Source organism: Chiloscyllium punctatum, chromosome 37 (assembly GCF_047496795.1).
Source record: "Chiloscyllium punctatum isolate Juve2018m chromosome 37, sChiPun1.3, whole genome shotgun sequence".
Classification (NCBI taxonomy): Eukaryota; Metazoa; Chordata; class Chondrichthyes; order Orectolobiformes; family Hemiscylliidae; genus Chiloscyllium; species Chiloscyllium punctatum.
The window spans coordinates 67,308,512-67,380,600 of NC_092775.1; positions in this window are offsets into that span (position 1 = coordinate 67,308,512).

Below are 72,089 nucleotides of genomic sequence, written 5' to 3' on the forward strand. Positions count from 1 at the left end.
AAGTTAATCAGTAGTGAGATGAGATACCCCATGCCCATATCTTCATCCAGCTTTCACACTGGATTCAGAGCTAGCAGAGGGAGGAATCAGAGAGCCACTGAATCTGGGCTTGCCTTGAGCTTGAGAAAGGATACTGTATTTATGCCACTGCTTCACTGAAATTATTACCATCGACACCCACAAACATGCCAACATTTTAATATGTGGTTGTAAAGGCTTTATATTTTCTGATTAAGTTCAATTATTCCCATGAGCAGGTATTACAGATAGGAATAAATATTTGATAAAAATTTATAGAAATCATATTTACAAAACATGTGCTTTTAAAATTTATGGTGCAGTGATAGAAAATGGAGCGGAGTAATATTTCCCAGCTAGCTTAGAAATGTTTCTGCAAGTACACTGGTTAGCAGAGAGTTATTACAGCTCCCTCAGTACGTGTTCTTTCTATTGATTGCCAGTTGGAAGGCCAGTGGAGGAAGCAGCCTTGCATGGTCTATTCTATTATGCATGTACCTATATTTGTGCAAGGGGAAACATTAGCTATTCTGTAAACAGACAGACAACATTTACCTATGAGAAAGTCCTCTCTGAGGAAAAGCAAGCCAGCAGAAACTATAGCAGCTTAATGATCATTCTCTAAAGATTACATTTGACTCAACATAAAATCATTTTAATTTAGGTCCTCCAGGCTTTGTTGGAAAAGATGATACAATTTCTATAGCTCATTATGATGATTCACTATGGTCCCTAATGGTCTTTAAGTTCTGAATATGTAATACAGTAGCTGTTATTTCTCTTCTGCATGTAAATTATCTGGTACACAACATATACTAGAACGGAGCTGTTTATACTTCTATTTAAATTCAAAGTCTGGACTCGTGTGTTGAAATTCCCTTTTTAGATCTATTTTGTACTGTGAATATTGTTACACAAGGGGAACAGCATTTCCAAGGAGTTACGACATTGAATACTCCAAAATATCAGCTACATACTAAGAGCAAGGGTGAAACTTTTACAAAACTCTCAAAAGGTCATTGGGATCGTTCAATTGTTATCAAACAGTCAGTTCAATCAGTTAGGATAGAGGTAGTTAGAGATGAAGGTTCCTACCTTTTGAATTTGTAGTTAATCAAAACAAGAAAATAGAGATGTCTTCTCAAAGCTTTGAAGCATTAGGACTCGGGATTTGAGTTAAGGCTTAGGAAAGGGCCTGGAAGCTGGGGAGGCTCAGAAGAAGCCATGTGCCACTAATAGTTCAGAATAACTGTGAACAAGGGTGAAAGAAAGCCACAGATGGTAGCTGAATGAGATCAGAGGTCAGACAAACTGACCAGCTTGTTGAAGCCAGCTGTCTGTGGATAAGCTAAAGCTGTACCTGTAGGTAGATGCTGCAATGCATTTTCCAGGATCTGCACAGTACCAAATAAGCAAGTGAATTACTAGAAAAAGAGCTGCCATTGAAGTCTTCCATGATAGATTAGCTATTGAGGGAATTCTAAAGCTGAGTCTTTGAAAGAGAAGAATTTGGAATCCCATGTAATGTTTAAGGAAATTGGATTTTCCACTGTGTGACTAATGGAATCCATGATATCTGTCTTGCCCAAAGTTGGTACTTTATGTGGTCTGTGTTTGTTGATCACAACTTTCTGTTACCCATATTTACCTCATGTTAATACTGTTAGGGACCAGACCAAACCCCCACAAAATATATTAAGAAGATAGTCTAGACCCTATTTTTTTCCCCTTATTTTAAAGGTAAGTGTGAGGCATTGTGTTCCAGGTGCAATTTGTTTGGTCAAACTACTCACTTTTTAGGCAAAACACACTTTGGTTATTTGCTACAGTTAAAATACAGACAGAAATGAAATAGAATAAAAGAATTAGCTTAACTTTAGCTCTATTGAAATACTTAACAAAATAAGATATATTTTAATTACTACTAATTAACTGTTCCAGTTTGGTAACATCCCATAAACATACCCTTGACATGGCAAATTCAGTAAAATAGATTGTGTCACAAGCAATTCCAGCAGCAGGAAGAGAACCTCAACTTTTAACTGGAAGAGACAGAGAAATAAGAGTTTCCGCATCCAGCTTCAAGACCCCAGCAACTGCAGAAAACTAAATCTAAAAAATCTGGCTCTGTGGGAGCTTGGCAGCATACATTCAGGCTGCTTCTCTTGTTATAACTTTTAGAAATAGCCCCAAGGCCTCACAAGCTGTTTATTGGCTTTGAGCCGATTGCTCACCACCTCTCTCTCAACCATTTTTCACAAAACAAAAGACAAAATATACCTCTTAAAGCCATTGTATCATCACAATACTAATACAATTTTAGAATACAATTGTACACATATATAGTGGATTGTTCTAACTTTGTAAAGTTTAAGTTGTCTAAAGTTAAAGTTACTTGTTCACAGTCATGGAATCCTGTGGCTTTATTCTCTTTGTAAGTACTTTGTAAGTACCTAGGATCTTATAATAAGTCGACTTAAAAAGGGTTACTATTCCCTAGCCAGATCATAACATAAATTTGCACAATTTAGGGTTCTTGTGGAATTTGAAATTCACTGAGAAACATGTGTATTGGAAATTACTGAGGTTAAGGTTGATTGAAATTTTCACAGTGAATGTTAGCATATTTACTGAAGACCAAAATGGCTTTGTTAGTTACTATAGCCTTTCTGGAGAGAGAAGGTTTATTGTAGAGTGATTTACAAAATTAACTAATTCTATGCTAATAGCTTTGATAGAAAAAAATTGGAATTCGAGTGAAAAGCAGCAACTAAGAATGCAAAGATAGTTGAGGTTATAGCATAGAATACAGAACTGGAAGAAGAGTCAATGTTACAGAGAGCACAGCTTGAGTTGGCTAGAATTCAGTTGAAAATGAAGCAGCTTGAAACTAAAAAGGAAACACAAATGGGAGAAAATTTGAACTTGGAGGAAAAAGGCAACTGTTTGAATATGAACACCACAAAGAGAGAGAGAAATTGCCAAGGAGGAAAGAGAATAGGAAAGAGAAAGTTAACTTTAAAGAGAGGGAAAAAAATCAGACAATATCTGACAGCATGAATTGGCTAAAGAAAAACTTAGGTTGAATGTTATAAGATCATGAGGCCATAAGAAACAAAACAGGAATAGTCCATTCGGGCCCATGAGCCTTCACTGCCATTCAGTAGGATCATGGCGGATCTGATATTCCTCAGGTCCACTTTATTTAACACTTTATTCTGACTAATCAAGTATATATGTGTGTATCTGTCTATCTATCTGTCAGTCTGTGTGACTGTTTATCTATCTGTCCGTCTGTCTATCTGTCTGTCTATCCAGCGATCTCATCTTTAAACATACACACAAACTCTGCTCCCACTGCTCTCTGTGGCAAGGAATTCCAAAGACCTTCAACCTCTGAGAGATGCATTTCCTCTTTATCTCAATTTTAATTGGCTCCCTTTGTTCTGAGACTATGCCCTCTGGTCCTTGACTCTCCCATAAGAGGAAACACCCTCTCAGCATTTGCCCTGCCCCTTAAGAATCCGATATTTTAGCCCAGAAGATAATCCCTCCATACTAGAGATCATGCCAGTGAACTTTCTCTGAACTGCCTCCAATGAAATATCTTTTTTGAAATAAGGGGACCAAAACAACTCACAGTATTAGATTAGATTCCCTATAGTGTGGAAACAGGCCCTTCGGCCCAACCAGTCCACACCAACCCTCTGAAGAGTAACCCACCCAGATCCATTTCCCTAATGCACCTCACGCTAGGGACAATTTAGCATGGCCAATTCACCTGACCTGCACATATTTGGACTGTGGGAGGAAACCAGAGCACCCGGAGGAAACTCACGCAGACACGGGGAGAATGTGAAAACTCCACACAGACAGTTGCCAGAGCCTGGAATCAAACCTGGGACCCTGGCGCTGTGAGGTAGCAGGGCTAACCACTGAGCCACGTGCCGCCCTGTCTTCCAGATGTGGTTTCACCAGCACCTTGTACAGTTGCAGTAAGACTTCCCTAGTCTTCTACTCCAACCCCCCTTGAAATAAGGGCCAACATTAGCTTTCCTGATTCCCTGCTGCACATGTGTGCTAGCTTTCTGTATTTCATATATAAGTACTCCCAAAGCCCTTTGTGTTGCAGCTTTCTGCAAATTTCTTCAATTCAATAATATTCTGTTCTTTTGTTCTCCCTTCCAAACTGAATAACTTCACACTTTCCCACATTATCCTCCATTTGCCAGCTTTCTGCCCACTTGCTTAGCCTATCAATATCCCTCTGTAAGCTGCTTGTATTCCTCTCACAAACTGTTTTTCCACTTAATTTCCATCCATTCAGGTTTTGAGCAAAGCTGGTCCAGTCAATTGAAATGATCGTGTAGAGAACAAAACTGACATTAGAAAACCAGCATGCTTTCATTGTCGTAAGTAAAGGCATGTGAAAACAAACTGTTGGAAGTGGAATGTTTGACTAGTTGGTTTAATAGGAATGCCTTTAGAGTGCATAGAATACACAGTACTAGTAAAGGTAATGGGTGTTATATGTAACAATAGAGGATGTGAAACATGGACTCTGATGATGTCATGGAGAATAAATATATAGTCATGGTGAGGATATAAGTATCTAATTTGAAGCTGGTTTGGCTTCAAACAGGAATCTGGAGGATAGATAGAGTCAGTGGTGCTGATATGACTTCATGGTTAACCTGTTCATTTGACAGGTAGCCAGGAAACATCTGATACAATTGCTTGGTTTAATAGGTTTATGCCTTTCATGTGGCAACTTAGGTTACAAACTCTGGCATTATCTACATGGCTCAGTGAGTTGCTGACCTACAATGAAACCCATAGAGATCAGGAAATCATAGAATCCTTACAGTGTGGAAACAGGTCATCTGACCCATTGAGTCCTTACTGACATTCCAAAGAGCATCCTGCCCAGCCTCACACCCCTATCCCTTCCCTATAACTCTACATTTCCCATGGCCAATCCATCTAACCTGCACATCTCTGGACTGTGGGGGGAAACTAGAGCAGCCAGATGAAATACACACAGAATCAGAGAAAGCATGCAAACTCCACACAGTTGCCTGAGGGTGGAGTTAAACCCAGCCCCTGGTGCTGTGAGGCAGCAGTGCTATCCACTGAGCCACCGTGCCACTCAGTGTCATCTCCAACCTTTAAATTCTAATAAATTGATTTTAGGAATGACAGCTGTTGGAGTGTAACAACCATCCCCTGGGACATTGACAGTCCTGGAATCACAAAGATTTATCGCACAGAAAAAGGCCATTAAACCTATCTTAGATTAGATTACTTACAGTGTGGAAACAGGCCCTTCGACCCAACAAATCCACACCAACCCGCCGAAGCACAAGCCAACCAGACCCATTCCCCTACATTTACTCCTTCACCGAACACTACAGGCAATTTAGCATGGCCAATTCACCTGACCTGCACATCTTTGGACTGTGGGAAGAAACCGGAGCACCTGGAGGAAACCTACGCAGAGAACGTACAAACTCCACACAATCAGTCGCCTGAGGCAGGAATTGAACCCGGGACTCCAGCGCTGTGAGGCAGCAGTGCTAACCACCGTGCCACCCACTTTCTGCAAATATAAAGTGAAGCCCATGGTTGTAATTTCTCTCTTTTGCTCTGTGTTATTATTTGTGACAAAAGTTTTTTAAATTGTCCCGTTAAAAAATACAGTGAAATGATGAGTTATATTTGCTGATTTAACAATAATTTTATAAAAGGCAATTGGATGAACACATAAAGGGATCCAATGTGCAGACCAATGCAGAAGGGATCTAACTGGAACCAAATGAGATGGCTGTTTCACTGGGAGATATTTTTAATCAAACTTTCAGTTATGTTATAACATACCCCTGGAGCAGGTGGGATGTGAACCCAGCTCTTCCTGTCCAGAGATAGGGGTACTACCACTGTGCTCCAAGAGGCCTACTTCTTTACACTGATATAATAACCAAAATTCATCATTCTCAAAGGGTCATAAAGGCATGATGGTTCAGAAGTCGGTTGATCCTCTCATCAAACGTGGTGCTACTGTTTAAGAAGGGTGGTAAGGACAAACCAGGGAACTATAGACCAGTGAGTCTGACATCGGTGGTGGGCAAGTTGTTGGAGGGAATCTTGAAGAACAGGATGTACATGTATTTGGAAAGGCAAGGACCGATTCGGGATTGTCAACATGGCTTTTTGTATGGGAAATCATGTCTCACAAACTTGATTGAGTTTTTTGAAGAAGTAACAAAGAGGATTGATGAGGGCAGAATGGTAGATGTGATCTATATGGACTTCAGTAAGGTGTTCGACAAGATTCCCCATGGAAGACTGGTTAGCAAGATTAGATCTCATGGAATACAGGGAGAACTTGCCATTTGGATACAGAACTGGCTCAAAGGCAGCAGACAAAGGGTGGTGGTGGAGGTTTGTTTTTCAGACTGGAGGCCTGTGACCAGTGGAGTGTCACAAGGATCGGTGCTGGGTCACTACATTTCGTCATTTATATAAATGATTTGGATGTGAGCATAAGAGGTATAGTTAGTAAGTTTGCAGATGACACCAAAATTGGAGGTGTAGTGGACAGCGAAGAGGGTTACCTCAGATTACAACAGGATCTTGACCAGATGGGCCAATGGGTTGAGAAGTGGCAGATGGAGTTTAATTCAGATAAATGCGAGGTGCTGCATTTTGAGAAAACAAATCCCAAAGCAGGACTTATACACTTAACGGTAAGGTCCTGGGGAGTGTTGCTGAACAAAGAGAGCTTGGAGTGCAGGTTCATAGCTCCTTGAAAGTGGAGTCGCAGGTAGATAGGATAGTGGAGAAGGCGTTTGGTATGCTTTCCTTTATTAGTCAGAGTATTGAGTACAGGAGTTGGGAGGTCATGTTGCGGCTGTACAGGACATTGGTTAGGTCACTGTTGGAATATTGCGTGCAATTCTGGTCTCCTTCCTATCGGAAAGATGTTGTTAAATTTGAAAGGGTTCAAAAAAGATTTATAAGGATGTTGCCAGTGTTGGAGGATTTGAGCTATAGGGAGAGGCTGAGGGGTGACCTTTATAGAGGTTTACAAAATTATGAGGAGCATGGATAGGATAAATAGACAAAGTCTTTTCCCTGGGGTGGGGGAGTCCAGAACTAGAGGGCATAGCTTTAGGGTGAGAGGGGAAAGATATAAAAGAGACCTAAGGGGCAACCTTTTCACGCAGAGGGTGGTACATGTATGGAATGAGCTGCCAGAGGAAGTGGTGGAGGCTCGTACAATTGCAACATCTAAAAGGCATTTGGATGAGTATATGAATAGGAAGGGTTTGGAGGGAAATGGGCTGGGTGCTGGCAAGTGGGATTAGATTGGGTTGGGATATCTGGTCAGCATGGACGGTTTGGCCTGAAGGTCTGTTTCCGTGCTGTACATCTCTATGACTCTATGACTCTGTAAGTTCATGCTCTGTAGGAACATAAGCATTCCAGTTCCTTAGTGTATTGTCATAGCTCTGTCCCTTTATTTCCCTCAAATATCCATCCAATTTCATTTGAAATCATTCCTTGTCTTTGTTTCCACCACTTGCGTAGGCAGTGAATTTCAGTTCATTGCCATTTGCCGTATAAAAATGTTCTTACTAACAAACCTCCTGCCTGCACCTTGCCCAACGTTTGTCAGGGGTGTTGGGTGAATTGATTAATTGACTGCCTTTCTAATAAAAAAACACTGCAGAAAATATCTGAAATTTCTTCTTATTTATTTGTTAGATGTTGGAATTGTTGGCATTGTTGGCTGAACCAGTATTTATTGTTGTCCTTAGTTGTCCTTGAGAAGGTGATGGTGATCTGCCTTCTTAAACTGCTGCTTTCCATGTTACTGCAAGTAGACCTACAATGCTGTTACAAAGGAAGTTCCAAGATTTTGACCCAGCAACATTGAAGGATTGGCAATAGACTTTTAAGTCGGGATGGTGAGTGGCTTGGAGGGGAACTTGCAGGTGTTCCCATGTACCTGGATATTTAGCTACGAATCCAATGCTGGTATGCATTAGATTAGATCCCCATCAGTGTGGAAACAGGCCCTTCAGCCCAACAAGTCCACACCAACCCTCTGAAGAGCAACCAATCCAGACCCATTTCCCTCTGGCTAATGCAGCTAACACAATGGGCAATTTAGCATGGCCAATTCACCTGACCTGTGGGAGGAAACCGGAGCACCTGGAGGAAACCCACGCAGACACTGGGAGAATGTGCAAACTCCACACAGACAGTCGTCTAAGGCTGGAATTGAACCTGGTGCTGTGAGGCAGCAGTGCTAGCTACTGAGCCACCGTGCCGCCTCTGCTGCTCTTGTTCTTTTAAATAGAAGTGGTGGCAAGTTTGAATGATGCTGCCTAAGGACCCTTGATGCACTTAAGCAGTGCATTTTGCAGATGGTACACACTACTGCTCTTGCGTATTGGTGGTGGCGCGAGTGGATGTTGTAGATGTGGTCCCAATCAAATGCTTTGTCCACGATGATGTCAAGCTTCCTGAGTATTGCTTGATCTGCATTCATTCAGGCAAGTGGGGAGTATTCCATCATACTTCTGACATGTGAGAGGGGCATGGTTGGGGAGTCAGAAGGTGAGTTACCCATAGTAGGTTTTCTAGCTTCTGATCTGCTCTTGGAGCCACTGAATTTATATGGTGAGTGTCCAATTCAATTTCTGGTTGATAGTAACCTCCAGGATGGTGATAGAGAACTTTCTGCCAGCTTTTCTAAGTTGGTGAATTGAGAAGTTTTGAATTGCACCATTTTGTTTTAACTTTGAATGTTTCCAGATACCAACATTCTAGTTCTGAAGGGGAAATGTATTATCCCTTTATGCCTCCCCTCACAACTCACTCACATCTAAGTCTTTGTTCAGTCTTAGTGCCATTACCTCTCAGGAGATGGATATTATATTGAAGTGGAATAGTAGGGCTCATGCTGTCTTCAATCAAAATAATTCTATAGATTTTACAGTCATCTGTCCCATTGTTGGTGGAATTTTGCTGTGTGCAAGGTGTTGTCAGATTTCTCTCCATTACAACATGGGTAATCTTCAAAAATTACTTTACCAGCTGTAAAATACTTTGAAACATTCTGAAGGTGTAAAGGGTGTTTATCAATGCCAGCACTTCCTTCTCTTCTCTATGCACTGCCAGGAGATTTTCCAAAGAAACTAATCATGTTGTGACAGAGAGCAGCTTGATCATTGCATTAGGAACATTGATGAGTCAATTCTTATTGGTGCATTATTGATGATGTCCAAAGCCCTTGATCCAGTGTGTCAGTTGTTATGATTCTGTTCCCTATTCAGTTTTCGAGGCTTCAGGAATTATTGACAGTTAATTTTATAAGGCAGTTGGCAGTTCTCATGGACGATAGGATTAGTGTTGTTTAAATGTTGATAATACCCTTGGAATTTAAGGCTTTGGGAACTTTTTAGACTGCAGAACAAGTAGAAATCCGAGGATATATTAACATGTGGCAGTAAGTGAAAAGTAAATTATATCAGACTTATTCTTACTTTAATTTTCAGAGGAATGTAGGAGGTTGCAAAGCAACTTGAGAGAAGTTTATAAAATACTGAGAGGTGTAGATAGAGATGATAGGAGTTGTCGTTTCCTTAGGATGATGGATTTCAACACAAGGACAAGGGGGCATATTTTTAGTGTGAGAGGAGGAAGATTTTAAAAAGACGTGAGAGGCAAATTTTCTATGCTGAGGATGGTTTGCAAGTGGAATGAACTTCCTGAGGAACAGGTGGATGTGGTTAAAATTACAATGTTTAAAAGACATTTGAATAGGAAAGGTTTTGGTGTATTTTTTATTAATTCATGGGATAAGACCAGCATTTATTGTCCATCCCTAATTGCCCAGAGAGCAGTTAAGAGTCAACCACATTGCTGTGGGTCTGGAGTCACGTGTAGGCCAGACAAGGATGGCAGTTTTCTTCCCTAGTGAACATCAGGGAACCAGATGCATTTTTCCAACAATCGACCATGGATTCACAGCCATCATTAGACCCTTAATTCTAGATCTCACTGAGTTCAAATTACACCGTCTGCTGTGGTGGGATTCAAACCCAGGCTCCCAGAATGTTGCTTGGGTCTCTGGATTAACAGTCTGGCGATAATACCACTAGGCCACTACCTTCCCTCGTATAATGTGGGCCAGGAACAGGCAGGTGGGAATAGTTTAGTTTGGATTACGTTCGGCATGGACTGGTTTAACTGGAGCATCTGTCTCCGTGCTGTATGACTCTATGACTCTATAAGTACTACTACTACTACTGCTTTAGGAACAGTTTGGTCATGTAGAGTTTTTGCTGTGCACGTCTGCTTTTTCTTTGGATCTCATTCGTACGGAAATGCCATTATGGGCTGTCTCATTCTTGGCAGTGAGTAGATTTAAAGCTACTGTAGTTTTAGTTGACATTGTGGTGTTCATGTGATATGGTTTTTGATCATAGGATATGGATACATTCTTTCCACCTGATGCATACCTTATACTTTTACCTACACATAGAGAAAAACCGCTTTATTTTACTGATAGAGTTGTGTTGAGCCTGCTTATTTTGCAATTGTTGTTTATGGTCTAATTGTCTATGTGGCTGGCTTCATGCCAACATTCTTATCAAAATAGTAGATACAAAGGATAATCCATGTTGAATCCACCTTGGAAGTATCTCAAATAGTTTTGAGTATAAAAGAAATTGACAATAATCAGCAAACTGACAACGATAGCCCTCTTTTTCATAATTTTGGCTAATGTATGATACCTTGAAGATCAAATGCCCCTTGAAAGAAGATACACTAACAAAAGAAAAAGGATTCCAAATAAAAATAATGTATTGTAATTTTTGCTTGTCCTTTAGGCTACTGAATTTTATATGTTCTTATAATCTAATTCTCTCGTCTATGATATTTCTGTTATTCTTTTGCGGATTCCATGATATTACAAGCTTTCCCTCTGCTCACTTCTCTGTCAAATGTGTTGTTGTGATGCTACTTTTCAAAAATTCCCCATTGACCCTCTGTCTTTGCAAACTTTCATTCTACTCTGACTTTCTGAAATCTTTGTATCTGTAGTTGCATATTTTCCCTGCAACTCAACGTTTGAACCTTCCCAAACAGATGTCTGCCACAGCATTGCATGTTTTAGCAAAATTACATTGTATGTCATTATTTGGAGATGCCAGTGTTGGACTCTGGTGTACAAAGTTAAAAATCACACAACACCAGGTTATAGTCCAACAGGTTTAATTGGAAGCACTAGCTTTCGGAGCACTGCTCCTTCATCAGGTGGTTGTGGAAGACACAATTGTAAGACACAGAAGTTATAGCAAAATAAATTCTGTGTCTTACAATTGTGTCCTCCACAACCTGGTATTGTGTGATTTTTTGACATTGTGTGTGACTGCAACCGTGATAAACAATCTCTTTTATCATTCTTGATCTGTATGCAACTTTTGACATGATTGGCACATCATCATCAAACAGTTCTCCTCAATAACCAGCTCTGTAGGACTGTACTTGTAAAGTCCCATTCTTATCTATCCAGCTACACCTATTCAATCAACTGCAATAACTTCAAATCGTCCTCGTCACCATTACTTCTAGTGTCCTTGTATGTACGTATACACCTTTGATGTATCCTTGGACTTTATCCTCAGCATTTGATTGCACATGTATGCTTCCAACAACTTACCTCCAACCTCCTGAATACTCTCACTGCCTCTGATTTGTCACTCTGCTCATTTGACATCAATTACTGGATGAATAGAAATTTCCTCCAATAAAATACCATGAAGACTGAAGCCAGTGTCTTTGATCCCCACATCAAATTCTATTCTGTATCCATCAACTCCATTCTTCGCCTTGTTCACTGTATGAAGCTGTTCACAGCTTGGTGTCAATTTAATGGGAGGTAAGTTTCCATCTACAATTGCAGTCCATCACCAAGATTGCCCATCTGTCTCCATAAAGTCATTTGTCTCTGCCTCTATATAAGCTCATCCAGTGCTGGAGCACTCATTAAGGCTTTTATTACCTCAAAACTTAACAATTTTTTTTCTGACCAGCTTCCTATATTGTCTACTCATCATAATATTGAAAACAACTAAAACCCTTTTACCAATGTCTTAACATGCAATAAGATCCATTCACCCATCACCCCTATAAATTTCCTTGAGGTGGAATGGTTGATCTACATTGGTACTTATATCTGTAACACCTTGATTTTCATGCATGTTTCAAAATCCCTTCATAATTACACCCCTCCTTATGCCTTTTACATTGTCCAGTGTGCAATCCTTTAAGATCTTTAGCATCAATTCTGGCTTTTTGTTCAACTGTGAGTTTATTGGTAGCCTTGACTTCAGCTGCTTGGGTTTTGAGTCTGGTCTTACCTCCCTGAATCTCTTTCTCTCTTTCACTCTCTTCCTTCATGATGTTCTTCAAAACATAGCTCTCTTCTAATACTATGAGGCTCAATGTGAAATTTTGCTTGCTAAAATTCTCTCATGAGGATGTTGTACTATATTAGTGGAGCTGCATAAAAACAAGTTATTATGTTTCTGAGCTATCTCATACATTTATAATCAGACGTCTCTTCTTTAAGTTCTCTTGAGTTCATTCTTTGGCACAAGTGTATTCTGTGTTGTCTTTCTTTCATCCAATCTCCTTCATCAATTGACTTAGCCATGTTTCTACTTTTTGCTTGAAAATGATTTTATTTGTTCCAACTCCGCCTCAGTGTTTCTCCTCTCAAAGCTAGCCTTTTTTTGTGCTTATTTATCATTATTTTTTCTCTCTCTACCTTTTTATTTATTTCCATTTTCCAATGTTGCTGTGTTTTTGTTTTCACTCGCGTCTACTTAGTGCTCCAAGCTGCAGCACACTGTGGGACTTTGGAAATCATCAACTGCTCAGCAGTGCAAACCATCCTCTACCTTCTCATATTCCACTACAATATGACAGTGAATATTTAGTGCCTCTATTACTTATTAAGACATTGATTACCATTGAATTAATGACTTATGAAGTTGCCATAAAAACAGTATTGGTTCATAACTTGCTGTGGCAGGACATCTTTAGATTAGATTAGATTAGATTACTTACAGTGTGGAAACAGGCCCTTCGGCCCAACAAGTCCACACCGCCCCGCCGAAGCGCAACCCACCCATACCCCTACATCTACCCCTTACCTAAAACTACGGGCAATTTAGCATGGCCAATTCACCTGACCTGCACAGCTTTGGACTGTGGGAGGAAACCGGAGCAAACCCACGCAGACACGGGGAGAACGTGCAAACTCCACACAGTCAGTCGCCTGAGGCGGGAATTGAACCCGGGTCTCTGGCGCTGTGAGGCAGCAGTGCTAACCACTGTGCCACCGTGCCGCCCACATCTAATGGAGTCTGCTGTCAGTTAGACTTACCTTTGCCAATTTAGGTATCCTCAATTTTTAATTTTGCAAGTTTGTGAAAGTATGAGTTGATAACATCATGGTGAAGGAAAAATGAACCTTGAATCTGGATAAACAGGAGAAGCAACTGCATATCTCCTTAACCAATCAGATTACGAAGGACCAAACCAAAATGGCAGCATCTGTGGAGAGAAATCAGAGTTGACGTTTCGGGTCGAGTGACCCTTGCTCAGAAGCCAGATCTGCTGAGCTTTTCCAGAAATTTCTGTCTTTGTTTTTGATTTACAGTATCCACAGTTCTTTTATTAGATTATAAAGGATTCTAGAATTAAAAGTACATAGACAGGTGAAACAGGGATAAGGCTGCTCAAATTGCTGATGAATTATTTAAGACTGTGCAGAAGGGCCAATAAATCGGTCATCTCTTGATCTTTTAGTTTCCTCCACTTACTAAGTGTATTTACTTCCTTCTTTACTTCCTCCATTTTCTTTCTATTTTGAGGCCAAGGATAGGAATTATGGAGCCTGGACTTTCTTCTGTTTCTACGCCTCTTATCTTCCATGTACCATGGTCCCTTTTAACCCTACACAACTCTTGTTAAGTGCTATGATTTTAAAACATTAGAACAATTCAACACTGAGGGAGTACATTCAACCCATCAGCTCTGTGCCAGTTCTTCCAAAGATAAATCATTGCCTGCATTCCACCATCCATTCTTTCCCTTCAGATACTTACTCAATTGCCTTTTAAATGCTGACATGAATTTGCAGCCACCTCAATTTAAAGCATTGAATGCATTCCAAAACCTAACCACACTTTGTGTAACAGTATTCAATTGTGTTGCCTCTTATTCGTTTTGACAGTTGTTTTAAATGAGGTGAAACCTGGGCCATCTGATTATCAATCATTCAGCATGTAGTCTCTATTTAGTCAATTTAGTTTACACCACCACCAGATCCTCTCCGGCTCTCTTCTCTTTCAAACACTCCACAAAGCCGTCACATCCTTCTCTTGTCCAGAATCGAAAAGCATAGTTACAGTGCGATCAAACTGTTATACAAAGGTCCTGCAAAACCTCTTCACTTTTGTATTCCATACCTGTATTTATAACAACTGTTTTAAGCTTAGGTTTCAATGTGACACACTTTGCAATTATGGCTTGGTCAGACATGTGTACACAACCTCACCATTCATAGCCATTCACCTAATTTCCCCTCCCCCCTCATCATCCCAGTCCCAAGCCTCCAACTCGGCACTGCCCTCCTGACCTGTTCATCAGCTTTCCCACCTATCCACTCCACTCTCCACTCTGACCTTTCACTTTCTCCCCACCTTCATCTACCTATCACATTCTCAGCTATCTTCCCCCAACATCTCGCCCCCCCCATACCCCACACCCCACACTGCCCCCCTCCCCATTTATCTCTCAGCCCTTCGGCCCACAAGCCTCATTCCTGATAAAGGGCTTATGCTTGCAACAAGATTGACTTGGGGATGAAGAGCTTTTGCTTGAAACGTCGATTCTCCTGCTCCTTGGATACTGCCTGACCTGCTGTGCTTTTCGAGCACCACACTCTCAAATTTATATTGTGTAGCCAATTTGAACCTACACAAGGTCAAGTTACTTATCTTTGAGGACCTTTCTTGAGACTTTCTCAGTTACTACCTTTTGGTTCTCAGGAGTTGCCTTTTCATTTTCCCAAACTTCTTTATTCGGTGATGCAGTCACGAAGCAACAATATTTTTTGTACTTGAGTTGAGGGTGAATTCAGGCCCAGATCAAACATGTCAAATCCTGAGGCTCAGGCCTGACTTATCAATCCCAGAGACCCAAGCTGAACTCATCAATCTCAAGACCCAGGATTAGAGTGGTGCTGGAAAAGCACAGCAAGTCAGGCAGCATCCGAGGAACAGGAAAATCAATGTTTCAGGCAAAAGCCCTTATTCCCCAAGTCGATCTCCACTTAAGACTCATTAATCCCTGAGGCCCAGGCTGAACTCATCAATCCTCAAGACCCAGGTCAACACCAACAGCGATCCCAGTAACTCACTGCAAGAAGCTACCTACTAAGCTGCTCCTTCAATTGCAGGATGGTTGTCTCCCAGGTTTGGTGCTGATAGGTTCACCCATGAGACCATCAGCACTAATGCAGCAGTGGAACAGCTTATGATGGGAGAAGCATGAGAGAGGCAGAATTTTGACTGGAGCAGTCCCTCAAAGATTGTGTTTCTCTCCGGTACTTGGGCAACCTACTCTGATTAATCAGAGGCATGTTGCTACCCAAGTTGATCTCCCCTTAAGGCTCAACAATTAGTACTGTATACATCCCCTCTCCCAGTTGAAAAGGGCTGTTTCCTTATAATGGTGAATTTTTGCAGCCTACAGTTATGAATTTTGATATGCTCTTAATTACTTACATCAGGATTCCTCTAGTGTGCAACAGGTACTTGAATTACTGCTTAAGGCTTCAGAACCCTGAAGCAATCCTGTGATGATGTCACAGTTTTGTACATCATTGAGCATAATTGGTGCAGTGTGGGCAGACTTAGAGCATTCACTCTCTCTAGAAGACTGATATGAACACATGCAAATGAACACATACATAAGATAGATATACCTTACCTAATATAACTATAAGTCAGATCCTGGTATGTCTATGGTTAAAAAGTGTCACAATACCATATATTAATGTGAAATAAATAATGTTACTTTGAAATCTAAATCCAAAGACCATTTTAACTTTGTGTTCTCCTCCATCAATCTGTCTTCAACCCAAATTCCTAGTATGGTATCAAATCATATAGTAAAAGACCAGAGGTTATCTTGGTAAAAGTCCTTGAGGCATTCCATGGAGCCTGCTGTCCAAGTGGATGTGAGTTGGACTGGAATCCTGAGGTACAGTATGAGTGGATAATCCTTGTCATCCAGTAACTAGTCTTTGACTGCTTTGGTGGTCAAATACTGGTACATAATGAAAGAATTAGGAACAAGCATTGCCCTGCCTGATACATTGCCTACAGTAGCACAAAAGTTCATCCAACCTTTCATGCTAGCTCTACCTGCTCACCTCTGGTAAGTAGGCATCATAAACTACTCCCCTCTCCATGTACAGAAAATCTCAGTGATATCTCTAATACAGTCATGCAATGAAGTATTGCTTGTATCCACAGCAGGAGGAGCTCATCAATAGAAACCAAGAGCCACAGTTTCCTTTAGAGCCACAGGACATGTTGTCCTTCTCAAATTTTGAAGTTGCAGTTATGGCTGCAAAATTTGAGAGATTTCAGTCATAACCTATTTTGTGAAGCCAAGATGTTTCAGTATTGTTTGTGGCTGATACTGAGATGAGAGATTTACACTTGAATGTATCGATATTAATATAAATATTTGCACTTAAAGATATAGATTCTGCTGTTTCTCCCTCTACCGTCTCTTCTGTGCAGCCTCGCTTCCTTCTCTTAACTGTGTATAATCACCAGAAGAAGCCTGATCAGGTCACCAGTCATGTAAAACAGTTAGTTTCACCATAGATTTTTTAAAAAATGAATGGAAGGATAACTCATCTCCAGGTTTTCTGATTTGTGTAGAGAATTCAAACTTTAACAAGGTATAAGAAAAAACAATTACTAGAACTAATGCTCCAGTAATTAATATTTGAACAATTCATGACTCCCTTCAAGTAGCACTGACAGGCATCTATCATTCAAGTTAGTCTCATGTTGAGCTGTACCAGGCTAAGACAGGATGCTAATTGGCAATATGGAGAATAACAACAGTAATTTTGCTATCTGATCAACAAGAACCTTATTGAAGTTGTGTCTGCTTGCTCTTGTTGCTTGTTATATGATGCTCACAAACTAGATCCTTTGCTGTAATGGTGTCCTATGTATTTCCTGTCAAAATTGCATGCACATCTTACGCCCTGTTTCCAAGTGTGAATTCACCATCTAGTATCTAAATAGGCCCATAACCGAGTTACTTCAGCAGCTAAAATGTCCTTAAAAATTATTTTCACTGATACTTAGATCAGGCTTTAAATATGAAAAAGCAACTATTATTATAATAAATTATGGAAGAAGTTATGTCAGCACAGGTGCTGAGTACTATAATAACAATTACTGTCATTTGAAAACATAAAAATAAGATTAATTATTTACAAGCTTTACACAGATCAACACTCAGGCCTTACTAAATACACTGTAAACTGGTACCATCAGAATAAATATAGTAAGTCTTCAGGGTATTTCAAAATTGTCAGGGAACATTAACAACAAACATAAGCACTGATGTCTAAAGGAGACAGAATGAGTATTCGTGCAGCTATCACTCAATAAGCCTCTGTGCTCCATCAAGACTCACAGTAACAGTGTTTCATATCTTTCAGACAGAATAATTCAAGGGTTGGTGTGAACTGATTAGCAAAGTCAAGGCTTATTCCATAAACAGTGCACAAATTTTATTTCAATAAACTTTAAATGTTGAGGATAAAGCAGGAGCTTTGGTATGTATTACAGTATTTTTGGGATGATACCTGTTCCTCTGTCTTTTTATCCACATTTCTGAGTATTGGGTGCTCTTTTCTTGTTTCATTGCAATGATTTTTTCAAATTTCTGCTTTTATTCTTATTTTATTTCTTCCTGGTTTCCTTTGCTTTTGTATTTGAGTCTGTCACATTGCCCTTTTATTGACTTCTATACATACTTTTTCAAATTTACTTTCATATGCTTTTTACACCTGATATATTTATATCTTACATCTTTTCACTCTATTTGTATTTCTGGCTTGCTTACATTAGCCTTATCTAAGTTTACTTTTACGTGTTGAATGATTTGCCTGTGACTGAAGATTGATCAGCCCGAAGAGACTGATCAAGGCATCTGGCATAACTAGGAGAGATCAAGCGAAATGACTACAGTTGAACATTGAATATGGACCCAAAAGGGTTCAGAACTAAGGAATATTATTAGCACCAACCTCTATAATGTCATGTAGACTTGCAGGCAGAACATTCCACTCTTTCAGTTTCTCTGTCTTTGTCGCATCTGTTCTGATGATGCTACCTTCCACAGGGGGACTTCAGAAATGTCTTCCTTTTTTCCTTAGCAAGGATTCCCTGCCACATTGGTCAACAGGACCCTTATCTGTGTCTGATCTAAGTCTCATACTTTTGCCCTCGCTCTTCCCTTTTCTGCCACAGTAACAATAGCCCTCACTTTGGCCCTCACTTACCATCCCAACAGCCTCTTCATCCAAAGGATTGTAAGCCATCATTTCCTCCACCTCCAGCAGGATGCCATCACCAGACACATATTGCCTTCCTCTCCCTTATCAGCATTCTGCAGGGATGTTTGACATCATCAATAGCGTCTGCTGACATTCTAGCAAATGTAGAGTTAGGATTGAACCACCAAGATTCCTGGATGAAATGAGGTGAAATTTCTACACTGTGAGAGTAGTGAACTTGTTAAATTCCCTGCCACAGAAAGCAATTGAGACCAAAACAGTGAAGATTTTCAGAGATCAAAGCATGTGGAGAGAAAGTAGGAACAAGGGACTGAGTGGACATCAGCCATGATTGTATTGAATGCTGGAGCAGGCCCGAACAGCTGAATGGCCTACCTCTGGTCACATTTTCAATGTTCCTTTGAGTGCCCACTCTTACATAACTCTGCATACAGTGAATGTGTTAATAAAATAATCCTGTTAATCGATATGAAGACCAATTGACCTCTCTCTGAGGTCCAGGTACTCAAACATATTGCACAGCAAGATCCCAATCATATTAGTGAGCAAGTAATCTGTAGTGTTTAAGGGACACAAATTGACTTGTTAGTCAAACAAAATAATCTTTTTTTCTTTAACTGGTGCATTCAAGTTTAGCAGAAACTCACAAGCAGGGTACCAGTCAAAAGATATAATCGTTAGCAATATCAAATTCCCTCAGTATACTCTTGTGCCAGAAAATCAGTCAAGATTATGTATAAAGTTAAAAATCACGCAACACCAGGTTATAGTCCAACAGGTTTAATTGGAAGCACGCTAGCTTTCGGAGCATCGCCCCTTCATCCAATTAAACCTGTTGGACTATAACCTGGTGTTGCATGATTTTAACTTTGTACACCCCAGTTCACCACCGACATCTCTACAAATCAAGATTATGTATGTAAGTCCTGAAAGAGGACTTGAAACCACAACTCCAACCCCAAGAAGATGCAATTTTAATCAAATAAAACTGATATACAATGAGACAAATATATACTTAGCGTGAAAAGGAGTGGGCAGACATGAATTATACTGATAATTCCACACTACCTACTGACCAATCCATTATTTATGAACACTAAAATAACATCGCGCTGGGCTTCGAGAGTCCTGCATCAGACAGCTGGGAACCTCTTGAGATATGTTAGTTTTATTAGAGTCACGTCAGAGATTTCCTCAAGGCAGTTTTACGATGCTTGTTCAAATTCATTTTGGGTGGCTTCTCATGAGAGTCAGATCACATATTTTACATGGAAATTAAACTGAAAACCTCACATTGGCACAAAACTTGCAATAAAGCTGGCATATAAAAAGCCCAAGGTTTGCTTTTAAGGCTTATAACATCTGAACACTGAATACAATTTTCTGTCAGACTGTTGCTGACCTGTTCTTCTATATAAAATGAAAAGTGACCTTTTAGATCACCCACAGTTATACAATAATTTAGCCCCTGCAGGCCTTTTTGGAAGTGTAGTCTTCATCACACTGTCGGAGCCCATCACTGTATGTTAGAGAGCCAGAGGATACCATTTTATCAGTATGAAAACTTTCTTCTCATGACATTTTAAAACAAACTGCACTAATGCAATTTATTCACATTAATTCTTCAGTCACACAAGGAGACTGCATGTGATAAAAACTCATACATTTTTAAGAAGCTTTTATAAAGTTCTCCATTTCATTTTTCTATAAAAAGGGATAGCAGATATTACCCTCTGTGTAATCAGATTGGTAAATGAAAGTAAACAAATGTGTCGAGAAACATAAATAGACCTTATTAAACTGGATAAGAAGTCACTCATATTGGACAGAAAGACAACATAGCATTAGTTATGCACACAATAATATTGAAAGGCACTTACACTAAGCTGGCAAGTACCATTTTTAAAATGTCAAGGCATGTGATAGGACAGTTTTGGATACTATTGGGCAGGGGGATCCTATCAGGGGAAAGCCTGAGCGGCCAGATTCCTGACACTGAACCTGGCTCTGTGGTTCAGAAGGGAAGAGGGGAGAATAGAAGACCAATAGAAATAGGAGATTCACTGGTGAGAGGAACAGACAGGAAATTCTGTGGTCACGGATAAGACTCCTAGATGGTATGTTACATCCTGGGTGTGAGAGTCACGATGTCTCAAAGTTGGGGTGGAGTGGTGGGGGTGGAGGTGGAGGTGGAGTGGAGAGCAGCCTTAAGTCATGATAGATATCTGTACCAATTACATTGCTAGGAAAAGGGATGAGGATCTGAAAAGTGAATATAGGGAGCTAGGTTGGAAGCTAAAAGGCAGGATGAGCAAAGTAGTAATCTCAGGATTGTTGCCGGTGCCATGGGTTAGTGAAGCTGGGAACAGAAGGCGAGTGCAGATGAATACATGGCTGCAGGGCTGGTGTAGGAGGGAGAGCTTCAGAAATGTGGATCATTGGGATACTTTCTGGGAAAGGAGGGACCTGTATGAGAAGGACGGGTTGTTCCTGAACTGGAGGGGCACCAATATCCTGGGCAGGAGATTTGCTAGAGCTCTTTGGGAGGGTTTAAGCTAGATTGGCAGTGGGATGGCAACAGGAGCTATGGATCTGAGGATGAAGTGTACAGCCAGATACAGTGTGCAGAGAGTCTGTGAGGAAGGATAGACAGTTGATAGGGCAAATGTGCAGTCAGTGTGATGAACTGGTGTGCTATTTTAACGCAACAAGTATCAGGAATAAGGGTGATAAACTTGAAACTATGATGTAGTGACTATTATGGAGACTTGTGTTAGAGGCAGCACAGTGGCTCAGTGCTGCCTCACAGTCCAGGGAGCTGGGTTCGATTCCAGCCTTGGGTGACTGTGTGTGGAGTTTCACATTCTCCCCGTGTCTGCATGGGTTTCCTCCGGGTGCTCCGGTTTCCTCCCACAGTCCAAACATGTGCAGGTTGGGTGAACTGGCCATGCTAAATTGCCCATAGTGTTCAGGGATGTGTAGGTTAGGTGCATTAGTCAGGGGTAAATATAGGGTAGAGGGAATGGGTCTGGGTGGGTTCTCTTCAGAGGATTGGTGTGGACTTGTTGGCCCGAAGGGCCTGTTTCCACACTATAGGGATTCTATTCTATGATTTGGATATCACAGGAGCAGGAATGGTTGTTGGATATTCCAGAGTTTAGGTGTTTCAAAAGGAATGGGGGGAAGTAAAAGAGGTGGGGGAATGGCATTACTAATCAGGGATTGTATCGCAGCTGCAGAAAGGAAGGTTGTTGAGGAGGGTTTGTCTACAGTGGCAGTATGGATGGAAGTCAGAAACAGGAAAGGAGCACTTACTTCATTGGGTGTTTTCTATAGACCCCTGAGTAGTAACAGAGACACAGAGGAGCAGATTGGGTGGCAGATTTTGGAAAGGTGCAGAAGCAATGGGTGTTGTCATGGGTGACCTTACTTCCCTAATATTGATTGGAACGTTCTTGAAGCAGTTTTTGTCGGGTGTGTTCAGGAGGATTCCTGACTCAATATGTAGATAGGCTGACGAGAGGGGAGGTCATATTGGATTTGGGGCTTAGCAATGAACCAGGTCAGGTGTCAGATCTCTCAGTGGGAGAGCATTTCGATGATAGAGATCACAACTTCCTGACCTTTGCTATACTCATGGAGAGGGTTAGGAGCAGACAGTATGGGAAAGTATCACATTGGTGGGGGGGGGGGGTGAAGAGATTTACAGTACTATTAGGCAGGAACTGGAACACCTAAAGTGTGAATAGATGTTCTTAGGAAAATGCATGACAGAAATGTGGAGGTTGTTTAGGGAGCCCTTGCAGATTCCACTAGGTAGGTTTGTCCCACTGAGGCAAGGAAGGGATGGTAGGGTGAAGGAACCTTGGATAACAAAGGATGTGGAACATCTAGTCAAGTGGAAGAAGGAAGCTTACTTAAGGTTGAGGAGGCAAGGATCAGACAGGGCTCTAGAGGGTTACAAGGTAGCCAGGAAGGAACTGAAGAATGGACTTAGGAGAGTTAGTTGGGGGCATGATAAAGCTTTAGTGGGTAGGATGAAGGAAAGCCCTAAAGCCCATTCTACACTTATGTGAGGGAACTAGAGGATGGCCAGTGTGAGGGCAGGGCTGATCAGGGACAGTGGAGGGAACTTGTGCCTGGAGTCAGAGGAGGTAGGGGAGGTCCTTAATGAATACTTTGCTTCAGTATTCCCTAGTGAGAGAGACCTTGTCATTTGTGAGGACAGTGTGAGGCAGAATGATATGCTTGAAGGGGTTGATGTTAAGAAGGAGGATGTACTGAAAATTTTGAAAAACATAAGGATAGATAAGTCCCCTGGGCCAGACAGGATATACCCCAGGTTACTACAGGAAGTGATGGAAGAGATTGCTAAGCCGTTAATGATGATCTTTGCATCCTCACTGTCGATTGGAGTAGTGCTAGATGATTGGAGAGTGGCAAATGTTATCCCCTTGTTCAAGAAAGGGAATAGGGATAATTCTAGGAATTACAATCCAATCAGTCTTATGTCTGAAGTGGGAAAATTATAAGAGAGGATTCTAAGAAACAGGATTTATGATTACTTGGAAAACCATAATTTGATTAGAAATAGTCAACATGGTTTTTTGAGGGGCATTCATGCCTCACAAGCCTTATTGAATTCTTTGAGGATGTGACAAAACACTTGATGAAGGGAGAGCAGTAGATGCGGTGCACGTGGATTTTAGCAAGGCGTTTGATAATGTTCCCCATGGCAGCTCATTCAGAAACTAAGGGGGCATAGGATACAAGGAAATCTGGCTGTCTAGATACAGAATTGGCTGGCCCATTGAAGACAGAGGTTGGTGGTAAATAGATTCAACCTGAAGCTTGGTGACCAGTGGTGTTCCGCAGGGATCTGGTCTGGGACCTCTGCTCTTAATGATTTTTATAAATGACTTAGATGAGGAAGTGGAAGGGTGGGTTAATAAGTTTGCCGATGACACTGAAGTTGTTGGAGTGGTGGAGAGTGTGGAGGCTGTTGTAGGTTGCACAAGGGCATGGACAGAATGCTGAACTGGGATAATAAGTGGCAAATGGAGTTCAACCTGGAAAAGTGTGAAGTGATTCATTTTGGACAGTTGAATTTAAATGCAGAATACAAAATTAAAGGCAGGATTCTTGGCAGTGTGGAGGAACAGAGGGGTCTTAGGGTCCAGGCGCATAGATACCTCAAAGTTGCTACCCAAGTTAATAGGGTTGTTAAGAAGATATATGGTGTGTTGGCTTTCATTAGCAACGGGATTGAATTTAAGGGCTGCAGCTCTGTAGAGCCCTGGTTAGACCACACTTGGAATATTGTTTTCAGTTCTGGTCGCTTCATTATAGGATGGATGTGGAAGCTTTACAGAGGGTGCAGAGGAGTTCTTTAACAGGATGCTGCCTGGTTTGGAGGGCATGTCTTATGAAGAAAGGTTGAGGTAACTAAGGCTTTTCTCATTGGAACGAAGAAGTGACTTGATAGAGGTGTACAAGATGATGAGATTCATGGAGTGAATATTCAGAGAATTTTTCCCAGGGCAGAGATGTCTATCACGAGGAGGCATAATTTTAAGGTGATTGGAGGAAGGATCGGGGAGACATCAGAGATGGGTTCTTTACAAAGACAGTGGTGGGTGTGTGGAATACATTGCCAGTGGTGGTAGTAGAGTCAGAGACATTAGGGACATTTAAGCAATTCTTGGATAGGCACATGGTTGAAAGTAAATTAAATGTAGGTCAGTTTGATCTTAGAGTAGGATAAATTATCATCACAGCATCGAAGGCTGCAGGGCCTGTACTTTGCTGTAATTTTCTATGTTCTATATGGCGAATAGTTCACATTTGAGATCCCAGTTCAGTTTAAAACAACACATATTGCATGATGAACTGAGCTATTGACATCCTTCACTCATAATACAGGATTAACAAAGCTGCTGTCTCAGAACAGATTCTGATGGATGGAGTTGTAGTGTGAGTTGGATTGTATTAGTACATTCTTGTTATGGCTCAGAAGCTACCTCCAACAGAGAGCTTGGTGATTTTCTGTATCAACAACACTTCATTTTATTTCTTCACTAGATGTATCATGATTCTACATTTAATGCATGTACAAGAATCATATTCACGTAGTTTTTTATGCAGTCAAGCTACTACAGTGGTATCTATCCAACATTGTGGAAAATTATCCAGGTATGTCCTGTTTGCAAAATGTAGAACAAATCCAATCCAAATAATTACCTCCCCATTAGTTTCCTCACAATTATCAGTAAAATAATGAAAGATACCACTGATGATTCTATCAAGACATGAGTTCCTCTTCTGGTTGCACATCAATCCCAATTTAGAAACATCTCATTATTCATTTAAGATAAAACAAAGAACTGCAGATTCTGAAGATCTGAAACAAAAACAGAAATTGCTGGAGAAACTCAGCAGGCCTGCCAGTTCCAAAGAAGAGTCACTGGACTTGAAACTTTAACTCTGCTTTCTCTCCACAGATGCTGTCATATCTGCTGCATTCTGCCAAAATAATCTGAATTGAGTATTCATTTACCTTTGCCAGATCAAAATCCTAAAACTGACCACTGAAGGTGTACATACAACATATGGTTGACAACGTGATAATATACCACCTTCTAAAAGATAGTAAATAGGGCTGCTTTGCCAATAATGCCCACAACACATTAACAGAGAAAAGAATGTCCCAGTGCACTTGATAGATACATTATCAAATTGACACACTGCGAGCTAGTAGAATCGATGATCACAGATATAAATTTTAAAGAATACCCTAAAAGTGGAGAAGTGTACGAAAGGTAAGAAGATTTATTGAGGAACTTCCAGAGCTTATAGGGCAATAAGCAACATTGCTCCCAATGGTCAATTAATAAAGTTTGGTGGTGCGTAAGGGGTAAAAATGAGAGAAACTCCGATATCATGACTGATTATGGGGCTGAAGAGGTTACTGAGAGAGGTCAGAGTATGGCCATGGAGGGATTTGAATAGAAGTATTATAGTTTTTGTATTGAGGTATTGTTTAACAGGAAGCCAATACATTTCAGTGGTTGTTGAACAGGTTAGGACCTCAGTATGGAGTTTTGAATGACTTCAATTTTACAGAGTTTATGTAAGTAAAGAAACTCTTTTTTCTATATAGCATCTAACATGACCTCAAGTTGACCTAATGAGCTTTATATCCAAAGGAACCTTTTGAAGCATAGTCATTGTTTTGCTGGAGAAATATGGCACCTAAAATATACAGAGTGCATTGGCATAAACAGCAACATGAGAAAGTTCAAATTATATCTGTTAGTGATATTGGTTGAGGAATAATATTGTCTAGACCATGGAGAACTCCCTTGGTTTTCCTTGATTCTTGCCGTGGGATCCGTGAGAGGGCAGATGGGGCTCAGCAGCTCCAACACTGGAGCTCCCCTCAGTCCTGTGCAAGAGCACCAGACTAGATTGTCAGCTCCAGTCTCTAAAATGAAGCTGCTGCCTAATTATCTTTTGCCTCAGAGGCACAGTTAACACCTAACTGCAAGGATGACATTTTTGAAATAAAAGATTTGAAGAAAAGATAATGTGAAGTCACAAGAGCAAGGTATTACAAGTATTGCATGTTATTTCTGAAGGGTACAATTAAAATGGATAAAAAATTTAAATTTCAATTCGTCAAATTAGAATCTATGCAGTAAGATCCTCCACTAAGTGCTGGATATTCATTGTAATTGATGCATTTCAAGTTGTTTACTTCTTTCTTTGGTGAAATGGATTCCTCAGATGTACTTCTATGTTTTTACTGTTTCTAAAATGGCAGACTTGTTTACATAAACATTAATGAGGGCAAGAGACTTAAATTTCCCAATTGCTTACAGTAATGATGGTACAGTGAAACATTCTGTAATTTGGATAATTACGTTTAGCTGGAAACATTAAAGGCATAAAAAAAAGTGGAGTAAGTTGTTAAGGCAGAATCTGAGAACAGATCTAATATTGTGAGTCCATCTAAGGAAGTTTGCAATGCTGAGGGAGACATTTTCTCTGTGACGCTGTTTTACTTTGAATACATTTCTATTCAAAATGCTTCTGTTCTTTCTTTATATTCAATGAAATGTTTGGGGTGTCTAATTGTACACTGGAATTATTGGTACAAGCAGCTAATTGAATTACAATCTTGGGCTAATCCCAGTAGAATTGATAGGATTTATAATGTTGAATCTCTGATTACTGATGGCATGTAATAACCAAGCAACTAATGAAGAATTGGTCAATGTCAGATCATGTGTTAGAAAAGACAAAAATCAAAATGAATCATTAACATAACAGATTCAAAATGGAAAAACAAAGTGACATGATTTATTAATCTATATTATTGTTCCCATTTTTGTAAGGATCTGTCATTTGATGTTGAAAGCATAATCAGCCAGACAAATGGATTTAAAAATTAGATCTGAAATGGGCTTGAAATTGATTGGATGCTTTATGTTGTATGCATTCGGAAAGATGACTCATACATATTGCTGGCTTAATTGAACTGGGTTTTAGCCTGAATCATTCAATATTGACACACAGCACATCAGAATGATAGAATCCTGTTTTAGATGGCATTTTCGAACAAAAATAAATCATGGATTTTAGCAGCAATTGCAATAAGATTGCAAAAAACAAATTTGCAGCAGAGAATGAATGTTTGCGAATGGAATTTGATCAGATTTTCTTCGCAATCCATTAATTTTCAGCTCTGATTATAACCACAATAGAATAGCAGCAGTAGTTTTTGGTCAGTCTTGCTGAACAAATAAGGGCTAACACTGTTGAATAAACTATGGAGTTCAGTATCAAAAGCCTGGCATTTCTATAGAATGTCATCTGCTCCCTCCTCAACACCTGTACCAATATCTTGTTCAGTGTTTGTCCTCAAGGTTTAAGCTGAGCTCTAACTTTCATGTGCAGGACGATTCCTCTCTTAATTTATATCATATCCAATTCTATGTGCTATTCTCAATTTACATTCTTAATGCATGCTTAAAAGTATTTATTTTCCCTTTCTCTTCAGAAATTGATTCCAGACATCACATGCCTATTTGCTTAAGGGGAATGAATTGGAGATGCCGGTGTTGGGATGGGGTGTACAAAGTTTAAAAATCACACAACACTAGGTTATAGTCCAACAGGTTTAATTGGAAGCGCACTAGCTTTCGGAGTGACGCTCCTTCATCAGGTGACAATCACCTGATGAAGGAGCATCGCTCCGAAAGCTAGTGTGCTTCCAATTAAACCTGTTGGACTATAACCTGGTGTTGTGTGATTTTTAACTTTGCTTAGGGAGAAGTTAGTCTGTGCCAAGAATACATGATATAGCTTGGCTGAAAGCTCAGACAACCATTAGTGATTTAAACACGTGAGCCCCTGTTTGGCTGAAAACTCTGACTGTCTGATTTCTCTCAATTTCACAAAGTTGGTTTGCACAAAATTAAGTGGCTTCAAGTTCCCATGGGTTTAAATATTAGAACTTTGCGGTCTCCAGACAATTAACACTTTTATTGCTCTGTAGTGGAACATAGTTGTGTTTTAACAGAGTAAAAGGTTATGAATGAATCACTCTTTTTGAAAGCTTGTTTTATGTATGCAGCTGCCACGAGAGGATGCATGCTTTTATTCAGTACACGGTGAGTTAAAAGACATTGGGATATCACACACTGGTATGGAGATGTGGGGGGAGGGCTTGATCGGTTATGGTGGAGGCGGAAGGGGAGGAGGAACATACCTTCAGATGGGGGCTTCAGGGGTCATGAGGATTTTTATGGGGCTGAACACTGAATGTGGTATATAAGGGGCAATTATGTGGGGTGTTGGGGGGGGGAACATGAGGTGATATTTCAGTGGAAAATTTCACAAAAAAAAACAATAAAACTTGTAAATGAATGCATTGATCTTTTGCAGTTCCATTTTGATGCATTGGACCAGTATAGCACTCACAAGTTTTCCTTCTGGAGTGAATGGGATAGTGGGAGTGTTTGTGTTTGAGGGTGAGGGTTGAGGGACTATGATGATTGAAGGCATTCCTGCTTTTGTATTGCAGCTGGGATGAAGTCCCCCAGCAGGACAGACCATTTGACAACTCTCGTGGCTGCCTCTGATCTTTCTCCAAAGCTGGCTGGTCCAATTTTAGCTGACGCTAGGTCCCTGGTAATGAAGATCCCACCTTCAGAACTGTGATTTTCAGAAATGGGCAGGTGAGGCTAGGAATTTACCTAATCCATTCTACCAGTCTGACCTATTATCCCTGCTTCTCTCTACACAAATGTTGTTTGACCAGCTGAGCAATTCAAGTAATTTCTGTTTTCATTTCAGATTTGCAATATTCACAACATTCAGGAAGCTTGACTTGATTGGAAACATGACAATGCAGGAGCCTGTGATTGAGATGAAAGCACAGATGGCTACTAGGATTTCGAATAATGATGCGGGGGGTGGGGGTGGGGCAAAGGTGCAAGAGGGAGAGCACAGTGAGAATGAAACTCAGAACTGGTGATTATATCCAATATTAAGGTCAAATTCTGAACCTGGCAGTCTTCACAAAAACTGCCTGAGCATCATTTGGTACATGATCAGTCTTTCAGAGTCAGCATGCAAGGAATATCATAGGAAAATTATGTATAGACTACCACTGAATAGATTGGATTATAAGATACTAACCCTTCATAGGACTCATATTATTTCATAAGCCATAATAACAATAATTGATCAGTTTATCATTGTCAGTTGAACTCCAAAATAGAAACATAGGAAACGAACGGAAGTAAGCCGTCCAGCATTTAGGCATTAGATTATACTAGTTCCATAAAGTCTCTATATGGGGCGTTAACATCCATGATGTTCAAATCTGTGCATGAAGTGTCATAGACACTGCAATTTGAATGGGTTGGAGATCTGTTCAACCAAGCCGATTGGAAAGACATTTTTGTTTTACTGATACTAAAGTATTTATTTCAGGGCAATGTAGTCACCACTAGAATAGTTGTAATATATTTAAATTTTTTTTACTAACGCGTGTTTGTTTAGATCTTATTTTTCTGGAATGAAAATGTTAATAAGTAAGTTTTGGGAAACATGATTGTCAGTTTTAAAATGTCTAATTAACTGATTGCAAGGAAGAAAAAGAAACTTGTATTAAAAGAACAGCTTTCTCCGTTTCAGTGTCCCAGAACACAGCTAATGAAACCATTCCTTTAGAACAGTGACTGTCATTTTGTAGGTAGATATTACAGACAATTTGTACAACTCAAGGCAAACCATATGAAAAGACGTTTTTTTTTTGTTGTGTGATCGATAATAAATATTATAAAACTAGCACAATTTCCCTCCTCTGCATCAAACAGTGCCATAGAATCTTTAACATCTACTTGGGGAGGCAGATAGGGCCTTAGTTTAATGTTTCATCTGGAAAATGGGGCCTTTGTGCAGCATTCCCTTAACACTGCATAATCAATCTATTTTGTTGGCTTTAACCATGACAATGCTTCCATTTTAGACCATCACTCCAACTAAGTGGAAAAGAATCAAAGCCACGTAAGCAACAATAAGGGCAAAATCAGGAGACTTTCTGAGGAATACAGGCTTACCAGCTGGGATTTGGGCTGACTTTAATTTGAGATCTACATAGTACATAATTGTTGGTATCATTAGGACTGAGGTATTTTGATGCTTGGGCATTATTTGCATGTGATTGTTGACTTCTAAACACCAGGCTAGCAATCTGAGGCAATCAGAGCATATATTGGATTGCAGGTGCCCCAAGGTAATATTCAAGCTACATCAAGTGTTATTTTCCCTGGAGCATCAGAGGCTGAGGGGTGACCGTATAGATGTTTATGAAATCATGAGGTGCATGGATAGGATGAATTGTCAAGATCTTTTCCCCAGAGTAGGGGAGTCCAAAACTAGAGGTTTAAGGTTTAAGGTGAGAGGAACAAGATTTAAAAAGGATTTATGGGGCAACTTTTTCACACACGTGGTGGTACGTGTATGGAATGAACTGCCAGAGAAAATGATGGAGGCTGGGTCAGTTAGAACATTTAAAAAGCATTTCGATGGATATGCGAATAGGAAGGGTTCAGAGGGATATGGATCAAATGCTGGGAAATGGAACTAGATTAATTTAGGATATCTGGATGGCATGGATGAGTTTGACTGAAGGGTCTGTTTCCATGCTGTACATCTCTATGATTCTAAGTGCTGAACGCTATAATCAGTTCACCGTGTGCCAGTTTATAGTCCACCATTCTCTGTCACAATTTGTTATGCTAACCCTTTTCCTCTTGTAATCATCCCAGTAACTGAAGATATAATAATGCATTTTTAAAAGACAGGCTTTAACTTGTTAACCTGTTAATGTCCTGAGATTTTCTGCGGAACATACATTTTTATGGAAGACATTTTTTTTCTTGTAATTTTATTAGATGTATTTTTACAAAGGAATACCTGGTGTCAAATTTGTGTTTGTGAATATTCTGTATAGAACATGGAATTCATCTGAAAATGATCAATGTTGAATTTCACTGTGACACAAGTGATGAAACCCTTACCTTAACACCTTCACTGCGTAACACATCTGTTGATATCAGTCCTAAGAGCATTAACTAAAATGGACAGGGATAGGCCAAATGGCCTCTTAGGCTTGTCCTAAAATTCAATAATGTAACAGGTGATCTGACCCAGGCCTCAACTCCTTTTTCATGCTAGATTATCATAGCCCTCAACTCCTTGATATTTCAAAAATTTGTCTATCTCCACTCTAAAAACTTTCAGTGATTTTCCTCTCTGGAGTTTGTATTTCAGACATTCACTACCCTCTGCAAGGATAAATTCCTTTGCATCTCAGTTGTAAATGGGTGTCCTTTTTATCCTGTAACAATGTCTTCTAGTTTGACCTTTCCCAATAGTGGAAAGAGATTCTCAATTATCCTATCAAGCCTCCACAGAATATTGTATGTTTCAATTATATCACGTTCATTTTCAATTATATCACCCTCATCCTTAAAACTCCAAAGGCCTAGTCAATTTCCCCATTCTCAACAGGTCAACTCTTCCATCCCAGCAATCAGCCTGGTGAATCTCTTTTGGACAACCTCCAATGCTAGTCTATCCTTTCTTAGATATGAGTAACAGTACTCCAGATGTGGTCTCACCAACATCCCATATAGTTGCAACAAGACTTCCCTATTTTTAAGCTCCAACCCCTTAGCTATCTCGCCAAACTTCCCTTTGCCTTCAAAGTTTCTTGCCAGGGAGGCAGCAGACCTGATCCTTGATGTCCATGCAACTTGAAGTTGAAAAGATGGAGGGTGCGGGAGGATTGGTGACCTGCCACGTAGTTCTTGAACCTAAGACAGATATTCGGATCTAAGAGCTAAATCTGGTGACCAAAGTTAACCTGGATGTTGATAAATTCTATAGTGTAATGCTATATTCTCAATGTTAAGAATGTCTTTTCAAGACAAAATGTAATCCATGCAATGTGAACAGCATTCTTGGTGCTGACAACGGATAAATCATAAATCCAATACTTTGAATTGAGTTCTGGAAATACTCAGAGTAGGCAGATCATGATCAGGTTGTTTGGTGTGAAACACCGATTTGATTCTCAGCTTAGTTGCTGATTGATTTCTACTGACTATTGTTGAGTTTGTCAACGCCTTTAATGGTTTGCACTAAAATTGGGAACATTTACAACTCGTGTAGTATAGATGATGAATATTTTGATTCTGATTACATGTATTCTGCTCACCAAGCCTTCTCTAAGTCATGTGAACCTCTGGAGTGTGCCCTCGCTTTCTGAGACTTCAATACAGGGCCCTGGCATGATTCTGGGCCTCTGGCTATGAGGCACTGTGAGAGATAGACCATTTGTGGCTCACAAGATCTGAAAGCATTGGGGACTGGGTGCAGGAGCAAAGGGTGGATGTGGATGGATTTATGGACATGGTTGGTAAAATGGGTACAAGGGGAAATGGCATTGAACAGATGTCCATAGGGTAGCACAAAGTACATTAGAGGCTATTGGGATATTAATGCAAGGGTATAGATAGGCAGTAGGACCTGCGGGATAGGTATAGGGGCATATAGTGGCACAAGGAATGGGAGTGACTGGGGGGCAGCAGGAGTATGGTTTGGCATGGATGGAGCATAGTAAGTGAGAGAGTGAGAAACGGAGGGACGTTTCTCTTTTAATCTTTATTTTCAATCTTTATGTACAGTGGTAGAGACCAATGGCAGGTATTTTTTGGCCTGTCCAGCTCAGGAAGGGGACGACCTCATTCCCACTTCCTGGAAGTCCTGGCCTGATTCCCAGTCCATCCTGCATCCCCAAACAGAAAATCCGAATTGACCATTTTTAAAGGTCAGGTTCATGAAACCAGGATTCCTCCTGTTTCTGCACCTGACATGGGGAATGAAAATTGAGGCCCAAGTGTTGCATATTGTCAGTTTGCTTGGTTAGCTGCATGCTAAAATGCCTTAAGTAATGTAAAATGATACTTCAGATAATAAAATGAAAATATATTGAAGCAGTCAGCAAGTTAATCAGCATCTATGGAGTAAGAGATCAGAACAGTTGACATTCCAAGTTAGAAAACCTCACTTTAATGAATGACCTAAATTAATTTTAATCCATCAGATAAGACTTCCGATATTACTCAACCTGCTGAGTGCTTGCATTTTCTGCTTTTCTTCAGAGTTTCAGGTGTTATGATTGGCCACTTCTCTGTTACAATGCCTTGGGGATTCGACAGCTGTCATTTTGATTGGTCCATATAAAATATTGACCTATTTGTGAAAGAGAACTTTGTCTCGTAAAATCGAAAACTATACCCCCTAAGGGCCTTGCCAGGAGACAAATCAAAGCTGGAGGCAATGTATAAGCAACAAACTCTGCTGGAAGTCTCAGGTATTAATGAAACAAGACAATTATTTTCTCCAGTGAGCACTCATTAATAAGTAGGTTTTGAAAATTAGTCAGATAATTTTTCAGAGCCAGGTACTATTCATATTGAAAGATTTATACTTCTGCATTTTAGCGTGATAAGGCAATATTCTGTTGGGAGCCGTCTTTCACTTTGACATTCTCAAAGACACTTGAAATCTGAGCAACCTCACATCATCTCTGATATTACGTGCAATATTTGGCAATGTTAAGCACGCATTTCCAGGGCTATCTCTCAGCTGTACACTAGAAAATTTTGCTTCAATAGAAGATGCCAATTTAAATCGATAGGTGTGCTACTGCAGAAGAGAAGCAATTAATTGGTTGTGTAGATGTAACAACATCAAGGTCAAGTGGCACTGCAACAGTTGCCAACAGGGTGTATACCATATCCTCAGCTGCCTGAAGACGGACAATATGTGTGAATTATTCAATCACTCATGCAGAAGTACAAATATAAATCAATGTTAATAACTATAAAAAAAGGATGTCGAGATAAACTTGGACAGTATGTTATCAAAGATGAGCTGCTCGTGTCTGCGTCGGTTTCCTCCGGGTGCTCCAGTTTTCTCCAACAGTCCAAAGATGTGCAGGTCAGGCAATTGGCCAGGTTAAATTACCCATAGTGTTCAGGGATGTGTAGAATGGGTGGATTAGGGTTAGGATAGGTGAGTGGTCTGGGTGGGATGCTCTTCGGAGGGTCAGTGTGGACTTGATGGGCTGAATGGCCTGTTTCCACACTGTAGGGATTCTGTGATATAATGTATTGGATGCGGAGACTGGTGGCATGGTAGGTGAGTACAAGGGGGAATTCTATCTTTATTGCATTTGAGGGGGGATTAGAGCAGTGGAACTGGGAATGGAGGTGCAGTGGAGGGCTAACTGGATGACAGAGGGTGAAAAACACGTTGTTCGAAATAGATGACCATCTGGAATGCTTGTGAGCAGAATGTCTCCTTGTCCAAGCAGATCCAGCAGAAGTGGAGGTATTGGGAGAACGGGATGGAATTCTTGCAGGATACTAGGAGGAGGTGGAATCCAGGTAGTGAGATTTGTGGGTTTGTAGTAAACGTCCACCTGGAGACTGTCACCAGAGATGGACGTGGACAGGTCAAGAAAGGTGGTGTCTGAGATGAATCAAGTGAATTTGAGAGTGGGGTGGAAGTTGTGGGTGAAGTCAATGAACTGCTCCAGTTTAACTTGGACATACACTGATGCAGCCATCGATGTAACAGTAGAAGAGTTGGGGTACAGTGCTAGTGTAGGTACTGAGGGGGGACTGTTTGTCATAGCTAACAAAGAGGCAGGTATAGCTGGGGTCCATCCAAGTGCCTATGGCCACCCCCTGAATTTGGTGGAAATGGGAGGAGTTACAGGAAAAGTTACTAAGGGTGAGGACTAGTTTGGTAAGGCATTGGTATTGGTGGAGGGGGACTGGATGGGCCTGTTGGAGAGGAAGAAGCTAAGGGCCTGTCTTCTCAGCAATCTTTACTGACTGTTCCCCCTGCTCTGTCCTGTTTGAACCAGACTATTTACAAACTCAGAATTTAGATTAGATTAGATTCCTCATAGCATGGAAACAGGCCCTACGGCCCAACAAGTCCCCACTGACTCTCCGAAAAGTAACCCACCCAGACTCATTCCCCTACCCTATATTTACCCCTGACTAATGCACCTAACGCTATGGGTAATTTAGCATGGCCAACTCACCTAACCTGCACATCTTTGGACTGTGGGAGGAAACCGGAGCACCCGGAGGAAACCGACGGAGACACAGGGAGAACGTGCAAACTCCACACAGGCTGGAATCAAACCCGGCTCCCTGACACTGTGAGGCAGCTGTGCTAACCACTGAGCCACCATGCCACCTGGATCTGAGTTGAGCTTCCAGCTCCACACAGTCTTCACCACAAAGAATTTACACTTTCATCTTCACAAAATCATCCATTTTGCCTCATTTCATCTGCTGCTGAAATTCTCAACATATTCTTGTTATTTATAGCCATTTTATCACTTGACTAGTCCATTGCTTTCCTGGTCACACCCACACCCTCTTCAGTCTCACCTCATCATCCCATCAAAAATGTTTCTGTTCTTCCAAAACCTTGCTACCCTGACCTAAGGTTTACCACATCCCGATCACTCAATACTCCATGTGCTCATTTATAATAAGCTCCTAGGTCCATAATACCAATGATTTTAACATTCACAGGCTTTTATTTAAATCCCTTCAAACTTCCACCTCTTCCGTTTAAATCTTTCCATGCCCACACATCACCATTTCTCCATTCCTTCAGCTTTAATCCCTCATCATACCATTACAGGCCTGGATGCCCAAAACATTAGAGTTTATTCTATAAATCCCTCTGAATTTTCATCGCCCACTCCTCCTAAATGACCAAACTTAGAAGTCACCTCTTTGGACAAACTTTTGGCTACTTTGTGATATGTTCTCCTTCGCTTTAGCTTCCATTTTAGTTTGATGATGCCTTTGTGGATCACCTTGGGATACACTGTTTTATCTAAAGGCATAAATAAATGGAGGTTTGTGCTATTTCTTTCTTAGGGGACGTGGGCTGTTTTCTTGTCATCATCCTGCACACCACAAACTGCTGATGTCCCTGGTTGATTCCATTACCTTGTGCAGCCTTCCATATGGTGCCATTATTTGAGCCATCTTTCAGGGCCTGACTAATATTGCAATCATTTTTCAGTCTAGTCCCATGAAACACTGAGAACCATCCAGTAACCTGCATGTTCCAGCAGTCAGGCCTGGCCACTGGCCTGGATTGTAACATATAACCTATATTCCCTAGAAGACAGCATCAAGACTTTTCCGGTTTTCTCACTTATACCTCAGTAACATATTAAGACAGCAAATTGTGCCTGTTTACAATTAATGTGCAAAATGGTGTTTCCACCCACTGCAGAATCATGCCCAGAAAAATCCAAAGTGCTATCATGTCAATTTTGTCATACTCTCTGCTGTGGACCCAATGGACTGTGTTTAACTATGTTCATCTGCAAACATTTAAAATATGTACTTCTCATTTTGTTGGTGTAACTCTTATGCTAATTGTCTCCGAGTTCAGCCTTGAAATCAGATTGTTTCTTTCAGAAGAGCATCCAGCACACATTCTAAGCATGGGAAGGAGTAAGTGATTCAGTCTTTTCGGCAATGTGATTGGGCCCCTGCATTTATAAGCTTCCGTTATCAAACTGAAGGCCAATATAGAAAGGAATTTTATCATTCTTTCTCAGGTTTTGCGAAGTGGGAGTCAGCTGAATGGTAATGGTAAAGTGCCTGGGTGTCTTAAATCCCTTGCAAAGTTTGTTCAAGTTCTCTCTAGCTGAACTGCCACTACAAAATTCTTCTCCCCAACTTGGTGTAGGTACTCCCTATCATATGGAAGTCTGCCCTCAGTGTGTTAGTACTCTTGACTCCAGGACACAGGTAGGGAAGAAGGACAAGTGTACATGGAAATAGAAATTCCAGTCTCTCCAGTCTCACTACAATGACTTTTTGCTGAATTCCTGGATCGAGGAGACAAACATTGCTCTAAGCAGAAGGCACAAAGATAACATTGTAAGATTCGCTGGTTTAGAGGAATAACTTCAATCAGCTGTGAGGCCAACAATTTGACTGAGTGTTTGAGTGATTACCTGTCAACATCCACCAAGTTCTCTTTATGTACATAAATGGAACCGTCCTGTTAAAAATCAAGCTGTTGATTTACAAATCCCAAAGAGGGAATTGACCAGTTCATAACTCCAAAATAAAAATTTTGAAGAAATAGTTTGGTTAAATAGGATTTCACAATTGTAAAAAGTAAGAACTATATTAAGTTATTTATGAATCATTTGGTAACTATTAAATTGTGCTCTTTTCCTACTTTTTCCTTTTGAGAGATAGGTGGAAGGCTCTATCAACTGTAGGTAAATAATAGAATAATAATTACTATCTATCTGCTTGTACATGCTTTTTGAAATAAATCTACTTGATAGCTTGTAGGATATGGTGATTTACTGCTTTTCGAGAAAAATGAAAGCAATGGGCTACATCCAATAGATGACAGCATTTTTTTTTACTTCACCCACAATACGTACAAAAACATGAGGGGTCACTCGTGAAAATAATCTCTGATATGTGAGCTGAAAGAATCAAAACAAAAGTGTTTGATTACAGTTTAAAATGTAACACTATCTTGCAGAGTGTTATCTTCATGATAATATGTTTGATGTGTAGTGCACTGGAATAAGTTACATTTGATTCATTGTGAAGTCACACACTAGTGATACTAACTTGACAAATAAGATGCATGGTACTTCCTTTCCTCTCAAAAATGGCTCATTATGGAAGGTCCCCTGTAATGTCATCCTCGAATACATACCAGTTAATGCATTAGCATCACATTTACCTGTCTCACGGTGCCACTTCCAAATAGCATCCCGAAGGAAACAGCAATATTTATAATTGGAACATGCTTTCTACAAAATGCCAGCCCTTTTGTCTGTGAAATATCAATGCCTGTACAGAGGAACCTTGATTATCCAGCATTCAATTATCGGAATTTTGGATAATTAGGCAAGATCACAAGGTCCCGATGCTTGGCTAAACCGTGTTATCCAGCATTTGATTATCCGAACATTCGATTATCTGAGAAGATGCTGTTCAGATAACTGAAGTTCCTCTGAATATCAATTCAAGTTTTAGAGACAATGGGGAAATTTCATAGCCCCTGGCTGATGTGGACAATGACAAGGAAGTTGGGAAAATGTTGCAAGGACAGACAAATATGAAACTCTGCATTGAGAAAAGAACTATTAAATTCTCCACTGCTATTGAATGGCAAGATCCCCATGCATTAACTGTTACCTAATCTTGCCTCATTTGTATGCAGTTTGTGATTTTTCCAGGCTGTGAAGAAAAACATCATCTATTCTCAACGAGAAAGTCTGAGGGATTAACTGGCAGCTGGCATCTTCTTCAGTTCTCCATCTTGGCCAGCTTTCCCAACCTCTCAGGGCACGTGCAATGGGAAGAGAAAGCCTAAACCTTACACCAGGGAAGTTGGTATTGGACAAGCTTCAGCTTCACCGCGTCACTATGGTATATCTCTGGTTTGTTTATAATGCAGTTCACCACTTCAATACTGCACTTTGGAGCTCTCCAACACCTGACATTGCAATGCTCCTGCCAGGGGCAGGCACCATCACGTGGATTGAAACAAGGTTTATCTCAGGGCTCTTATCTTGTTTTCTTAGCATTCACTCATTTCTCACCTATTTGGTTGTTTGTAGCATCTCTGTCTTGTTGTTTTGTGTGATAGATAGCCTGAAAGCTTGATACATTTGACAGCAATGAACAGTCAAGTAATCCCATGATCAGTCAGAAGAGTGGACCTTGATCAGTCACAAAATGTGGTAAGGTGTCTTGAGTGAAGTGAGTACAAAACACAAAAGACAGAAAGGTTAAGATTTTGTTCGGGGGTTAAGGGGATCAGGAGGATGGGTGGATCAGATCCATTGTGGGAAGATGCTGAATGCAATATTGAGAGCAATATACCATGAGCTTTGGTGGCTGGTGGCTGCAACAGCAGAAATAGATTAAGTGTAAGGTAACAGAGTGAAGATCGTGGCACTTACCCTTGCAAAGTGCTGGATGTCATAAACCTTCTCACAGCATTGCTCCAGATAATGTAAACCACACTGAGCTGAGTGGCTACTTCAAACCAAGCTGGAAGGATTTAACCTGGTGCACAACTTGGCTCGTTTTACATTGTTACTGTATTGTTTTCAGTACAATCAGTTTTGTAGTATGCCAGGGCTTTGATTTATCTGTTCCAGATTCCAAGATGTAGAGGGTAATGCTTGTTCATGTCGATTATTTGTCAGCAAAGATTGATATCTCATATATTAGCTGCTGAACATTCCTCTGTGACTAGAAAATCTGGAGTTTGTGGAGGCATTGGTAGTGATCTTTCAGGAACCACTGGAGTCAGGGAGGGCTCCAGAGTATTGGAAAGTGGCTAATGTAACACATCTGTTTAAGAAGGGAGGGAGGCAGAAGACAGAATGTTGTGAAATAAAAACTAAAAGAACTACGGATGCTTGAAATCAGAAACAAAATAGAAATTTGCTGGAAAAGCTCATCAGCTCTGGCAATACTGGTGGATTGAAATCAGAGTTAATGTTTCACGTCCAGTGATCCTTCCTCAGAACAGGAAACTATAGGCTGGTTAGTCTGACCTTGGTAAGATTTTAGAATCTAGTATTAAGGATGAGATTGCAGAGTACTTGGAAGTACGTGGTAAAATAGGGCTGAATCAGCAAAACTTTGTCAAGGGGAGATAATACCTAATAAATCTGTTTGAATTCTTTTGAGGAGGTAATCAGCAAGTTAGACAAAGGAGAGCCAGTGGACATTATCTATTTCGATTTCCAGAGTGTCTTTGACAAGGTGCCATACATAAAGGTGCTAAATAATATTAGTCCCTTGGTGTTGGGGGCAAGGTACTGGTTTGAATAGAGGATTGATGACTGGAAGAAGGCAGGTTTGGGGATAAAGGGGTCTTTTCAAAATGGCAACTGGTGACTAGTGGAGGTCTACAGTGGTTGGTTTTAGGACCACAACTATTCAAATTGTACATTAACGATCTGGATGAAAGAACTGAGAGCATTGTTGTTAAATGTGCAGATGTCACAATTCTAGGTAGAGGGGCAGGTAGTATTGAGGAAGTGGGGAGGCTGCAGAGGACTAGACTAGGAGACTGGATGAAGAAATGGCAGGTGGAATAGAATGTGGGAAAGTGTGAGGTCATACACTTTGGTAGGAAGAATAGAGGCATAGATTATTTCCTAAATGGAGAAAGGCTTTGGAAATCTAAAGTACAAAGGGACTTGGGAGTCCTAGTTTAGGATTATCTTAAGGTTAACATGCAGGTTCAGTTGGCAGCTAGGAAGGCAAATGTAATGTTAACATTTGTTTCAAGAGGGCTAGAATACAAGAGGAGAGATGGATTGCTGAGGGTGTACAAGGCTTTACTAAGACCAGATTTGGAATATTGTGAGAAGTTTTGGACCCCGTATTTCAGAAAGGTCTTGGAGTCCAGAGTAGGATTATAAGAATGATCCTGAGGTTGAAGGGCTTGTTATATGAGGCGTGGTTGAGAATTCTGGGTCTGTATTTGATGGAGCTTCCATGATGAGGGGAAATCTGATTGATTCTTAGAGTACAGAGAGGTCTGAATAGAGTGGACATGGAGAAGATATTTCCACTAATAGAAGAGACTACTAAGATGGCACAGCCTCACAGTGAAGGGATGACTCTTTAGAATTGAGGTGAGGAGGCATTTCTGCAGCCAAGGGTGGTGAATCTGTGGAATTATTTGTCAAAGAAAGTTATGGAGGCCAAGTCATCAAATGTCTTTAAGACAGAGATAGATAGGTTCTTGATTGGTAAGACAATCGAAAGATAATGAGGAGAAGGCAGGAAAATGGGGTTGAGAAGCATATCAACCATGACCTCCCCTTGATGAAGCCCTAATTTATTATGAATTTCCAAATACCCCACAATCTCATCCTTAAAAATGGACTCTATACCTAACTAATGATAAGGTCAGGTTAACCAGCCTATAGTTTCCTGTATTCTGCCTCCCTCCCTTCTTGTACAGGTGTGTTACATTAGCCATTTTTCCAGTCCTCTAGAACCTCACCTGACTCCAGTGATTCCTGAAAGATCACCACCAATACCCCTTGACTATCACCTTCAGAACCCTGGGGTGTAGCCCATCCAGTCTCGCGATTTCTCCACCTTCAGAACTTTCAGCTTTCCATTCAAAATAACATTTTGAATTGATTTGAAGAAAGATCCTTAACTTTTCCAGCAGTTTGTCTTTTAATTGAGAATTACAGCAATGGCAGTATTTTGTTTGCTTTTTCTGGGGTGGATAAAATGTTCATGATGTGTGTTTTCAGCAAGTTTTCACTTCCTTGAACACAGAAGAAGTTCCTTTTCATCTCTTTGTCTTTTTTCAAATTTCTCTCCTTTCCATCCTTGCACAATTTAATGTGTTTCATTTTTTTTTGTTTTCAACACTGTCTCATGTTTCCAATTTTATATTTATATGACTGTTTCATTTTTCTAGACAAAAGGTTCACCCTTCTAAATCGCATTTCTAGTCAGCGAAAATGTAGACAATTAAATTTCGTAAACTCAAGCTCTTGTATTTTAACAGGGTCAAATTAAAGATTTATGAATTCTAAATTAACAGAATGGAAAAATGAGCCCAGCCAACACAGGACAAGACAAGATAGCAGTGATACATGAGGGTATCATGTTAGCAAGCAGGCAAACCTTCTCACCAACTTGCCATCAGAGAAGCTATTGTTAATTTGGTCTCTGTGGCTCTTTGACATTTTGAGAGAACCAATTTATAGGCTCCTTCTGTTTGTTTTATGTTTATCCCCATTGACTAATTTCCAGTACAAATTGATTATGTTTCCCTGATGCAGACAGATTCTGACTTAAGCAGGCATATTCAGACTAACTAATGTACAGATCCACAGTCCTGCTAAATGGCTTGAGGGCTAGTTTTTACAGTAGGGGCATAAGGGTAAGACCATTTGATTGCAATGCATTGTGGTTATACAAATTATGCATTGTCTAATTTTACATTGATCTGTTCTACATATTAGAGGCTTTCTTTTCAGTGCATGAATTTCCATTTCTTTTGAATAACATTGGTGAAATCTTAACTCTTTTGTGGCCCATTCTGCCTGTCAAGACTAGCAAAACTGAATGTAATTGACACAAAAGATCCAAATGTTTCTCCTTCCATTTTCAGTGGATTGATCTTGGAGACCAAGTTATCACTATGACCCCAGTCTATCTTCCAGGGGTGGAGGGGAATCATTGTGTGTGTAGAGTGGTAACAGGACTAAGATATGAGACTGGTTCCCCTTTTTTAAAGTTGTTCTGTTAGCTCGACAACATTTTAAAACGCTTTTTAGCACCCAGATATATCAATTACAAATGGAAAATGTTAGAATACATAAATATAGATGGATTCCATATCATTCTGGGAAACCTATCGTGAGCTCTCTTTAATGGAGTATTAAGGTAGAAAGTTTTTCCCATGGTAGGTGCACCTTGGTGAGGCAATGGCCTTGTGATAATGCCACTGGACTATTAATCCAAAACCCAGGTAATGTTCTAGGGATGAAAATGTGTTGCTGGAAAAGTGCAGCAGGTCAGGCAGCATCCAAGGAGCAGGAGAATCTACTTTTTGGGCATGAACCCTTCTCATGCCCGAAACGTCGGTTCTCCTGCTCCTTGTATGGTGGATGGTGGAATTTGAACTCAATAAAAATCTGGAATTAAGAGTCTAATACGACCTTACGCCAATTGTCAGAAACAAAGGACATTTGGTTGACTAATGTCTTTTTGAGAAGGAAACTATCATCCTTATCTTGTCTGGTCCACATGTGACTCCAGACCCTCAGCAATATGATTGACTCTGCACTGCCCTCTGGGCACTTATGGGTGGAAGATAAATGCTAGCTGAGCTGGCAATGCCCTCATCCTGTGAATATGTAGACATGAACAGACATGAAAGAAATTTTACTCAGATATTTTGTATGATTGTCTTACTGAGGTATTTGTATCATTGATATCCACAGGTGAGGTGCTATAAGATTGGAGGGTGGATAATGTGGTATCATTGTTTAAGAAAGGTGGTAGGGAAAAGGCAGAGAACTATCGACTAGTGAGCCTGACGTCAGTGTTGTTAGAGGTAAGTTGTTGGAGGGGATTCTGAGAGACAGGATTTACAAATATTTGGAAAGGCAATGGCAGATTAAAGATAGTCAACAAGGCTTTGTGCATGGGAAATCATTTCTCCTGAACATGATTCAGTTTTTGAAGAAATTACAAAGATTATTGAAAGCAGAGCAGTAGACATTTCTACATGCACTTCAGTAAGGTGTTTGGCAAGGTTCCATATGGTAAACTGGTTAGCAAGGTTGGATCACATAGCATGCAAGGAGAGCTAGCCATTTGGATACAAAATTGGCTTGATAGTAGGAGACAGTGGGTTGTGGTGGACATTGTTTTCAGACTGGAGGCCTGCGACCAGCGGTGTGCTGCAAGGATAGGTGGTGGGTCCTCTGCTTTTCATCATTTATACAAATTTATATAAATGTATATAAATTTATATAAATAGGAGGAATAGTTAGTAAGTTTGCCGAAGACACCAACATTGGTGGTTTAGCAGACAGTGAAGGGTGTGTGCAGGCTTCAGGAATGAGGAAAGTGTGCCAAGCAGGCTAAGATAAAAGGTAGGGAGGAGGGACTTGGGGGAGGGGTGTTGGAAATGCGATAGATGGAAGGAGGTTAAGGTGAGGGTGATAAGGTGAGGGTGATAGGCCGGATTGGGGGTGGGGGCGGAGAGGTCAGGAAGAAGATTGCAGGTTAGGAAGGTGGTGCTGAGTTCGAGGGTTGGGACTGAGACAAGGTGGGGGGGGGGGGGGGGGGTAGGGGAAATGAGGAAACTGGATCTTCAGGAATGAGGAAAGTGTGCCAAGCAGGCTAAGATAAAAGGTAGGGAGGAGGGACTTGGGAGAGGGGTGTTGGAAATGCGATAGGTGGAAAGAGGTTAAGATGAGGGTGATAAGGTGAGGGTGACAGGCTGGAGTGGGGATGGGGGCGAGGGTGGGGGCAAGGGGGGCGGAAGAAGGGCTCATGCCTGAAACGTCGATTCTCCTGCTCCTTGGATGCTGCCTGACCTGTGTTTTTCCAGCAACAAATTTTGAGCAGACAGTGAAGAAAGTTATCTCAGACTACAATGGAAATTTGATTAAATGTTAATTCTGTGGACAGCAAAGAAGGTTACTTCAGATTTCAACAGGATCTTGATCAGATGGGTCAATGGGCTGAGGAGTGGCAAATGTTTAGATAAATGTGAGGTGTTGCATTTTAGAAAAGCAAATCAGAGCAGGACTTATACACTTAATGGTAAGGTCCTGGGGAGTGTTGTTGAACAAAGACACCTTGGAGTGCAGGTTCATAGTTCCTTGAAAGTAGAGTCACAGATCGATAGAATAGTGAAGAAGGCATTTGGTATGCTTTCCTTTCTTGGTCAGAGTATTATGCTTAGAAACTGGGAGGTCATGTTGTGGCTGTACAGGACATTGGTTAAGCCGCTTTTGGAATATTGCATGCAATTCTGGTCTCCTTCCTAACAGAAGGATGTTATGAAACTTGAATGGGTTCAGAAAAGATTTACAAGGATGTTGTCAGGTTGGAGGATTTGAGCTATAAGGAGAGGCTGAATAAGCTAGGCTGTTTTCCCTGGAGCGTCGGGGGCTGAGGGGTGACCTTATAGAGGTTTATAAAATCATGAGAGGCATAGATAGGATAAATAGTCAAGGTTATTTTCCTGGGCTGGAGGAGTCCAGAATTGGATGTCATAGGTTCAGGGTGAGTGGGGAAAGATATAACAGAGACCTAAGGGGCAACTGTTTCACATAGAAGGTGCTATGCGTATGGAATGAGCAGCCAGAGGAAGTGGTGGAGGCTGGTACAATTACAACATTTTAAAAGGCATCTAGATTGGTATATGAATAGGAAGGGGTTTGAGGAATATGGGCCAAGTGCTGGCAAATGGTACTGGATTAGGTTAGGATATTTGGTTGGCATGGACAAGTTGGACCGAGGGGTGCGTTTCTGTGCTGTAATCTCTATAACTCAATGACTCTAATCCCTGTATATTCTTCTCAAAATATGGAGTCCAGAACAAAACACATTACTTGGGTATTAGCTAACTTGGGTTTTTAAAAGCTGTGTATATTACAAGAGTCAAACTATAAAAGCTAGCATTCCATCAACTTTAAAACATATTGGACAGTATAGAATCAATGATCTGTATACTAGGACTGCCATATCTTCTAGAAATTTCACTATTCCAATCCTTCTACCATTTAGAGAGTAAACTATTCCACTCTTTTTAGGTCAAAAGTAGGTGACATCATATTTGCCAGCACTGAAATCCACTTATTTAGTTTTGTATATTTACTTATTAAAAAAATCTTTGTAATTTTACCAATCTATCGATACTGCTTAGATTAAATTACAGTGTGGAAACAGGCCCTTCGGCCCAACAAGTCCACACCGACCCACCGAAGCGCAACCCACCCATACCCCTACCCCTACATTTACATTTACCCCTTACCTAACACTACAGGCAATTTAGCATGGCCAATTCACCTAACCTGCACATCTTTGTGACTGTGGGAGGAAACCGGAGCACCTGGAAGAAACCCACGCAGACACGGGGAGAACGTGCAAACTCCACACAGTCAGTCGCCTGAGGCGGGAATTGAACTTGGGTCTCTGGCGCTGTAAGGCAGCAGTGCTAGCCACTGTGCCACCGTGCCACCCATTATGACATTGTGGTTCTCTATCCCACCATCCATGTGTTTATAATGTTGTAACTTGGATGGAATGCATTGGTAATCATACCAAAAATGTAACCGTCTTACTTGAATTAGCAAAATGGTCAACTTGTTTTCTTTTAGTACTGTTATTGAGAATAAATAGACTTTCACCAGATATCTTCATTAAATTCAGAACTAATTTGTTCTGATGTGGCGGTGCCGGAGTTGGTCAAAGGTGGACTAAGTCACGTGACACCAGGTTATGGTCCAACAGGTTTATTTGAAATCATAAGCTTTCAGGGCGCATCCCTGTTCATCAGGTGAAATCTGACCTGAAACTTCACCTGACAAAGGAGACACACTCAGAAAGCTTGTGATTTCAAATAAACCTGTTGGACTATAGCCTGGTGTCATTTGTTCTGAGCAAACATATTCTTTAGACAAGTGGTAAAACAGGTTAGGAAATAAATAACTTTTCAGAATTATACTATATTCCCATCAATCTCAAACACAGATTCATAGACAGACAAGATAGCACGGCTCTGCAGAGATATCAAGGGTTTTGGGAAAAAAAAGGTAAAAATAAATATACTCCATTGAGAGAGAAGCTTTTAGCCTAATTTGCTTTCAGGTTTGTGTCTGACAGAGAGAGATAGGGAAAGGGAGAGGAAGAGCTTCCTGATGCCAACTTTTTTTAACACTCGTATCTCATGTGAAAACCATAGCAACTTTTTTTGTTAACTGTTGCTAGGCAATGAACAGCACTAATCCAAGCTTTCTTTAAATCAGTTTCTCTTTTTTTCAGTTCACTCATGGCATACAGGCATCAACTGGCTGGGCCAACATTTACTGCCAGTCCCTAGTTGTCCCTCAGAAGGTGGTGGTGAGCTGCTTTCTTGAATCGCTGAAGTCCAGGTGATGTAGGTCGACCCATTACACCTTTGGGCACAGAAATCCACAATTTTGACACAGTGATAGTAAAGGCATGGGGATGTGTTTCATAGTCATGATGACGAGTAGCTTAAAGGGGCACTTGCAGTTGATGTTCTCATGTATCTTCTACCCTTGTCTTTCTGGATGTGGATGGGCATGGGTTTGGAAGGTGTCATCAGAGGATCTTTGGTGAATTTCTTAAGATGGTACATGCTGCAGCCACTGAACATTGGTGATAGAGCATCTGTATTTTTGTGGATGTGGTGCCAATCAAATGGGCTGCTTTGTATTGGATGTAGTTAAGGTTCTTGAGTATAGGAACTGCACCCATCCAGGCAAGTGGGGAGTATTTTATAATACGATACTCCTGACTTTTGCATTGGTAGACAGGTTTTGTGAAGTCAGCAAGTGAGTTACTCACTGCAGTATTCCTAGCCTCTGTCCGCTATTGAGTCATAAAACTCATCTCTTATCTCTTCTTAATAGCTTTGCTTCTCCAAAGATAGTTGACTTTTTGTAAACAGCAAACATACTTCTCTTTGACTTTTTATCTCCAAGAAATTTCAGGACAAAGTGTCTTCAATACAGAAATATTCAGACAGTTATATATTTTAGTTTCTCATAGTGCATAACTATTTGTATTCCTAAGGATAAGTATAGAGGACAGTGAGGCCCACTGTGGGGAGTCCATAAATCACCTTCTGCCGATTTGAATATGGCATCATTATCCCTATTCTATGTCTCCTTCCCTCATATAAGTCTGTTATATAATTTATGTTGAATTCCACAAAGTTTAATTTTGCCTAAATGTCTTTTGAGGGTCTTTATGGACAGCTTCTGGAATTCCATACAAATAATACCCGTACATATCCTTCTGTCCTCGACCTACTTTTCTACTGAATACCGTTGGGGATTAAAATATAAAACTGTGTTTGGGAGTCATAGATATCAAAACAGGTAGTTGAGGATTTGTGAGTAGGCTTAAATGTTGTTTACCAAGAAGGGATAGATTAGATATGATAATTAGCTGAATAGACAGGAAGAGTGTATAATTCTTGACAGCAGTGGTTCATTGATCCCAGAGGACCAGAGAATGTTTAACACAGAGTATGGTGATCTCAGTAGCTTGTGATGGCTGCATTCTGCTCTTGAACTGAGGTTTTTGGAAATCCTTCTCCAGTCTTCCTCCATCTTTACTGGTCCACCTCCCATCTCAAGAAGATGGCTGCCTGACAGGTATTTTGCACCTTAATGTACTTTACTTCTGTCAGATAGTAACTTACCCAATGTCAATGGCTTGTTTGAATCTTTCTAACCAATGAACTGATGCCCAAGATATTGGGTTGGTCATTTCCCATGGGCCACCATACAGCTTGAGTTCACTCTTTGGATTACTTCATGCTGAGTGTCAATTCCTCGCCTTTTCCAAACATTTATCTAAAGGAAATGTGCAGGATCCCAGAAGACTCCGAGTTTGTTCAGCAAAATCTATAAAGTCTAGTGACCTAAGTACAAACCTAAGCTTTGACACATTTATCTCCATCTCCATGACTGCTTAAAACCTTTCATGTTTAATCAAAAGACAAAAAGTTAATAACAAAAATAGAAATTGCAAGAAAAGCTCAGCAAGTCTGGCAGCATCTGTGGAGAGAAATCATAGTTAATGTTTTAGGTCAAGTCACCCTTCCTCAGAACAGAGACAATCAATGCAGTGACTCATAAAATAATTCTATATTATCCTAAAATACATTAATTATTTACGGATCCTTTTCTCCTTTACAAACATCCATCACCAAAATTAGCTTGATAGTGCATTACTGATTGACTTGGTCAAACCTTGAAGGACATAGCTGCCAGAGTAGGTCTGCAACAATCAATCGAGAAGAAACACTTCCTTAACATCATCTTCACAAATCTGTCACATCTGTGCTTTGGTAGCATTAGTAGGAAAGCTAACTGCATAATGCTTGTGGAGAAATCAGACCGATTCACATTAGATAAAGCAGTTCAAAACTAGATATCTATGAGGCAGGTCAAGTAGCAGAATTGTGCTGCACCACATCAGTGGCATGGCATTTTCCTCACAAGCATTACCATCAAGCCATGGAACTAATTATAGTTCAATGAGGAGAGTGGAAAAGCATGGCATGAGCAGCATAACGCATACTTGAAAAAGAAGTGCATTCTCACCGTGACCATCTTAATCATAAGCTATTGTTCAATTTAACATTCCTCGAATGCAACAGCTCATCAGGCTAAACGTAATTAATATCCAAAACATACAGAGTTCTTAAACGTATTTTTTAGTTTGCGTAAATGTGATCTAACTTGTAATTTTTAAGCAAACAATATTATGCTTCCACATCTCATTTCATTATCATTTATGTTATGTCAGCTGCATTTCACTGTTACCACTGTTATCGTGCAGATTAATGCAGCATTACAGGATCATGGTTTAATTAATCTTGTTTCAGAACCAGGCATGTTGGTATTTAGAATCTGCATGACAATTCTGGTCAAAGCTTGTATCAGTTGATAGCAGCTAGGCAAAAGTGAGGACTGCAGATGCTGGAGATCAGGATCTAGATTAGAGTGGCGCTGGAAAAGCACAGCAGGTCAGGCAGCATCCAAGGAGCCGGAAAATCGACGTTTTGAGTAAAAGCACTTCATCAGGAATTCCAGCACCACTCTAATCTAGACTCAGTTGATAGCAGCATCAGGTATTCCACAGAATTGGTCACTCTGTTCTTGCAAGAACACACACACATTATATATATACATGTTTTGGGCATAAATGTTTGAGATAAACTATTGTGTTCTTTCTACAACCACCCCGTGGCTGAACTCTTTAATTCCCCCTCCCACTCTGCCAATGACATGCAGGTCCTTGGTCTCCTCCATCACCAGACCCTGGCCACACGACGCCTGGAGGAAGAGCGCCTCATCGTCCGCCTAGGAACCCTCCAACCACACGGGATGAATGTAGATTTCTCCAGCTTCCTCATTTCCCCTCCCCCCACCTTATCTCAGTCCCAATCCTCTGATTCAGCACCGCCCTCTTGACCTGCAATCTTCTTCCCGACCTCTCTGCCCCCACCCCCTCTCCAGCCTATCAGCCTCATCTCCTTCCACCTTTCATATTCCCAGCGCCCCTCCCCCCCTACCTTTTATCTCAGCCCACTTGGCACACCAGCCTCATTCCTGAAGAAGGGCTTATGCCCAAAATGTCGATTCTTCTGCTCCTTGGATGCTGCCTGGCCTGTGTTTTTCCAGCACCACATTTTTCAACTCTGGTACTCCAGCACCTGCAGTCCTCACTTTCTCCCACTTCTTTCTACAAGCAAGAACAGTGCCTGTGTTCCTGCCAGTACATCATACGTTGTCTACTCTTGCTCCTTTGATATGGTATCTGCATCAAGCTGAGCAGAATTTGGAGAGTACCTGTCGTTTGTGATGTTTTACCATATTGACCATTCCATCCTGCCCTTGGTTACTTGAACTCTCTCTGTTCTTTCACTGTCCGAATCACAATCGACATGGTGGCTCAGTGGTTAGCACATCTACCTCTCAGTATCCGGGACCCGACTATATGGAGTTAGCAGGTTGTCCCCGGGCCTGTGTGGGTTTCCTTTGGGTGCTCCGATTTCCTCCTACAGTCCAAACGTGCAGGTTTGGTGCATTTCCCAATGGGAAATTTCCTATAGTGTGCAGGGATGTGCGGGTTAGGTGGATTAACCCTGGGAAATGCAGGGTTACAGGGATAGAGTAAGGGTATGGGTCTAGTGGGATGCTGTTTGGAGGGTCAGTGTGGACTCAATGAGCTGAATGGCCTGCTTCCACACTATTTTATAATCTTAACGGATGTAGCTGGAAATGAGGTAGTGTCGATAAAGGTTCAAAATATAAACAGTCAGCCTACATCAGTAAGGATGCATGAGATCACAGGATAGTAGTCTCTGGATGGAGACAGTCTGTTACAACCCTGATGTTAAGCTTAATAGATTAAATAGATTAAAAATGTAAATTATAAAAAGGTAGTCTTAATAATAGATTAGCTTCTAGTAATTTCTCTACAGCCTACCAAGGACAAAATCTTCCTTAAGACCCACAGCCATGATGACAGATGGTGGCAGTGAGAGGCTGACCAAGCAGCAGAAGGAAGACAACAATGAACTACAATGAGTGACAAGCCCAGCAGCAAGAAAACTTAGCAAAAGGATGAAGAAGCAGAAAATGCCCAGGTACTGTGAGCACAGGATAGTGTGGGAAACAACTTAACTCCAGTCGAACTCCTATACTGCCGGAATAATTACAGTATGCTAGGCCCAAGAGAATCTGAATAGTTGCAGAATGGTTCGCCAGATCTTTGAGGTGACACAGAGGCTTTGTAGAGAAAACTCGGAGCCAATATAACTTGTGGAGCATTGAAGTAAAAATGTACCCAAGCTGAGGTTGGGAAAAGCATGATGGGAATGCGATGGACACCAATACAAAGTAAACTTAGTGAGAAGTATCGACACTAAGTCTGTTCCCCCAGAAATGTAGAGTGCCATTCCTGTAAGACAACAGGGCATTTTAAGACTGTGCTGCAGCAAAAGGAGTCATGTTCAGAGAAACACAGAAAAGAAAATCTGAAAAAATACTATTCAACAAATTAAAGCCTCAAGAAAATGATAAACTATCAATTTTTGGACTGCTACGATAAAAAAAATGGGCACAAAGAAATTTCCGTGTTAGACACTAAGGCACTGTATCAGGCCTGTTTGGCTCGGAAAAGTGGCTAAATCATGGCTTCTTCCTTCCATCTTCTCTAACAGCAGACTGTGGAGAGAGAAGATTCTGTGCACAGTTTTGTGGTAAGCTTCATAAAATAAATAATGTTAGCAGAATGTTAAGCAAATCTTACCTAAAGCTTAGACTCTAAACATTCTCTTGATGCCACCAAGGCAATGACCTCTTCCAAGACCTCCCCCATAATAACAGAGGAGGATTTTCCACATCCTGCTCTGTCTTTCCTCACCCTGGGTATTTTCTGTCAGGTTCTGAGGCCTTTGGGAGTCCTGCAAGGCACCCCATAAGTACACTGCTACATCAGGTGTGTCATCTTTGATCAGTTGAGGAACAAATTTGATTTACTCTGTGAAAGAACAAGCACAAAGAGTACACTTCAATGGGTTGTGTTCCCAACTGGGAAAGAATCCGATCATTACATAGGGATGATGTTTCTAAGATTCAGTTCATTGATTGTCCGACAAGCGACAAGTACATCTATAGAGTATGAATTAGGATATACCTTTGTTGGAAAAACTGACCCGAGTATGAAAGATACCTAGAAGTTTTCTGTAAGCTAGCTGTAATCATCATATATCCTGACATTTCCCAAGTTTTATTTAAAATCATTATTAGAATCCAATTAATATTTATGCAAATCTTTCCTGAGTTAGAGCTCTGCTCGCTTCGTTTGAGGTTGCTGCCATCTAGGCACAGCTGTTAAATAAGCTGCAAGTATCTATTATTGGAGAAGCAATGACAATGGTTTAAACAAGAAGAAATCTAAAGATTAAATTGTAATTAGTTAACTGAGTACAATAAGATTAAAATTATGAATTATTAAAGGACAAAAGACCATTTCGGCAAAGATAGAGGTGGCAGCTTAATGATATTTTCACTGTTCTAGTAAACCAGAAATCCAAACTATTGTTAAGGAAACGTGGGTTCAAATGGAAGATGGTAAAGTTCAAATTCAGTTAATATATCTTGAATTGAAAGTTAGTATAATGTGAACACGAAACCATTATTGATTGTTGTAAAAACCTATCAGACTCATTAATGCCCTCTGAGGAAAGAAAATCTGCCATCCTCATCTGGTCTGGTCTCCATTGCAGATCTCCAACAGACTCTCTGTTGCCCTCTGAAAGTGAAAAAAAAAGGAATCTGTTAGGATCTGGTAGGATCTGCTAAGGGCCCATGAAACCAAATGGAACTAAGGGGCAAGTGATGGCTGCATGTTCATTAAAGGATAATTTGACTGGGGATACACATAGGTAAAAAGAATGACTGCAGATGCTGGAAACCAGATTCTGGATTAGTGGTGCTGGAAGAGCACAGCAATTCAGGCAGCATCCAAGGAGCAGCCTGCCTATCTCCTTTTCCACCTATCCACTCCACCCTCTCCTCCCTGACCTATCACCTTCATCCCCTCCCCCACTCACCTATTGTACTCTATGCTACTCTCTCCCCACCCCCACCCTCCTCTAGCTTATCTCTCCACCTTTCAGGCTCACTGCCTTTATTCCTGATGAAGGGCTTTTGCCCGAAACGTCGATTTCGCTGCTCGTTGGATGCTGCCTGAACTGCTATGCTCTTCCAGCACCACTAATCCAGAATGGGGATACACATAGCATCAGGCTGAGCAGTGTGCTGGAGTTTTGTGATGTATGAATGAGATTAAAATTATGAATTATAGAAGGACAAAAGACCATTCAGGCACAGACAGAGGTGGTAACTTAATGGTATTGTGGTTGTTTTAGTAAACTAGAAATCCAAACTATTGTTCAGCAAATGGAAGATGGTATGGAAGAAGTGAATTACACATTTGCCTTCTGTCTAGTGAAGTTTTAAGCTCCAATGTTTATTGGTGGAAAAGGTGGAGAATAGGGATTTAGGAGACATTTTCAGACTGGCAGACCTTGACTAGTGGAGTTCTGCAAGGGTCTATGTTGGGACCATAACTACTCACGTTATACATTAACAATCTGGATGAAGGAATTGAGGGTATTGTTACTAAATTTGCAGATGACACACAGATAGGAGAAGGAACAGCTCGTGTTGACCAAGCTGGGAGGCTGCAGAAGGATGTAGTCAGGCAAGCAGTAGAGGTGAAGAAGTGGCAGATGGAACACACAGTGGGAAAATGTGAGGCTAAGTACTTTGGTAGGAAGAATAGAGGCATACATTATTTTCTAAATGGGGAAAAGCTTCAGAATTCTGAAGCACAAAGGGACTTGGGACTACTAGTTCAGGATTCTCTTAAGCTTAACATGTAAGTTCAGTTAGCAGTTAGGAAGGTAAATGTAATGTTAGCATTCGTTTCAACAGGGCTGCAACACAAGACCAGAAATATACTCTTGAGGCTGTATAAGTCTCTGATCAAACCGCATTTCGAATATTACGCGCAGTTTTGTGTCTGGTATCGAAAGAAAGATGTGCTGGCCTTGGAAGGGCTCTGGAGGAAGTTTACAAGAATAATCCTGGGGATGAAGGACGTGTTATGGGGGAACATTTAAGGATTCTGCGTGTGTACTTAATGGAGTTTAGAAGGGTGAGGTGAGGTCTCATTGAAGCTTACAGAATTCTGAGAGGTGTGGATGTGGAGAAGGTGTTTTCACGAGTAGGAGAGTCTAGAACGTGAAAGCACAGCTTCGGAATGAAGGGATGGCACTTCAGAATTGAGATTAGGAGGAACTTCTTTAGCCAGAAGATGTTAATCTTTGGAACTCATTGCCACAGAGAGCTGTAGAGACCAAGTCATTGAGTATATTACACAAAGATAGATCGGCTCTTGACAGGTAAGCAGGCAGAAAATGAGGCTGAGAAACATATCAACCCTGACTGAGTGGCAGAGGAGACTCGATGGATTGAATGGTCTCATTCTGCTCCTATGTTTTTTTGGGAGGGGGAGGGGCTGTAGTCAGCAATAATCAGCAGGCATTTTTATTAGCCATGTTTGGCCCAATATCTAACTGCGACAAAGTCTTATAGGAAGAATGAAACTGGAAAAACCAACCTGCATTGCCCAAGGCACCAGAAATGACAGGAACCACAGCACTGTTAGTCCTATAAAGTCTTACTTGCTAACATCTGGGGCTTTGCGCTAAAACTGAGAGTTTTCCCATAGATTAATCAAGCAATAGCCTAACAAGCATTCTCATGGAATCATACATTACAGACCATAATGTCTCAGGTGGCACTATGACCATGCCGAGGTATGTTCTGGATTAGAGTGGTGCTGGAAAAGCACAGCAGTTCAGACAGCATCTAAGGAGCAGGAAAATCAATGTTTCGGGCAAAAGCCCTTCATCAGGAATAGAGGCAGGGTGACTGCATAGTGGAGAGATAAATGAGATGGGGGGTGTGGATGGGGAGAAAGTAGCATAGAGTACAATAGGTGAGTGGGGGTGGGGATGAAGGTGATAGGTCAGGGAGGAGAGTGGAGGAAGGTAGCAAAGAGTACAATGGGTGGATGGGGGTGGGGATGAAAATGGTAGGGTGGAGTGGATAGGTGGAAAGGAAGATAGGCCAGTAGGACAAGTCATGGGGACAGTGCTGAGCTGGAAGGCTGGAGCTGAGGTGAGGTGGGGGAAGGGGAAATGAGGAAACTGGTGAAGTCCACATTGATGCCCTGGGGTTGAAGTGTTCCGAGGTGGAAGATGAGGCGTTCTTCCTCCAGGCGTCGGGTGGTGAGGGAGCGGCAGTGAAGGAGGCCCAGGACCTCCATGTCCTCGGCAGAGTGGGAGGGGGAGTTGAAATATTGGGCCACAGGACGGTGTGGTTGATCAGAACAGGACAAGACAAGGATCATGACAAACAGTACAGACTACAGATTCAAAAACACCAGCAACAGTTCTCCTTCAAGATCCTCCGCGCCACGCTTGCAGCAATGCGCCGGCCCCTAACCTCTCTACAGTCAGCCCTGCCTCAGCTGAGGGCCACGCACTCTCAGAATTGCAAAGGACCCCTTCTGTATTATATCCTCAAGAGAATTCATACTCTCAACAAACAGTATTTCAACTCTGTCTCAAACATCAAAAACTGTAAGTACAACAAACTTTTTTTTCAGTATTTCCCAATTTCTGAGGGTTTGCTCCTTTCTTAGTAAACCAGATAGCTGACTGCTGCTATCCACCCTTTACAATTTTGAAATTTCTCCCTTCTCCAGCATCCGTTTCAGACTGTAGTACTGATCCTGTTTCGTTTTTCATTGATGCATTTTGTTGAATTCATGTTATCCCATTTACAGCGACTGCAAACATAATACCTGTCCAAGTTCTGAAGACCAGGGTCTGGGGTCAGTCAAACTGAATGGTGCAACCAACAACTGCTAAGTTGGCTGCATCCTATGCGTTGCCAATCACTTGCATTGGGAAACTAACAATGCATTGCAGCTATGGCAATTTAACGAAGAAACCACAAATATTTTACATGGTAGACACAAGTGGACCAACAGTAATATGACTGAGCAAAGCACCCATCGTTGTGACTATCCACGAGATAGCAGGTAGTAGGAAAACCAAAGAAAACTTGCATAATCAATCCAAAAATGCTAATAATTATACTTAGACATGTTCAACAACATGCCAAGTTTCAAAGGCAATGCTGTGCTGTACTTCAGAGATCATATAATTCCATTCATCCACCCTCCTCGAACATGCAGTTTAACAAAGGCTGGATGTAGTTATTAATGGAACACAATGGCATCACCTCCTGCACAGCTTGGTTTAGCTCAGTTAAGTGGATGAAAGAAAAGTGACACAATCAGCATATTTTACATAAAAATCTTATAAATATCTCCCCAGAGAGACACCTTTGTAAACAACAGCAACACAGGGTTGGGATCCCAAGCTTACAGGAGCTGAGTTCTTCCCCAAGCTTCCTCAAATTCACTGCCATAAGTTGGCACATTTTGCAAGGCACTTTCAGGATGTCACTACCTTCAGAATATCATTTAGGAAAATTGCTTCAAGACATTACCTTTTGGTTTCTATATCAATCAAGATCTGCTCAGCTACAGGTGAACAGAAGTATAAAGTGTGCCTGGATGTTTATGCATTATCAATGATTGAATTGAATGGAATTGAATTGAATTAGCTTTATTGTCACATGTACTTTAGAGAGTGGAAAAAGTTTACAGTCACCTCATTACAGCACCATCTTGGGCACAAAGGTATCTAGGTACAGATACTTAGGAAACAAAAACAAAATTAGAGAAGTAATTAGATATTCCTGTTGGGGGAAAGGAAAGCTGGTAGGTGTAGAGAATGCTGGGTGACGAAAGACATTGAGGGTTTGGTTAACAAAAAGAGGGAAGCATATGTCAGCTATAGACAGGATAGATTGAGTGAATACTTGGAAGAATATAAAGGCAGTAGGAATATACTTAAGAGGGAAATGAGGAGGGCAAAAAGGGGACATGAGATAGCTTTGGCAAATAGTGTTAAGGAGAATTAAAAGGGTTTTTACAAATACATTAACAACAAAAGGGTAACTAGGGATAGAATAGGGCCTTTCAAAGATCAGCAAGGCAGCTTTTGTGTGGAGCTGCAGGAAATGGGGGAGATACTAAACTAATATTTTGCATCAGTGTTTACTGTGGCGAAGGGCATGGAAAATATAGATTGGAGGGAAATAGATGGTGACATCTTGAAAAATGTCCATATTACAGAGGAGGAAGTGCTGAATGTCTTGAAACACATAAAAGTAGATAAATCCCCAAGACCTGATCAGGTGTACCCTTGAACTCTGTGGGAAGCTAGAGAAGTGATTGCTGGGCCTCTTGCAGAGATTTTAGTATCATCGATAGTCATTAGTGAGGTGCCGGAAGACTGGAGGTTGGCTAACGTGGAGCCACTGTTTTGGAAAGTTGGTAAGGACAAGTCAGGGAACAACAGACCAGTGAGCCTGACGTTGGTGGTGGGCAAGTTGTTGGAGGAAATCCTGAGGAATAGGATTTTTGCATATTTGGAAGGCAAGGACTGATTAGGAATAATCAGCATGGCTTTGTGAGTGGAAAATTATGTCTCACCAACTTGATTGAGATTTTTGAGGAAGTAACAAAGAGGATTGATGAGGGCAGAGTGGTGGACGTGATCTATGTGGACTTCAGTAAGACGTTTGACAAGGTTCCCCATGGGAGATTGGTTAGCATGATTAGATCTCATGGGAGAACTAGTCATGTGGATACAAAACTGGCTCAAAGGTAACAGACAGAGGGTGGTGTTGGAGGGTTGTTTTTCAGACTAGAGGCCTGTGACCAGTGGAGTGCCACAAGGATCGGTGAGAGGTCTGCTACTTTTCATCATTTATATAAATGATTTGAATGCGAGCACAAGTGGTATAGTTAGTAAGTTTGCAGATGACGCCAAAATTGGAGGTGTGGTGGATAACAAAGAAAGTTACCTCAGATTACAACAGGATTTTGATCAGATGGGCCAATGGGCTGAGGATTGGCAGATGGAGTTTAATTTAGATAAATGAGAAGTGCTGCATTTTGATAAAGCAAATCAGAGCAGGATTTATACACTTAATGGTAAGGTCCTAGGGAGTGTTGCTGAACAAAGAGACCTTGGAGTGCAGGTTCATAGTTCCTTGAAAGTGGAGTTACAGGTAGATAGGATAGTGAAGAAGACATTTGGTATGCTTTCCTTTATTGGTCAAAGTACTGAGTACTGGAGTTGGGAGGTCATGTTGCGGTTGTACAGGACGTTGGTTTGGCCACTTTTGGAAGATTGCATGCATTTCTGGTCTTCCTTCTATCAGAAGGATGTTTTGAAACTTGAAAAGATTTACAAGGGTGTTGCCAGGGTTGGAGGATTTGGGCTGTGGAGAGAGGTTGAATAGGCTGGGGCTGTTTTCCCAGGAATGTCGGAGGCTGAGGGGTAAGGTTATAGAGGTTTATAAAATCATGAAGGGCATGGATAGGATAAATAGCCACAGTCTCTTCTCTGGAGTGGGGGAGTCCAGAACTAGAGGACATAGGTTTAGGGTGAGAGAGGAAGGATGTAAAAGGGACCTAAGGGGCAGCAACTTCACGCAGAGGATGGTACATGTGTGGAATAAGCTTCCAGAGGAAGTGGTGGAGGCTGGTACAATTGCAACATTTAAAAGGTATCTAGAATGGTCTGTGAATAAGAAGAGTTTGGAGCAATATGGGTTGGGTGCTGGCAAGTGGGACTAGATTAGATTGGGTTATCTGGTCGACATGGGCAAGTTCGACCAAAGGGTCTGTTTCTGTGCTGTACATCTCGATGACTCTATATGCCTTTTGGTACAACTGCTTTAAATTTTCATCTTTCCGCCATAACTCAATGGGTTTTGCAGAGCTAAAGATATTTGCATGATTATCTATTTGCTCCTGTCTTGTCTCAACTATCTAATCAAACACAGTCTCTGCTAATGCCACTTCACCTTCCTTAACTATACCCTTGGATCTCTTCTGTTTCAACTGGTAACTCTGTGCAGTAATGAGGTCACAATCAGGGAAGATTCCAGGGTGAAAATCCTGCATTGTTTCAGTTGCCTGAGTCTCCACTGGCTTTTCAACCACAGAAGGCAGCATGCCTACCGGTGAATCAGCTATATCATTCACAAAGACAAATTGTATTCCTGAAGCTGAGAGTTTGTCCAGTGCTCCTACCACAAATTCTCCACTCTTCTCTGGACTCTCTAGCCTCATTTTATGTAATTGAGCACTTTTTGTCTGACTATGAATCCTCTTTACCAGTACCTTTTCTGGCAATAGTCCCTCAGGAGTACATATCTCCTCATCCTTCAGCATCAAAGACTAAGAGGATCCGGTGTCCCTTAATATTGTAATCTCTTTACCTGCTACTCCTAGCCTATGTGAATAAACTTTACTTTTGCAGGTATATTTTCTAAGCAGATCTGGCACTTCCTCCATAACCAACCTCCAATCACTCTGATGCAGCTTTCTAGCTTCCACTGTGCTTTCTCTCAACATTCCAACAAAAATTCCATGCTTGTCCTGTTTACCTGCATCTGGCTTTTTCCAAGCCCATCAACATGGTGATTGCATGTGGCCTACTTTATTGCAACGAAAACAACGGAGCCTTTAAACTTCTTTGTCCCCTTCAAGGGTTTCCTCTTTTACCCTGTGATCTTCACTGAGATCTCCCTTTCCCTTTTCACAGGAGGATTTCTCTTTGCCCCAATTTCTATCCCTCATGGACTGAAATTGATTCTGGAAGCCAAACCGTGTTTTATGGACCAACTCACAATCACTAGCCACTTCAGCTGGTAATCCTGCTGTTTTAACTCTCTGCTCTTCCACATGTGTTCACACTACATCAGGCAGTGAATTTTTGAACTCCTCCAAAATAATTGGTTTAGATCAACAAAACCCACATGGTCTCTGGCTGCTGCATTTGTGTAGCCACTTTTTCAAATGAGATGAAAAGACTTCCACATCCTTCTCATCAAATTTAGACAATGCTTGAACATACTTTAAACAGTTTCTCACCAGACTTCTGACTACCAGGGACTTGCTCATCCTCACTAAGCCTACCCTTGGCCTTTAACTCCAGTCTTTTAAGCTATCTTTCCTTTCTAAGTGTCAGTTTCTGAAGTTCAAACTCTCTTTCTTTCTCTTCCGCTAAAGCCCTTTGTTCTTTTTTTTTCCTCTTCCGATTTTAATCGGAACTCAAACTGTTCCATTTCTGCTTCTACCTGAAGCTTCTTTATTTGCAATTGAAGTTGAGCTATCTCTACAGATCCTGATGGGGTTTGAGCAAATTTAAATGCTGAGCTACTGCTGCAATCATCTCATCTTTCCTCACGTTCACGTTAGGAGTTAAATTCAACTCCAGCTTCTCTATTAATTCCTGTAGCTTGGTGTCGTTTGCCTTTTGTAAAACCCCCAAACTCACTTCTTCCACCTGCAAAACCTCCTTGGTGAATGAAAGAGCTATTGCTATCCCAGCACTGTTTAAACCAACCAAATCAACACCTGAAATAAAAGAAACTAACACCTACCATTCATTGTTTAAATCCCGCAAAGAGCCCCCAATCTGTTATGGACCAGGCCCAACCCCGCAAAACATTTTTGAACAGGTAGCCCAGACCATAACTTTGCTATTTGTTTTAGGTAAGTGTAAAGTGGATATTCCCCGAGTGAATTAGCTGATCCGACTGCCAAGTTTTAAACAAACGGATTTTATTAACAATATTACGGAATGAAACGCAAAGAACAGAAAATAGAGTACCAGATAACTTATCCTAACCAAAAACCGGTCAGACTATACTGACTGAATGATGCTGTTCCAAATGTATTTGCAACAATCCCCATAAACAGACTCCTTAGCACAAAGAGTAAAAATGACATGAAAAGCTTACAGGTTACAAAATCAGAAGGAGGGAGAGAACCAGCAGCCTTTTTTCACACACACTGCTGCTGAACTGAATCAAAAACTCTAACCTAAATTAAAGCTAGCTAAACAGGTAACTGGCCACTCCCCTTTGATACACCATTTTATTTAAGACATGAAAGCTTTCAGTCGGATGCACTATCCATTAGGGGTAAACAAAAGTAAACCTTTCAAACCCAGCCGAATTGGAGCCTGGTCAATTACCCTCTCAATGGAAAATCCTCAATGGCATAGTAACCTTGTAAAAAGACCAAAATTGTGACAATCTATACTCCCTGCTGCCTCAGGAAAAGCATAATCAAAGACCCTTCCCAGCCTGGTTATACTGTCTTCCACCCTTTTCCATTGGGTAAAAGATATAAAAGGTTAAATACATGTACAAATAGATTCAAGAACAGCTTCTTCCCTGCTATTATCCGACTTTTGAAAACAAACATCTCAAATGTTAATGCTGATCTCTCTCACTCTCTGCACCTTCTCTGTGGCTGTAACACTATATTCCGTACACTGCTCTGATACTCTACACACTTTGTATGGTATGACCTGCCTGTATAGCATGCAAAACAACACTTTTCACTGTCTCTCAGTACGTGTGACAACAATCAGTCAGTCAAATGGCTGAGTAAGCCATTCATTTCAATAGAAATTTTGTGGGGGTGGGAGGGGAATGGTGGAGAGCACAAGGGGATAAAAAATGCAGTCAGGGGAACAAAACACGCGTGCAACAGCAACTTTCAAAACCAGAAGTCAATGCTGTGATCGATGTGCCAATGCCGATTGCTATCGCGAATCCTTGGAGCAGAATAGCCTCGATTGTCACGTGTACTCTAATGAGTGCAGTTGCATTCATGCACAGCCATGCAGCTTAGAGGGAACATTGTTTGGGAGTGACACCCACATCTCATGAAAGAAGGAAGGAGGGATGAAATACCAGACAGGGTTTACCTTCCCTATTCTGAATCAGCTGAGTTCTCAAATACAGCCACTGTCATTGATTATAGTCTTTTTTTCTGAGTTCTCCTAGCTGGGTTATCATGTTCATACATATTCATATACTACTCTTATGTGCTTGCCCATACAGGTAATTGCATTGAATTTCATGAGACTTAAGTCGATGGCAGTCAACATCAGACAAAAGAAAATTAATGATTTAGTCTTGTGACTAAATAATGAAGGCCTGGAACTAGGTACTGTGTGTGAAATTGTGGATCTCTCAGATTTGTGTACTAATAAATGAGATGCATGTCTCAGCCACAGCAGTGCTGTTCAAAGTAGAATTGATAACATCATAACAAACATTTTCTATTTTGAAAACAAAACTTAATCCTAAAAAATTGGTTGGGGATATACAGAATTCTAGTGAACTGTTGGAAGCCAGTTGAAGAAATCATACCTGTATTTCCCAGTCAATTCCCACCGAGAGTCTACCATTTTTTTACATGTGTATTAGACAAGGCCAGATGTGATGCCTTCACTGTTATCTCTGCCTCTGTGTTTAATCCAAAAATAAATTGGGTTAAGAGTTCTTCATAACAGATATAAAAATTGTTCAAAATAATTTTACATACTGCGCTAAGAGGAATGCAATCATTGAAAAAAGGCAGACATATTATAGCATCTTTGTAATTCAGTTGTCTAAAGAGAATGACAAGCTTTTCTTGGCATAACATAGAGTCATGGAGTCATAGAAACGTACAGCACGGAAACAGCCCGTTTGGTTCAACTCACCCATGCTGACCAGATATCCTTACCTAGTTCCACCTGCCAGCAGTTGGCCCACATCCCTCTAAACCTTTCCTACTAGTATACCCATCGAGATACCTTTTAAATATTATAATTGTACCAGCCTTCACCACCTTCCTCTGGCAACTCATTCCATACACACACCATTCTCTGCTTGGAAAAGTTGCCCCTAAGGTCCCTTTTAAATCTTTCCCTTCTCACTTTAAACCTAAACTCTCTAGTTCTGGACCTCCCCACCCCAGGGATAAGACATTGTCTACTTAGTCTATCCATGCACCTCACGATTTTATAAACCTCGATATGGGGAATCAAACCTGGGTCCCTGGCACTGTGAGGGACCCTATCATCTGCCCTTGTCATCAGATGCATCACTTGCCTACACTATTGTTCAAAATGAACATAATCCTGTTTGTAAGAAAGAAAAACAAAAATTGCTGGAGAAACTCAGCAGGTCTGGCATAATCTGTGGAGAGAAAGCAGTATTAATGGTTTGAGTCCCGTGGCTGTGAGGGAGCAACTGTGTAAATCTACAATGACTCCAGAAGAATTGTAACCTTAAGGGGCCAAATAAGATTCAAGATAGTGGGTTTAGTCTTAAAGCTGATTGATATTTTGTTCCTAATAAAGTTGGGACTGTTTTTTTGCTTTGGTTGTTGATTTGACTGCTTCAGTATTCAAGCACACCTGGTCAAATTCATTCATAAGGCTCTGGCCAGAGTTGCCTAAATTGTTTTAGAGTCATAGAGATGTACAGCACGGAAACAGACCTTCAGTCCAACTCGTTCATGCTGATCAGATATCTCAACCCAATCTAGTCCCACCTGCCAGCACCTGGCCTATATCCCTCCAAACCCTTCCTATTCATATAGCCATCCAAATACCTCTTAAATGTTGCAATTGTACTAGTCCCCACCACTTCTTCTGACAGCTCATTCATACTCGTATCACCCACTGCGTGAAAACATTGCCCCTTAGGTCTCTTTTATATCTTTCCCCTCTCATCCTAAACCTATGTCGTCTCGTTCTGGACTCCCCGACCACAGGGAAAATACTTTGTCTATTTATCCTATCCATGCCCCTCATGATTTTATAAACCTCGATAAGGTCAGCCCTCAGCCTCCAACGCTCCAGGGAAAACAGCATTAGCCTATTAGTGCTCCCTATAGCCTCTCCCTATAGCTCAAATCCTCCAACCCTGGCAACATCCTTGTAAATCTTTTCTGAACTCTTTCAAGTTTCACAACATCGTTCCAATAGAAAGGAGACCAGAATTGCACGCAATATTCCAACAGTAGCCTAACCAATGTCCTGTACAGGGGCAACATGACCTCCCAACTCCTGTACTCAATACTCTGACCAATAAAGAAAAGCATACCAAACGTCTTCATCAGTATCCTATCTACCTGTGACTCCACTTTCAAGGAGCTACAAACCTGCACTCCAAGGTCTCTTTGTTCAGCAACACTCCCTAGGACCTTACCGTTAAGTGTATAAATCCTGCTTTGGGATTTGCTTTTCCAAAATGCAGCAGCTCACATTTATCTGAATTAAACTCCATCTGCCACTTCTCAGCACATTGGCCCATCTGATCAAGATCACATTGTAATCTGAGGTAACCTTCTTCACTGTCTACTACACCTCCAATTTTGGTGTCATCTGCAAACTTACTAACTATACCTCTTATGCTCACATCCAAATCATTTATATAAAAGACGAAAAGTAGTGGAGATACTACAGAGTTATTATAGTTGGCCAAAATGTTGGAAGGACTCTCTTCCTCTTCCTTGAGATGTATAGACCTGTGAGATGTACACATCCCCCTTAGAGTCAATATAGCTCTTTAACTGAAACCTTCTGACTCTGAGCAAAGAGTGTTATGATCTGAGCTACAGTTGACATTTAAAAGTATAACAAATTACCTTGACTTATACAAATCATGCCCTTTGGACTAGTCCACACCATTATTCCTGCTTCACTCAAACCTTCTCCTATCCCTCATCTCATTCATTTAATTCAATCAGTTTAATCCACTATTTCCTTCACTTCATGTTTAATTAATCTGCTCTCAAATATATCTGTAATATTTGTACCAACAGTTTCCTGGAAAATTCCATATTTCATCATCCTCCATTGTTCCAAATTTGCTAAATTTCTTGTTGACCATGTAATGTTGATGAACTCTAGGTTTCTCTCCCATATGAATGGGAATATGCTCTCGGTTTACTCTATCAAAACCTTTCATTCTTTAAAAATTAGGTCACTCCTCAGTCTTCTTTGCACCGGAGAAAAGAAAATCAGTTTTTCATCCTTCCCTCTTAGGTAGGAGCTTACCATTCAGGTTTTGTAGATGTTGTTTGAATCTCTCTAGTACTTCCACATCCTTTATATAGTATGCATAGTACTCCAAATCTTGTTTCTCAAGGGTTTATTGAAGGGTTAACATAATTTCCTTACTTACAACTGTAACACTCTGGAAATAAAGCCAAGTTCCTGCTTCATTTTGATATAGTCTTCGTGCCATTTCTTTTAGCGCTTTGAATATTTGAATTCCTGTATCTCTTTGCTCATCTACCTCATGAATATACTTATGTTCCAAATAACATCTTGCCAAAAATAATGTATCAGTCATAAGCCGACCCCACTTCCTCTGGCAGTTCGTACCAGTCTCTGCATGAAAATGTTACCCCTCAGATCCTTTAAAATCTTTCCCCATTCATCTCAAACCTAGGTCCTCTAGTTTTGGACTCTGCCAACCTAGGAAAGAATGTTCAAATTCAACACAGTTGCCCAAGGTTGGACCTGGGTTATTGGTGCTGTGAGGTAGCGGTACTGAGTCACTGTGCCTTTCCCTAAGTTCGATACAGCTCCATTGTGACTTACCAATTTTAACATTCTGTGCCCCAACTGATGAAGGTAAGCATGCTATGTGCCTTCTTGACCACCTTATTAACTTATGTTGTCACTTTCAGGAAACTCTAGAGGAATTCTGAGGAACCGTCACTGGACCCAAAACATTAACTCTGATTTCTCTTCACCGATGCTGCCAGACCTGCTGAGCTTTTCCTGCAATTTCTGTTTTTGTTCCAGCCTATCTATAAACTGATGAATCTTCTGACAATCCTCCTGCACAGCTTCCAAATCTTTGTGTCATCGGCAAACTTACTAATCAGACCACTTACATTCTTCTCCAAATCATTTATATAAATTACAAAGAACAGGAATCCCAGAACTGATCCCTATGGACTATTCCTGGTCACAGATTTCAAATTTAAAAAAATATCCTTCCTCTGCTAGTTTCTGACTTCTATGACTAAGTCAGTTCTGTATCCATCTTATCAGCTCACTGTGGATCCCATTTGACTTCACTTTCTATATCAGCCTCCCATGGGGGAACCTTGTCAAAGGTGTTACTAAAGTCTATGGACAAAGTTAAAAATCACACAACACCAAGTTACAGTCCAGTCACTTTATTTGGAAGCACTAGCTTTTGGACCACTGCTCCTTCATCAAGTAGCTGTGGAATAGGATTATAAGATACCGTATATATAAAACAAAAGATTATAATGTCATGCAACTGAAATGATATATTGAACAATTTCCTTCCTCACCTCCCTCAGCATTCTGGGATAGATTTCATCAGGTTCTACCTTAATGTTTTACAAAACACCCAACACCACCACCTTTTTTTATATCAACATGCCCTACAATATTAATATACCCCTACCCAGACTCCCCATCCACTACGTCCTTCTACTTAGTGAATACTTTGCGTCAGTATTCCCAAAGAACCTTACTCACTTCCTCTGGCTCCACATATAATCCTTAAGAGGACCTATCCTTTCCTTGCTACCCATTTGCTCCTTGTACCTATATAAAATGCCTTGCGATTTTCCTTAATCCTGTTTGCCAAAGATATTTCATGATCTTTTTAGCCCTCCCAATGCCTTCTTTAGGTTATTTCCTGCTTTCTTTATATTTCTTGAGGGCTCGGTCTTCAATTTCCTAAACCTTCCATATGCCTCCTTTTTCTTTTTGACTAAGCTCACAATTTCTCTTGTCATCCAAGGTTTTTAAATCTTGCCATCCCTTATCCTTCATTTTCACAGAAATTGGTGATCCTTAACTCTAATTAACTGGCTTTTCAAAGATTCCCATATGATAGATGTGGATTTAGCTTTAAACTGCCACCCCCCAATCTACATTCCCCAGTTCCTGGCTTCCCAAGTTTAGTGCTTTCACTGAGGACTACACTTATCCTCACCCATAAGTAAGTTAAAACTTATGGAATTATGTTCACTGTTCCTAAAATGTTTCCTATTGAAACTTTGATCACATTCCCCAATATCAGGATGTGTGCGGTCCCTTCCCTTATTAGACTATTTACATATTTCTTTCAGAAACTGTCCTGGACACACTGAACAAATCCACCCATACTACCACCTCCCCCACATCCAACTCCATCCAAGCCTCTGGCACTAAGGGAGCCCTAGTCCATATAGAGGAAGTTAACATTGCCCATCACAATACCCTGTTATTTCTACATTATTCCTCAAACATTCCATATATCTTCTCCTGTATCTCCCACTGGCTATTGGGTGGCCTTTAGTACAACCCCAGACTGGTTGGACTCTTCCTGTTCCTGAGCTCTACCCATAATGCCTTGCTAGATGAGCTCTCCAAGATGTCCTCCCTCAATACAGCTGTGATATTCTCCCTAATCAGCAACACAACTCCCCCACCTTTTTCATATCCCTCTATACCTCTCCTGAAACATTTAAATCCTGGAACATTAAACTGCCAATCTGGTCACTCTCACACTCTCAACCAAGTTCCTGCAATCGCTACAACATCATAGTTATATGTACGAATCTAAGTTCTAAGTTAATTTGCCTTACCTGTCGTGCTCCTCATATGCAGTGTTTCAAGATGGCAGCTTACCACCACCTTCTCAAGTTCAACTAGGGGGAGGCAATAAATGCTGTCCAGTCAGTGATGCCCAAATCCCACAAAATGAATTTAAAAAAGAAAAACCTCAAACCACCAATCCTGCCGTGTTGAGAAATGTCTCCCTATCTATTCTTCCTCCAAGCCTTACTGGCTTTAGTCTCTGACTCCTCCTCAGACATTTCACTTGCTGACCTGCTGTTCTGGTTGCTAAATAAAAATCAAAAGAACTGCAGATGCTATAAATCAGGTACAAAGTTGCTGAAAAAGCTCAGTAGATCTGTCAGTATCTGTAAAAACACAATGTCAGAGTGCCCAAAATGTGAACTCTGATTTTTCTTCGCAGATGCTGCCAGTCTAGCTGAGCTTTTCCAGCAACTTCTGTTTTTGTTCTGTTTCTCCTCCCCCCATCCCCCGCTACACTAGTTTAAACCCTCCCCTGGGTGTCATTAGCATAACTTTGTCACACGAACCAATTAATTACTGCTTATTAGTGTAACTACTGTTCGAAGGCCTATACCTCACTGAACCGTTCATATCACAAATGCAATTTTTACAAAAATGTTAAATATCATATGTGACAGCATTCCATTTAGGGTTGTGTTGTAATATATCTGAAACTGGATGTTTTTCAATAGTAGTTTTGTAACACAGCTGGAAATAATATTCTGAAATAACATAAGATTTCTATCTTGCATGAGGTACAACCTCAATTATTTGTTTACATCAAGAAAGGGAATTTTTTAAAAAAAAGCAAGGTAAAGGCTGAGTGCACATAACTGGTTAATCTACATCAGATGGATTAATGCTTAATTTAAAACCTTTCATGGGAACCTACGTTTTTGTTATTCACCTTTTGTCTTACAGTGAGGGCAGTATGAAATCACACGTTATTTAGTTTGAGTAACTGTACAGTTTGCACAGTAGGATCAAGATCTGTCAAACTTTCAGGTTTTTTTTGACAGTTTCACTGCTAGCATCCAAAAGTTTTAACCAGTAATACACTGACTGTTTTGATAGAGAATTGACAATTGGATATCTATTTGCTAATGTTTGTTGTGCATTTCTTATGTCACAGTGAACTATGCCAAGCTATGCCCATAGGATTTAATAATGTTGATTGAAGGTAGAATGATGAACCATGCTTATGAATTATAAGACCCTGTGCTGTTTTAAGTAATTCAGATGTGAGAAATACTGCAAATGGCTAAATGTTTTGGGAATGGAGTGTGTGTCTTCTCAAGTTCATTTAGCAGCCTTAGAATAGCAAGGCTCCTGACATTTTGAAAGTTAACATGCTAAAGCTGCACTCAAATACTTCCATAATTGGCAAGTTCTAATCTAAATTTTGAAACATATTCTTCTAAATTTGGGTTACTTGTGTTTAAAATTGGGGCATTCTAATGAGGTTTGCCGATGATACAAAGTTAGGTGGACAGACAGATAGTACTGAAGAAGTGGGAAGGCTGCAGAAGAATCTAGACAGTTTGGGAGAGTGGTCCAGGAAATGGCTGATGGAATTCAATGTGAGCAAATGCGAGGTCTTGCACTTTGGAAAAAAGAATACAAGCATGGACTACTTTCTAAACGGTGAGAAAATTCGTAAAGCCAAAGCACAAAGGGATCTGGGAGTGCTAGTCGAGGATTGTCTAAAGGTCAACATGCAGGTTGAGTCCGTGATTAAGAAAGCGAATGCAATGTTGTCATTTATCTCAAGAGGGTTGGAATATAAAAGCACCATTGTGCTACTGAGACTTTATAAAGCTCTGGTTAGGCCCCATTTGGAGTATTGTGTCCAGTTTTGGTCCCCACACCTCAGGAAGGACATACTGGCACTGGAGCGTGTCCAGCGGAGATTCACACGGATGATCCCTGGAATGGTAGGTCTAACATATGAGGACTGGCTGAAGATCCTGGGATTGTATTCATTGGAGTTTAGAAGATTAAGGGGTGATCAAATAGAAACTTACAAGATAATACATGGCTTGGAGAGGGTAGATGCTAGGAAATTGTTTCCCAGGGCGAGGAGACTAGGATCCGTGGACACAGCCTTAGATTTAGAGGGGGTAAATTCAGAACAGAAATGCGGAGACATTTCTTCAGCCAGAGAGTGGTGGGCCTGTGGAATTCATTGCCGCAGAGTGCAGTGGAGGCTGGGACGCTAAATGTCTTCAAGGCAGAAATTGATAAATTCTTGATGTCACAAGGAATTAAGGGCTTCGGGGAGAATGCGGGTAAGTGGAGTTGAAACGCCCATCAGCCATGATTGAATGGCGGAGTGGACTCGATGGGCCGAATGGCCTTACTTCCGCTCCTATGTCTTATGGTCTTAAATGACTCCTACCAATGTTGACCAATCCCTGTTATTCCTACCCAACTACACTGATTCAATTTCATGGGTTTCTGAGGCAAGATATTTCAGTCAAGAGTGCAAATGTGAAGTTCATTGTGATTAAGAAGTACATCTAACAGAATTCAGAAATAGAACTTTAGTTATGTTTGTTGATACATCAAATATCGGTCACTTACCTTTTAATAATCAGCTGAATGAGGTGGTGTACTACTGAGGCAACAAGGTGTGAAATGAGAAGCTTCGACAGAGAACAATTAGGCATATCTAACATTTAAAAAATGAGTGCAATAAACTTGTTCTAAATTATTTAAATGCATTTTTTCTAAGTGAAAGCAAATAAACAGTATTTTCTAACATTGTATTTCACTGAAATTGAGATATCCTCAAACTGTACTGAATAAAATCTATATTCTCGTATCACATAATTTGATTAGCTTCCTTGGAGAAATCAGCCTTGACATTCCTTGGAATTATAATGGCACTGCAATAGCAATCAGAGGCAATTTACCACAGTTATATAAAGATAAATCTGTAAATTCTTTGTGTTACTGAGCAAAATAAAAGCAGATATGGAGGGTGAAGGAGGATCTAAACTTTCAGACTAAACACATGGGGATTTAATTTTTGTTTCTGGCAAGAATTGTAGAATTTGTTATTAGGCTCAGGCTGGTTTCATTAATCATTCATCTATCTGCCATTAGTTATCACCCTTACAATCCATCTCTTATGCCATGGTGGCTGCTCGAAATCTGCCCTTGTCCTCTCTTGATTGTAGAGGGGGCAGCATTTGCTGGAAAAAGTGTCACTCGTTTTCTATTAAGTAATTCCATGAGAAAGTTCCTGCTATACTGCTGGTGTCACCTTGTCTTTGGTTTGTACGTATTGAGGTTGACTTAAAAAGACAATGTAAAGTGACTTGCACTAGTTTGCAGTTTTATTCTTCTTCCCTTGAATTATCAACATAAAAAAGGTCTTTTATAACATTTTCTGTAGATGATGTATTTCACACTTCAACAACTGCATATTATTTATCATAACTTAGTTGGAAATGCTGATTAAAATTTAATGGTGAGCCCTACCAAATATTTAACAACAGTTGAAAGTTGTATTGTGGCTGTAGCCAAATAGACAATTGGAATTTTATCTTGGAAAATTACAGAATTACTGCAAGTAAACAAAGAAATGCTAATCTGTTCACAAGCCATAAAGAGACAGGAAGTGTTCACTTAATTAAGACTGGTCAAGGCAATTCCACTTTGGTTAAGAACCATCTTGACTTATCTCAAATAAATAAGATATTATGCAAATACCTAGCCACTCAATTTAAGTTATTATTTCTTTCCATTCTTTTAAATGTGTTTCCCACAAAGACTTCACAGTAGGAAAATAATATGATATCCATTTAATCCTCTTTGAACATTGCTCAAGTAGCTATTACACATCGGTAATAATTAGTGTTAGATGAAGCTACTGTGATGAGCAGCATCACAACCTGCCCTTGAAGTAATGTAAGGTCTATGTTCTTGTGGGTGAACAGTCACAGGGTATATTGAACATGACTATATACTGAGGATGGTAAGAGAAGAGACATCTTACTTGATGCCCTTACAGATCTAAGTTCCTGTTCCATGTGACTTACTGATTCATTGACAGAACTTAAAATCCCCTATGCTCAGTGGCTACATTTAGAGAAAAGGCACGATTTTCTTTACTCTAAACCCTAAAGTTCTTTTACTCCTGGCTAACTATTAAGCTGATAGGGGAAGGGGGTTGATTACAATTGGCAACTTCATTGCTCTTGATGAAGGATTT